At 45.7% G+C, this 69981-nt stretch overlaps 6 protein-coding genes across 19 annotated transcripts; 3 read left to right on the top strand and 3 right to left on the bottom strand.

Moving 5' to 3' along the window:
• On the top strand, window positions 22353–26832 carry LOC8065378. 6 transcript variants are annotated; one of them, XR_002450572.1, is made up of 11 exons: window positions 22353–22547; window positions 22670–22886; window positions 22990–23115; window positions 23195–23350; window positions 23585–23714; window positions 23833–23874; window positions 24335–24631; window positions 24754–24805; window positions 24950–25027; window positions 25893–26342; window positions 26499–26832. XR_002450572.1 is itself a non-coding variant. In XM_021454918.1 (11 exons), exons 1-10 carry the CDS (start codon window positions 22471–22473, stop codon window positions 25987–25989), a joined length of 1272 nt encoding a protein of 423 aa, XP_021310593.1. In that variant the 5' UTR covers window positions 22353–22470; the 3' UTR covers window positions 25990–26036; window positions 26439–26832. The 6 variants fall into 6 exon arrangements, 5 of the variants coding, with proteins under 5 accessions (XP_021310593.1, XP_002460147.2, XP_021310592.1 ...); XM_021454918.1 differs by having other exon boundaries at window positions 25893–26036; window positions 26439–26832; XM_002460102.2 differs by having other exon boundaries at window positions 25893–26036; window positions 26496–26832.
• Window positions 27836–28395, top strand: LOC8065379. The gene has a single exon (XM_002460103.2). The coding sequence runs from the start codon at window positions 28011–28013 to the stop codon at window positions 28341–28343; it is 333 nt and encodes a 110-aa protein (XP_002460148.2). The 5' UTR covers window positions 27836–28010; the 3' UTR covers window positions 28344–28395.
• On the top strand, window positions 31532–34828 carry LOC8065380 (ASC1-like protein 1). Its single transcript, XM_021453155.1, has 7 exons — window positions 31532–32101; window positions 33217–33443; window positions 33529–33684; window positions 33788–33973; window positions 34122–34306; window positions 34398–34437; window positions 34519–34828. Exons 1-6 carry the CDS (start codon window positions 31946–31948, stop codon window positions 34427–34429), a joined length of 942 nt encoding a protein of 313 aa, XP_021308830.1. The 5' UTR covers window positions 31532–31945; the 3' UTR covers window positions 34430–34437; window positions 34519–34828.
• On the bottom strand, window positions 35199–44263 carry LOC110432527 (probable serine/threonine-protein kinase DDB_G0291350). 2 transcript variants are annotated; one of them, XM_021453154.1, is made up of 6 exons: window positions 43917–44263; window positions 43492–43634; window positions 42986–43117; window positions 36771–36956; window positions 36338–36462; window positions 35199–35681 (listed from the first exon to the last, which is right to left on the bottom strand). In XM_021453154.1, exons 1-6 carry the CDS (start codon window positions 44110–44112, stop codon window positions 35456–35458), a joined length of 1008 nt encoding a protein of 335 aa, XP_021308829.1. In that variant the 5' UTR covers window positions 44113–44263; the 3' UTR covers window positions 35199–35455. The 2 variants fall into 2 exon arrangements, with proteins under 2 accessions (XP_021308829.1, XP_021308828.1); XM_021453153.1 differs by having other exon boundaries at window positions 42986–43126; window positions 43917–44254.
• On the bottom strand, window positions 48376–51465 carry LOC110432986 (putative F-box protein At2g02030). Of its 7 annotated transcripts, none has more exons than XR_002450332.1 (5): window positions 51034–51465; window positions 50887–50941; window positions 49543–50794; window positions 48733–48777; window positions 48376–48546 (listed from the first exon to the last, which is right to left on the bottom strand). XR_002450332.1 is itself a non-coding variant. In XM_021454406.1 (4 exons), the coding sequence occupies exon 3, from the start codon at window positions 50686–50688 to the stop codon at window positions 49579–49581; it is 1110 nt and encodes a 369-aa protein (XP_021310081.1). In that variant the 5' UTR covers window positions 50689–50794; window positions 50887–50941; window positions 51034–51465; the 3' UTR covers window positions 48376–48777; window positions 49543–49578. The 7 variants fall into 7 exon arrangements, 3 of the variants coding, with proteins under 3 accessions (XP_021310081.1, XP_021310079.1, XP_021310082.1); XR_002450333.1 differs by having other exon boundaries at window positions 48707–48777; XR_002450331.1 differs by having other exon boundaries at window positions 48733–48801.
• On the bottom strand, window positions 55080–57898 carry LOC8065381 (mitochondrial pyruvate carrier 1). 2 transcript variants are annotated; one of them, XM_002462252.2, is made up of 5 exons: window positions 57739–57898; window positions 57241–57367; window positions 55904–55958; window positions 55681–55816; window positions 55080–55489 (listed from the first exon to the last, which is right to left on the bottom strand). In XM_002462252.2, exons 2-5 carry the CDS (start codon window positions 57334–57336, stop codon window positions 55453–55455), a joined length of 324 nt encoding a protein of 107 aa, XP_002462297.1. In that variant the 5' UTR covers window positions 57337–57367; window positions 57739–57898; the 3' UTR covers window positions 55080–55452. The 2 variants fall into 2 exon arrangements, with proteins under 2 accessions (XP_002462297.1, XP_021308236.1); XM_021452561.1 differs by lacking the exon at window positions 57739–57898 and adding an exon at window positions 57459–57664.

Raw genomic sequence — 69981 nt, forward strand, 5'->3', positions numbered from 1 at the left:
TAGTCTTCAGCATCGCCAGCCAGAATGTGATGGCTGCCGCACTCCTCCTCAGAGCGATGCCCGAGCCATCTACGCCTGAGGGGAGAAGGGTGCGCCAGGGGCTACGTGGCCTCCTAGAGCAGGCCGTGGTGCAAAACGCAGAGAGCTTTGTGTCACAATCCCACGGTGCGAGACGCCCAGGGGATCAACCCCCTGGCAAGGCACCAACCACACAGGGCCCGCCACCTCCTAACCCGCAAGGGGGTGGCAAAGCCCCATCTGTCCACGAGCGCGTCGGGACCAACGTGGACGCCCGGGCCACTCTCAAGGCCAGACGGTGTGACAGGGACGAGGCCGAGTCTCGGCGCTACCAACCGCGCCGAGGCGGGAGGTACGACCCCGACCACGATCGCAGCACGTCGCCAGAGACTCCAGGTCCCCGCGTCTTCAGCGAGGCCGTCCGCAGGGCCATGTTCCCGGCCCGGTTTCGACAGACCGCTAACCTCACCAAGTACTCTGGGGAAACCAACCCTGAGCTCTGGCTAGCGGACTACTACCTAGCGTGCCAGCTAGGCGGAGCGGACGATGACCTACTCATCATCCACGACTTGCCACTGCACTTGGCCGATTTGGCCAGAGCGTGGCTCGAGCATCTTCCTGAGCGTATGATCCACGGCTGGGATGACCTAGTTAGGATCTTCGTCGAGAACTTTCAGGGCACATACGTGCGTCCTGGAAATTCCTAGGACCTCAGGAGCTGTCGGCAGAAGCCTGATGAGTCCCTCTGAGATTTCATCAGGCGATTCTCCAAGCAGTGCACCGAGCTCCCTGACATCATAGACTCTGATGTTATTAGGGCTTTCATCGCCAGTACCACCTGCAAGGAGCTGGTACACGAGCTCGGTCGCAAGACCCCCACGAGCACCAGTCAGTTGCTCGACATCGCCACCAACTTTGCCTCGGGCGAAGAGGCAGTTGGTGTAATTTTCTCCGATGGCGCTGCCAAGGGGAAACAAAAGGCCAAGGCCACCGAGGCCTCGGGCTCCCGCGACCCTAAGAAAAAGAAAAAGGGTCGCAAGGGGAAGTCGGGTCGGTCGGACGGCAACCTGGTCGCCGCGGCGGATCGCAAGAACCCCAAGCAGGCTCCTGCTGGCCCCGGCCTCTTCGACGAAATGTTGAAGAAGCTGTTGACACTATTTTTGGACACGTATCTTTTGATACGCACCTGGAGTTAATGGAATGTGGATCAGCAGATGGAGCAATGGTGACTGGTCTACAAGGGAGTTGCCGATGAAGGTGGTTGTCAATGGGGGAAACAACCGAATATGACTAAGTCCAGAAGTGGTAACGTATTCATGTCGATGAGCAGTGCCGGTGTTTGCCGATGGCTGTAACAGGTATTCTGCCAATGACTCTCAAGAAGAGCGCGGAGGTTGCCGATTGATTCGTGGCAGTGTCCCAATCGGTTACGAGGGATAGTTTAATGTTTTCCTTAGCTATTAGGATTCGTTTTGTATACGGGTTCCGTTTAATTTGGAATTCGAGTCTTAGTCGTATCTGGTTGTAGCTCTTTGGACAGGGTATAAATGTAGACCCTGGGGCAATGTAATGAGACATCTATCAATCAATCAAACACAAGTTTTTACTCATATTCCAGCATCTACTTTTTCGACGACTTCGTCACATTTTCCTTTTATTACGAGTTCTTAGGAATTCGTCGGGTCCAACTCGGTGCGTTCTCAAGTTTCGCGTGAGCACCTCTTGGTCGTGACATCTGGGTGCATCGCTGTTGTCAGGACCAAAGTGTTCGAGTTACCACCTTTGTCGATTGTAAGGTCAAATCGGCTGGCACGCCTTAACATTTGAATCGGGTATTAGCCCTTTGTGTTTGCAGATCAGCTTTTGCATCAACACATCTTTTGGCACGCCCGGTGGGATAGGTTCAAGATCAAGATCAACATGTCGAACACCGATTTTGAATTGGAGAATGTCATCCCCGTGACGGAAGCCAATCTCAGAGATGAACAGAAGCAAGCTATGGCGAAAGCCATGGAGGATTACAAGCAACTATGCTTGAAATCCTTCAGTATCAACAGGAGTGGCGAAGTGATCCAAAAGGAAGCATTGCCGGTGCCTCGGCAGATAACTTTTGAAGCCAATCTTGGTAAATTGCAAGAGATGGTTGATGGTGCTGTCAACCGTGCTTTGATCAATCAAGCTGGCGTACTGTCCAACATAGTTTTCAATGCTGTGGCTAGAACCTTCAAGGAAGGACAAGTACCACCATCTTATGTGGGTCCTGCCCATCATCAGCCAGGGTCACCGGTGGTTACAGCTCCATCGGCTAGTACGGCCGTTGCGGGCGCAGAAGCTACTTCTTCTCTAAGTACATTAGGGATGGCTAATGCGCAATCTACATCGATGACCACTGATCCATCTAAATCAGACGGGCAAATCAAACTTGCCACAGATCTATTGGCATCGGCGATGTCAGGGGTTGTTCCTCCCAACTGGTGGGGTTATGGTATGCCCCCAGAATTGATGGCAAAAAGTCCTAGGACATCTCAGGTGGCTGACGTGACAGGCAAGACTCCTATGGCATCGGCACCTCCAAATCTGCCGATGAATCAGAAACCCTAGTATTCTACAACTACCACTGCAAGACCTTACACTGGGAATTCTCAAGCTCCAACATTCTGGATGCCTAATGCATCGGCAGATCCAATGCCGACGCAGCAGAGGTTTACAACACAGCCAGGGTATGTCTATTCAATGATGATGCCCAATTACCAGTCATCGGTAGGTCCTGTGTCGATGAATGCTAACAGTGGATGGATGGGGTAGTTTGTCTTTCCACAGATGCCTCAGCAGAATCATCAGGATGTGGGGTTTCAACAAGGACCAATCCAACCCGGGTTTCAGAATCAAGGGTTGGTCAACCAGCCGATGAATCTTGGTCAGCAAATTGGTGGTCAGATGGTTAATCTAATGTTCCATGGAGATCGTGCACCACAGAGACATGTGGAAGCATATCAGCAGGTGCCAGATCCACAACCACCTCATCGGCAAGATGCCGATGCATATTGGGCCGATAAGATAGCTGAAGTGATGAGAGACCAATTTGGAATAAAACCCAAAGTCAACACTTACTCTTATCGGACACCGTATCCTCCTGCATATGACTTAATCCCACTTCCAAATCGGTACAAGGTACCACATTTCACTAAGTTTTCTGGACAGGATGATACGTCAACTATGGAGCATGTCAATAGATTCATCATCCAATGTGGAGAAGCTGCTAACAGAGATGAGTTAAGGGTTCGCTTGTTCACATCATCTCTGTCTGGATCGGCTTTTACTTGGTTTATTTCATTACCTCGCAACTCAGTGGTCACTTGGGTCGATCTAGAAAAACAATTCCACAAATACTTCTTTTTTGGAGTTCATGAGAAGAAAATTACTGATTTAGTCAGGCTGAAGCAGCGCAATGATGATCGGTTGAAAGCTTTGTGCAGAGGTTACGAGAGGTCAAAAATAAATGCTATAGTCTGATTTTGGATGATCGGCAGCTAGCCGATTTGGCTTTCTAGGGATTATTGCCGCATATTAGAGACAAGTATGCTTCTCAAGAGTTCGAGAGTCTCAGTCACTTGGTGGAGAGGATTTCTGACCAAGATTTCAAACCTTTTGAGCCCAAGAGAGCATGGAATAAAAAGGTGTTGTTTGTCGATAAAGCGGCATCTGATGAACCAGTCATCAGCTTGGCAGAGTGGGTGAAGAACAAGAAGCCAATGTCTTGCCCTTTTGGGCATAAAGAGCCAGAGAAATTTGCATTTGATATCACCAAAACCGATAGGATATTTGACTTTCTACTTCAGGAAGGGCAAATCAAGTTGTCGCCCAATCATGTGATTCCATCGGCTTAGGAATTAAAGAAGATGAAATATTGCAAGTGGCACAATGCAACGTCTCACAACACAAATGAATGCAAGGTCTTCAAGCAACAGTTGCAATCGGCTATAGAATCTGGGAGAATCAAGTTTGATAATTTTAATGCTCAGAAGCAGATGAAGATTGATCAACATCCTTTTCCAACAAATATGTTGGATGCTGAGGGAAAACCAAGGTCTTGACGTCAGAAGCAGCTGAAAGAAGTGCATCGGTGGATCCTCAACATCAGATTACTACCGATGACGCTAAAGGCAAGGGTCTGGTTCAGGAAGGAACTACCTCAGGTAGGCCTCCCCGATCTGGTATTGTGATAACTCATAGAAGGCATCGGGAGACTTGGCAGCAACGTGAAGATCGGTATCGGCGTTAACAGGAGGATTATCGTCGGGAAGAAGAAAGACGCCGGTAAGAGTGGAATCGGCATAAGGATCATTGGAATTTCCCATTCTTTGTCCACTGTTGGGAACAGAACATCAAATTGCCCACAGTTAGAGACTGCCCTGAATGCAATGGTTATGATCGGTATGATAGACCTAATCGGCAGTATCAAAACAATGATCGGCGATTGCACGAGTGCCCGATACTTTACTAGGAACCAAGAAGAACTTGAAGAAATGGCGGATGCACGAGTGCCCGATGAATTCATATTTTGTAGGGATGCTAATACTTATCGAGTGGAGTCAAGGGAAAATCATCGTCCATCGGTAAGACAGCCGCAATGGTGTCCAGAAGGGTTGACTAGAACGCAGAAAAGAAGGTTGCAGCGCGAAAGGCGAGAAGATTTGAGCAAGGGAGAGAATTCTGGCAAATCTGGAGGTCAACAATAGCCGGATCCTAAAGGAAAAGGGCCATCGGCAGATGTTAACATGGTATTTATGCTGCCGATGGAGTTTCTTGCACCATCCAGTGATGATGAAGAGTTGGATTTTTCCGACCAGATAACTCAGTTGGCTCTAGATCCGATGATGGATATATTTGAAAAGGCAGCATCTTAAAGCTCTATTCGTCAAAGGAAGGGTTGATGGGCAGCCAATGACCAAGATATTAGTTGATGGTGGGGCTGCTATCAAAATTATGCCATATGCGGTTTATCGGAAACTTAGAAAAGGAGATCAAGATTTGACCAAGACCGATATGAAGCTAAAAGTTTGATGGGAGAAATCCATGAAGGGGTATGTGGAGCACATCAGTCGGCTTTTAAGATGAAATGGATGATTAGGAGAAACGGGTATTATTGGCCTACCATACTCGAAGATTGCTTTAAATATTTCAAAGGATGTCAAGGATGTCAAAAGTTTGGCAATATTCAAAGAGCACCCGCATCGGCTATGAATCCTATTATTAAGCCTTGGCCGTTCCGGGGATGGGCTATCGATTTGATCGGCCAGATTTACCCGCCATCAAGACTAGGGCACAAGTTCATCTTAGTTGCCACTGATTATTTCACTAAGTGGGTCGAGGCTATTCCTTTGAAGAAAGTTATGTCGGCTAATATGATTGATTTTGTGAAAGAGCATATTGTGTACCGATTTGGCATTCCTCAAACAATTACTACCGATCAGGGTATTATGTTTACATCAGGAGAGTTTGATGAATTTGCAATCGGTATGGGAATTAAAGTGTTGAATTCTTCTCCTTATTATGCTCAAGACAATGGGCAGGCCGAGGCATCTAACAAAGGAATTATCAAACTTATCAAACGGAAGATTGAGGAAAATCCTAGGAGGCGGCATACATTGTTGAATAAAGCTTTATGGTCGTATCGGATGGCTTGTCATGGGTCGACCAAAGTTTCACCTTTTCAGTTGGTATATGGGCACGATGCAGTACTACCATGGGAAATTAAGACTGGGTCTAGGCGACTATCTTTCCAAGATCAGTTGACTGCCGATGACTATGCTACTTTGATGAAAGATGAGTTAGATGATTTAGCAGGGCATCGGCTCAAAGCTTTGATAAGTATAGAGGAAAGAAGAGAGTTGCTAAGTGGTATGATAAAAAGGTAAAGGCTAAGGAGTTTGCCGATGGAGGTTTGGTATGGAAGCTGATATTACCGATTGGGACTAAAGTTCAAAGTTTGGCAAGTGGTCTCCCAATTGGGAAGGTCCTTATCGGATAAATCGGTCTGCTCCTGGTAATGCCTATATTTTGGAAACTCTCGAAGGAGTCGAATTTCCTAGAGCATTGAATGGAAAGTACTTAAATAAATATTACCCGAGCATATGGGTCGATGCGTGAAAGCTTAAGGTGCCGATAACATTCCTATCGGCTGGATCAAAGTGTATCTCGGACTGAATATGATGTTTCAAAAAATACCGATAACAGTCCTATCGGCTAGACCAAAATAATCAGCATTTTTTGAAGAAAGAGCAAAATACGTCGTCGATGAAAAGCTTATACATTCAGCAGAGCTTGGATCGCCGATATAGCGCGCAGACGGATTTGATCGGCTTCTTCTATCTCCTTGATGTCTTCATCGGCAGAATCCTCCACTGATTTCAGCTTCTTCTTCATCTACAATGCCTTGCGGGCTTGAATGTTTCGCTCTTGTTCGAGGGTCTTGATCATTTCAGGCAGCTGACTTTCTTCTTGTTGAGCTTGGGACAGAGCCTCTTCTACTTGCTTAAGCTCTACCAACAGGGCTTCCCTTTTTGCCGATAGGTCGGAGATCTTTTGTTTCAGCGTATCTCTGGAGGATTTTAGAATGCCGATACTCTTGTGTTTCTCATCGGCAAGGTGCTTCACTTTCATTACCTCCTCTGAGAGCTAGGCATGAGTGGCTCTATCGGCAAGGCGTTGGGTAGCTTTTTGATACTGAAGCTGGCGGCTCTCCAAGTGTGCAGCCTAAAAAGAGTCTCCTCGGCATCGGCAGGAATTTGGCCTCTGAGAGCCTTAAACAAAGCCTTGGCTGGATCAGAGTCATCAACCAGTTGAGCTGTATCCTGATGAAGCAGGGCCAACAGATCTTCCAGCTTTGCTCTGATTTCTGCTGATGAAATTCCAACTGCTTGAGAAGAGCTTGCTTCCTCGCCTTCATCATCAGAAATTTCGATGGCAAAGAAAAACAAGCTGTCGGGAGAGTCCTGTGAAAAGAAAATAAAATAAGTTATTTGATGATCAAGTACTGGTGATGAAAAATAAAAATCAGGTGACTTACTTGTTTCAGAGCAATTTCTCGCCTTTGGCTAGCTAAAGCCGATGGTGCCACGGGTTGATCGGCTGGAATTACCGATAGAATAATGTCAGCTAAAAATTATATAATAATAATGAGTGCTGCAAGTTAAAAAATCCATCGACAAATAATCTTATGGATAGGACTTTACCTTGAGGGGTGCAGTGCTCATCTGGATTGAAGAAACTACCGACGATATAATTGATCCTACTAGATCGGTGGTCTACTCATGTACATCGGCTAGTGTCTCTTCTGGCTGAGGTTCTTCTTGTGGCTGAGGTGGAGACGGTGCTTGTTGTGTCTGAGTCTCTGGTGAAGAAGGGGACGATTCCACATGAATCGGTGACCCTTGAGGAGGAGGAGGAGGCGCTGCTGTCTTCTCACGTTTTGCTTGTGACTTAGTACTCTTGGGACCCTTTCTCTTTACTTGGCTAGACTGGGGGGCATCGGCAGTTGTCTTCGTACTTCTGGTCTTTGTCGATTTGCCAGTTTGCTGATACAACGATAAAAGTTTCATAAGTACAAGTGTAACAGAGTATTGATAAAATTTTGGTTGACACAGTGGAAGTTACCGATGAAGTTCCCATGGCAGCCGATGTATCCTGAAAAGGCCGTATAAGTATAGAATGGAATCGGTATAAATTGAAGAGATAAAAACTTTCTACCTTGAAAACTTGTGCCAAAGCAGCAGCAGCGACCGATGGAGACGTCTTGGCCCGCTTGGTGGTGATTTCTTGAAACGCACACCCCGGTGCATTAGAGCCGCTAAGCTTGGTGCATTGTTGCCGATCAAAGAGATCAGGCTAGATGGGAGGAGTTCGATCAGCTTGCCACTTCTGCTGACCGACGGTGGAGTATCGTCAACCTGTATAAAACAGAGGAAGTAAGTTGCCGATAAGAACAAAAGTAGTAGGATTGAGGCATCGGTTGAAGACTTACAGTGTTCTCAGGGACCTTGTACGTGGAGTCGATCATACCGCAGTATGTAAGAGTCGATCTGCAGAACAAGTGCTCTTTCCACTCCGCCCACCATTGTTTGTACGCCTGGGTGATGAAGAGAGCTGGGATCCAAGCCGATAAGTCGATATCTGATGTATCGGCATTTGGCGGGAGTTGGGCTATTCTGATCCACTCAAGACCACTGGTGATGACCTCCCTTGGTTTCACCACATCGGCGTAGCAGAGCGCAATCGGCAGCTGTTCGAAGGCCAATTGACGGGCCAATGTCGATGGATTGTAGAACTCGTAGGTGAGATTGAAAGCTTTCCCACTACCAAAGAAGTTCACTGGTATAGCCATCGGAGTGATAATTGCCATCATCAGATCATGGTCCTTGTTGAGAGCATTATCAAAGGGATGAAAAGTCAGGGGAAATCTGGTGTCGGGATCCTCATAAGGCATCCATGCCCGTTGTTCTTTGGCCAGACCTTCATAAAGAGTCTAAAAGAATCGGCTAACCTGATCTTCATTACCATCGGTACCCGGTAGAACTATGGCAGCTTCACCATAGTTCAGAGGGGAGCTTGTTGCCGATTCCTCCTCATCTAGCTCATAATCATTGGCTATATCTCAGGGGAAGCGCTGTGCAAAGAGGTTGAATTCAAGGCGCTTATGCATGTGGACACTAAGCCACATGTTGATGAACCACGAGGGTCCCCCTAAGTTACCGATGGGTTGGCCTAGCAGGAGTTTCTTAGCTACCTGATAGAGGAGGTGATAAATAGAGCCGAGTAGATATCGGCCAAGAGGAAATCGGCCACCATTGGCCAGTCTTTCCGTTGCCGATAGATAGACAGAGGTTGGTCCCGCCGATCGGCCACAGAATACAAACTTATCCAGCCACATGTTTAAGAAAATGACATGCTCTCTTTCCCCGACAGATCCTGTTTTTCGGTACTTCTGAATATATCCAGACCAACCGCCGATAGCGCGAGTCTCTACCTTAGAACTGGGCTTGGTGTCAAACAGATGACTATTATTGGCAGTTGATATGTCTAAGCGAGTGAGCATGAGTACATCAGCAAGAGTAGGTGAAGCAGGGCCATGGCCAAATACAAAATCATTGAGCGTGTTGAAAGGTCCAAATGGCTAGAGGGGGGTGAATAGCCTAATTAAAATTTCTACAAACTTCACTAAGCAAGCGAGTTAGTAAAACAAATGGCAAAGCAAATCTAGCACTAGCTCAACTAAGCTATGCAAGCCACCTATAAAAGCTAGTACAAGGCTAAACACTAAAGCACAACAACAAGAGAAGGCTAGTTACACTCCTAAACAAAAAGGAGTAAACTAAACAAGCTAAACAACTAGCAAGGTATACGAGTAAGTAAAGGAGTGGAGAGTGATTGTTATACCAACGTTGTAGAGTAGAGATATAACCAACCAATCACTCATAAACACAAGAGAATCCTCGGCAAGAGATGACACAAGATTTTTACCGAGGTTCACTTGCTTCCCGGCAAGCTACTCCTCGTTGTGGCGATACACCCACTTGATGGATCACGAGCTAATTGGCAATCCAAAGCCAAACCCTCAACGGGTGCCGCACATCCACTCACAAGATGTGGATCCTCCAAGCCACGAGCAATCCACTAGAGTAACCAATTTGCGATCTCCCGCGGGGAAGGCTCAAGAACCCCTCACAAAACACTTGGCGAGGCTCGAAACAACCTCCAATCACAAGCTCAACACCACCACTGCTCCAAGCCATCTAGGGCGTCGGGAAACACCCAAGAGTAACAAGAAATCCGCAGCAAACTCAAGAATCAAGTGCCACTAAATGCAACTCTCAAAGCAATGCACTTGAATCTCACTCAATCTCACTAGGATGAGCAATCTAGCAAGGAAATGAGTGGAGGGAGTATTCTCTAGCTCAATGTATGTATCAAGTAATCAAATGTGCAAGAGTTCACCTCCCAAAGCCGGCCACCAACTATTTATAAGCCCCTCAAGAAAACTAGCCGTTGGCTGTTTTCACTGGGCTGAAAACAGGGGCACCGGACGCTACTAAGTGAGCACCGGACGCTCGACACCCTGCGTCCGGTGCACTAGAGTTGGCCACGTGTCCTTCCTCGATTTCGCGTGTCAGTTTCTAACGGCTACCTGCAACACACCGGACGATGGGCACCGGACGGTCCGGTGCTCACCGGACTCGTGCGCGGAGAGTTTGTCAAACTCGCGACCTCACCGGATGCTAGGCACCGGACGGTCCGGTGCTCACCGGACTCGTGCGCAGAGAGGGTTGCAAAAACCCCTCACACCGGACGCTAACCACCGGACGCTCTCAGAGTGCGTCCGGTGCTTAACCCTAGCAGGGTCAAGCTCACCGGACGCTGAGGCCAGCGTCCGGTGCCTCCGCACTCAGCGTCCGGTGAGTGTTTCTCAGTGAGAAAACACTCCCACGACTTCTTTAAATTTCCCACCGGCGCGATAGAAAATATACACTTATTTTTCTCAAAAGCGCCGAATCCCGCCGAGCTGGAACCCACACCCCTCTGAACCCTAGGAACTCCACCTCCTTTGTAAATGTGCTAACACCAACAAGTGTCCACCACCAAAGTGCAAGTGTGTTAGCTTTTCACAAACATTTTCACCAAAGGAGTTAAGTTAGCACTTTACTAGATCCTAATGCATATGCTCAAGATATGGACCTAGTAGCACTTGATTCGAGAGATGACCATGATTTCCCCTCTTGATAGTCGGCTATCTATCCTAAACCCGGTCAATCACTTCTTTACTCATCTTAGACCGGCAAAAGTAAAACCCTATGTTTTTACCTTTGCCTTGATAACTTTGCTCCTCGTCTATCACCATGATCTCCACTTCATGCTTCATCCCTTTGTGATCGTGTGGCCACCTTTCCATGCCACCATGCTCCTTCATCACATGTGTTGCTATGCCTAACTCAAGTCACTTAAACAAAAGGCATTAGCAACTTGGTGTCATTAATTACCAAAACCAAACTTGGGCTTTCACGTGTCTGACCAAAAGTACGAGGCAGCTATCAGCAGCGACTCGTTCCTCTCCATGTCGGCAATAGATAATCTGATGCATTGATCTAATTTCCGCTCACCCCATTGGACTTCATTTGAATGGCTGACTCTCAGGAACCAGTCTTTCCATCCTTTGGTGGGACTAGGCCAGGAGCGGAAAGCATCTTTCCATAGATCTAAGGAGAAGTTCTCGGCTCTAAAAGGGATCCTATTTGTCTCTGCGTTTATCAAATCGGTAGGATCTGGGTTTCCCAATGGACCAAGGCACTGGAAGTGAGGTTGATCGGTAGGAATAACAATTTTATCAGCCAACTCCTAAAGACATAGAGGATGAAAGAACAGAAAAGAAAGAAAAAGTACTCAGTAACCAGATTTGCAGATGAACAGGAGTACGGTAAAAGTATAAAAGAAGGATGGTAGGCTGACCTCAGGAACGATGAAGTTGATGGCCATTTCTTCCCGAGGAAGGGGAAAGATCGAAGACTTGGAAGATTGGTGGAGGAGGCCCTTGCTGGAGTTCTTGGAGTTCTCAGGCAATGTCGCCGCCAGGAAAGTGGATTTGAGGCTGTAGAATGACAAGATGGAGAAAGAGTACCAGAGAAGGAAGTATTTATAGGACAAAACGGGCAAGGGCAAATCTGACTTATCTCTTTGCCGCATGCGTGAAATCCGAGGGTGTTCAGATGGATATGTTAACTGTTCGCACGATAATCAAGGGATTGCGCAGGTGATTTGACAGCGAGCGGTCATGATTTTGAAGATATTTTACTGTGCAAGATCGCCTGGTCGGTCCATCGGCAGTTTTCTCTAACGGTAATACTGCTGATGAGCGCATAAGTGGGGAGGTTCGGTTCAAGAGGTTGAGAAAGTCGAGGAATCTGCAGGAGAATCGAGCTAAGGTTGTTTAGATTTGGTGGCTGATTACCAAATTGGGGGAAGTAATTGCGGAAAGGCGTCATTACTGCACAGAATTTCGGAGCATTAATGATTTTATACTCTAAAATTGGGGGGCATGTGTTGACACCATTTTTGGACACGTATCTTTTGATACGCACCTGGAGTTAATGGAATGTGGATCGGCAGATGGAGCAATGGTGACTGGTCTACAGGGGAGTTCCGATGAAGGTGGTTGTTGATGGGGGAAACAACCGAATATGACTAAGTCCAGAAGTGGTAACGTATTCATGCCCATGAGTAGTGCCGGTGTTTGCCGATGGCTGTAACAGGTAGTCTGCCGATGACTCTCAAGAAGAGCGCGGAGGTTGCCGATTGATTCGTGGCAGTGTCCCGATCGGTTACGGGGGATAGTTTAATGCTTTCCTTAGCTATTAGGATTCGTTTTCTATACGGGTTCCGTTTAATTTGGAATTCGAGTCTTAGTCGTATCTGGTTGTAGCTCTTTGGACAAGGTATAAATGTAGACCCTGGGGCAATGTAATGAGACATCTATCAATCAATCAAACACAAGTTTTTACTCATATTCCAGCATCTACTTTTTCGACGACTTCATCACATTTTCCTTTTATTACGAGTTCTTAGGAATTCGTCGGGTCAAACTTGGCGCGTTCTCAAGTTCTATGTGAGCACCTCTTGGCCGTGACATCTGGGCGCATCGCTGTTGTCGGGACCAAAGTGTTCGAGTTACCACCTTTGTCGATTGTAAGGTCAAATTGGCTGGCACACCTTAACATTTGAATCGGGTATTAGCCCTTTTGTGTTTGCAGATCAGCTTTTGCACTGATCATTGATCCCATCATCGCCGAGACTCGTCTCTCCAAGGTGTTGATGGATGGAGGTAGTGGCCTCAACATTCTTTACGCCGAGACCTTGGCCCTCATGGGGATCAGCAAGTCTCGGCTGAGGAATGATGCATCACCATTCCACGGAGTGGTATCGGGACATCGCGCCCATCCTCTCGGGCAGATCGACCTGCCCGTCTGCTTCGGGACCCCGACAACTTCAGACGGGAGGTCCTCACCTTCGACGTGGTCGGGTTCCCACGGACCTACCACATAATCCTGGGGCGACCATGCTACGCCAAGTTCATGGCCATCCCCAACTACACTTTCCTCAAGCTCAAGATGCCAGGTCCAAACGGCATCATCACCGTCAGCACGACAAGCCAGCACGCCTACCAGTGCGACGTAGAGTGCATTGAGCAGGCAGAGGCACTAGCTGAGTCGTTGTCCATCATCACCAGCCTCAGTGATGGCGACCAGGACATCCCCAACCCCAAGCGTCACGCCGGGAGCTTCGAGCCGGCGGAGGAAACCAAGCTCATCTTCCTCAACGCCGAGGCCTCAGAAGGCAAAGCGTTGAGGATCAGCTCGAGCCTCGACCCCAAATAGGAAGTAGTGCTCGTCGACTTTCTCCGCGCAAACGCCGATGTGTTTGCGTGGAGTCCCTCATACATGCCAGGCATACCGAGGGAAGTCGCCGAGCACTCCTTGGACATCCGAGCCGGCTCCAAGCCCGTGAAGCAGCGCTTGCGCCGATTTGATGAGGAGAAGCGTCAGGCCATCGGGGAGGAAATCCACAAGTTGCTGGCGGCCAGATTCATCAAGGAGGTATTCCATCCCGAGTGGTTAGCTAACCCTGTACTAGTCAAAAAGAAAAATGGGAAGTGGAGGATGTGTGTAGACTATACTAGTTTAAATAAAGCATGTCCTAAGAATCCTTTTCCATTACCTCATATCGACCAGATAGTTGACTCTACTGCGGGGTGTGAGACTTTGACTTTCCTTGATGCTTATTCTGGGTACCACCAAATCAAGATGAAAGAGTCCGACCAGCTCGCGACTTCTTTCATCACTCCTTTCGGAATGTTTTGTTATGTAACCATGCCTTTCGGCCTTAAGAACATAGGGGCTACATACTAGCAGTGTATGCTCTAGGTCTTCGGTGACCTCATAGGTAGAACGATAGAGGCTTACGTAGATGACATTGTAGTCAAATCCAGGAAGGCAAGCGGCCTTGTGGCCAACCTGGATGAGACATTCTGATGCCTTAGGGCTAAAGGAATCAGACTGAACCCCAAAAAATGTGTTTTTAGGGTCCCCCGAGGCATGCTCCTCGGGTTCATAGTGTCTGAGTGAGGGATCGAGGCCAACCCCAAAAAGGTCTCGGCCGTCGCGAACATGGGCCCTATCCATAACCTAAAGGGAGTACAGAGAGTCATGGGATGCCTAGCTTCCCTCAGTCGTTTCATCTCCCGTCTCAGGGAAAAAGGACTACCTCTGTATAAGTTACTTAGAAAATTCGAGCATTTTTCCTGGACCCCCGAGGCCCATGAAGCCCTTGACAAGCTCAAGGCCTTGCTCACCAACCCTCCCATCTTGGTACCCCCCGCCGAGGGGGAACCTTTGCTCCTCTACGTCGCAGCCATCGATCAGGTGGCCAGCGCAGCTATCATGGTCGAAAGAAAGGAAGAAGGGCACACCCTACCAGTCCAGAGACCGATGTACTTCGTTAGCGAGGTACTGTCCGATACAAAGACCCGATACCCCCAAATCCAAAAACTACTCTACGCGGTAGTCTTAGCCCGACGCAAGCTCCACCATTACTTTGAATCCCATCCGGTCTCGGTAGTATCATCTTTCCCTCTGGGAGAGGTCCTTCAAAACCGAGAAGCTAATGGCAAAATTGCTAAATGGGCTATAGAGCTCATGGGTGATGGGATCACCTATGAGCCTCGGAAAGCTATAAAATCCCAAGTTTTAGCGGATTTCATAGCTGAGTGGACGGGAACCCAACTCCCTCCACCACAGATCCAGTCCGAGTGCTGGACCTTGTACTTCGATGGGTCCTTGATGAAAACGGGGGCCAGCGCGGGCCTCGTCTTCATCTCACCCCTCGGGGTAAGGATGCGATACGCAATCCGGCTCCACTTCCCCGCCTCAAACAATGCGGCGGAATATGAGGCCCTTGTTAATGGTCTCCACATCGCGATCGAGCTTGGGATCAAGCGACTTGACGTCCGAGGCGACTCCAGGCTCATTATCGACCAAGTCATGAAAGAGTCCAGTTGCCACAATCCTAGAATGGACGCGTACTACAAGGCAGTCCGGTGCCTGGAGGAAAAATTCAACAGCCTTGAGCTTAACCACGTGTTAAGAAAATACAATGAGGCCGTCGATGCGCTCGCCAAAATGGCATCCAAACGGGCCACGGTCCCTCCGGATGTCTTCGTCAGCGACCTCTACAAGCCTTCCGTCGACTACAAAGACGACGGGGGGTCGGACCCACCCCCAGTCGACTCAGGTCTCGATCCCGAGGCCTCCACGGCTCATGAGCTGGAGGCCATGGACATTGAGCCTGAGCCTCCCGCGCCCGATGACTTGCCAGATTGGCGCTACCCACTGCTGCAACGCCTCATTGACGGCACCTTGCCCTCAGACCAAGCTGAGGCACAACGTGTAGCTCGTCGCGCCAAGCCTTTCCTACTTCTCGGCAGAGAGATGTACAAGCGCAGCCCCTCGGGCGTTCTTATGCGCTGCATCACCCGTCAGGAAGGAGTCAAGCTTCTTGAGGACATACACTCGGGGGCTTGTGGCCACCATGTTGCGCCTCGCACGCTAGTAGGAAACGCCTTCCGACAAGGCTTCTACTGGCCTACCGCTGTGGCCGATGCCACACAGATCGTGCGGACCTGTGAAGGATGCCAGTTCTATGCTCGGCAGATTCACCTCCCCGCTCAGGCTCTGTAAACGGTCCCCATCACTTGTCTCTTTGTTGTTTGGGACCTGGACCTCGTCGGGCCTCTACAAAAGGCGCCTGGGGGCATCACCCACTTGCTTGTCACGATCGACAAATTCTCCAAGTGGATTGAGGTCCGACCCATCACAAGGATCAAGGCCGAACAAGCAGTGTTGTTTTTCATAGATATCATCCACCGATTTGGAGTGCCCAACTCCATAATCACTGACAACAGCACACAGTTCACCGGACAAAAATTCCTGGAGTTCTGTGATAGGCACCACATACGTGTGGACTGGGCAGCAGTGGCTCACCCAAAGACCAATGGTCAGGTAGAACATGCCAATGGCATGATCCTCCAAGGTCTGAAGCCTAGGATCTTCAACCGGTTGGACAAGTTCGGAAAAAGGTGGCTCAAGGAGTTATCGGCCGTGATCTGGAGCCATAGGCTTCACCCCGTTCTTTATGGTTTATGGGTCTGAGGCTATCCTCCCCACAGACCTAGAGTACGGATCGCCAAGGGTACAAGCCTACGATGAAAACAGCTGCAAGACAATCCAAGAAGACACGCCGGACCAGCTGGATGAAGCTAGAGATGTAGCTCTCCTACATTCCGCCAAGTACCAGCAGGCCCTCCGACGTTACCACGCTCGACGAGTCCGAGGCCGAGCCTTTCAAGTCGGCGACTTGGTGTTGAGGCTCTGGCAAAGCAACAAGGGTCATCACAAGTTCACGCCTCCCTAGGAAGAACCCTTCGCCATCGCCGTAGTCCTCCGACCCGGCACATACAAGCTCGCCAACGAAGCAGGAGAGGTCTTCAAAAACGCCTGGAACATAGAACAGCTACGTCGCTTCTACCCTTAGAATTTTGTAAAAATATCCACCTATTCATTACCATGGAAAAATAATGAATATTCAAATCATATGATTGTTTCTTTTTAGAGAGTAAACCTCGACTCTGCCTTGCAGAATCCGAGCCTCCCTCGGGAGCTACACGGGGGGAACCCCCTATGGCAACTCCGAAATTTCTTTCGCCCCGACCCAAGGTCTTTCTTTCATTTCCTAAAAGAATTTAAAAAGACATAGATTCATCACCTAAATCTTAAGAAGGCGTGAGCCCGAGGAAAGATCCGCGCCTACGGGCTAGGACGACCTCTACTCACCCCCTAAGATCGGGAGTCGAATCCGTCCGGACTTCTAAATTACTAAGGAAAAGAAAGAGACCTAGGCTCGAGACGCCCTGACCAACGCAGAGCCTAAGAGGCTCGCCCGACCCCGTGCTGCCGAGGTCGGGTTGACACAGAGAAAAAGATAACAAAAAACACACAAAGGAAACCTTAAAAAGGAACATTCATATCAAACATATACATACGACATTAGGTTTCATAATAAATAAGGCCCATCGGCCTTTGATGTTCATAAACAGAAAACATCCAATTACAAGGGCCTCACTGCCCCGACTCTCCAGGTCCTTGCGCGCTGAGGGGGGGGAAGCTCCACTACGGCGTCGAAGAAGGAGGCCAGAACGTCTCCCGGGGCGTCCGCGGTGTCACCAAGCTTCTGCAGCTCCTCCTGGGCCTCCGCCTCGTCGTCAGGGAGGACGTAGCCCTCACTAACCGCCGGCAAATCGATGCCAACGTAGTAAGAGCTCACCACTGCCAGGGCTTTCTTCACCCCAGCGTGGAGTGCCTCCCTCAGCCTCTCCCCGGTCCGGGAGTAGAAAGCCTCGACGTGGCTCCGCAGAGACGACCCCGATGCACTCGCTGCCACCCTGAGCCCCTCACATGCCGAGGCGACCACGGCCTTCAGCACCAAGCGGTCAGCCACCTCGGCATCAAGGGACTTCTTTAGGGCGTCGGTGGTAGAGGCTGCCTCAGCCACCTTCTTCTCCAGCTCTGTCGAAAAAACAGAACGAAAAGACGAAAGTCAGGAAAATAAACCCAAATGTTAAAAAAGCAAAGGTAAAGACCCGATTCTTACCTTATGCCCGCTTCCGATTCTCCGCCGAGCTCCGATGCCAGAGGACCACCTCGCCCTGAGCCGCAGAAAGATTGGCCTGGGTTTGGTTAAGGACAAGGTCTTTCTCGACGAGCAAAGCTTTCAACCGAGCGACCTCGCCCTTGTACCTCTCGGCAGCAGCGCTCCGCTCTTAGGACTCTAGGGTAAGGTCGCTGACCCATTTCTTCAAGGGAGCAACCTTTTCCCGGGCTTCCCGAGCCTCTGTCACAAGATCCGAGCACTTGTGCCGAAGCTCGGTAGAAACCTCGCACTCCTTCGCGAGCTCCCCCTCGGCAGCCTCCCGCGCAGCCTTCTCGTTGTCGCAGGCCGCCCAGGCGTCTCGCTCCCCGCGGACGAATGTCGATTTCTCCAAGGATGCGGCTTGGAGCGCCTGCAAAATTAGGTGTTATGCGAGGAATCAATCCAAAGACATAAACAAACAACACTTCACCGAAAGGGACAGAGACCTTACCTGGGCAAACTTAAACATGTCCCGACTCATGAGCTCGAACGCCCGGTTGATTGCCTCGACGCTGGCGCGCCCGCACTCCTCAAGGCCCCGCCATAGGTAGGCCTCCGACGGGTCGTCCAGCACGAACCTGGCCCTCCCCTCCTCCCTTTTTTGCTGGCCAAACCCAGGCCATGCTCCCTCCTCCCTCTCTTGCGGGGGCCTCGGGTCGGGCCGGGCCCTTCCCATGGGGCCCTTCGGAAGGCACCACGCTAGGCGCCACCTCGATCTGTCCCTCCTCGGTCTGCTCGGGCTGACCCTGACCCTCCTGGCTGGCGTCCCCCAAAGGGGGAATAGCCCCAAGGGCTAGGACTGTCCCCTCCGGTTCTTGGGGCCTCGACGTCTCCGCCTCCCTCGTCGGGGGATCCGGTGTCTTCCACCTCGCCTCCTACCCCCCTTCCTCATGCGAGAGCTCGCCCTCTTCGCGGCTCAAGGGGGGCGGCGACCTGGGCCTCACTGACCCAAGGGTCGATTGTGCCCCCCTCTTCACGGCCTTCAGGGGAGCAAGTCCCACTGAAGCCACTTTGTGCTTCTGGCTGATGGGGAATGACGCAAATAAGAAGAAAGAGAAAAACAAAAAAAATTAAAAGAGAGATCAAAAACCAGTACATACCTCGCTCAGGGGGCAGCACTCTTCTGGGAGCTTGGAGCTCCCTGGCCGCCTCCCGGGGCACTTAGGCTTGTCTGGTGAGTCCCCGTCTCCCCTGCAGTCGGCACGGGGGCTCTGACGATGGTCTCGGCCCGTGGCGCCTCTGTCGAGCCCTCCATCTCCGCCCCTGCTGCTGGGCGGGGCTCAATCGGCCCCTCCGGCGCCACCGGCTGCGGGGGCATCTCAGATCCACCGTTCGGCGCCCACCCCCACTTCGCGGGGCACTCAACCACCATTTTCCTGGTATACTCCGGGAGCAGCCCACCATCATTCCGGAGGTAGAACCACTCGTTCTGCCACCCCCGGTTCGACGAGGGCATGTTACTCCGGATGTATAGGTGGGAGCTCGATTGGCGGAGCTGCAGCGTGCAACCTCCGACCCGTAGGGGTCTCTTCTCCCCTCCCTCGTTGCGGGAAGACATCTCCGCCTTGAAGAGGTGAAGCTAGAGGTTCCAGTGGGGAGGGACCCCCAGGAACCCCTCGCACACCGTGGCGAAGACGGCCGCCTGCATCACGGAGTTGGGGTTGAGGTTGTGTAGCTCCACCCCGTAGTAATGAAGAATGGCCCGGATGAGCCGGCCGGCGGGTGCTTCGAACCCCCACTCTAGGAAAGACAGGAAGCAAACCACATAGCCCGGAGGCGGGTTTGGCTCCCTGTCGCTCACCGGGGGAACAATCCACTCTGGCGCGCCCTCATCCGTAATAGGGCGGAGAAGTCTACCCTTCACACGCGCCTCCAGCGCCGCCCTGTTCGTGTTGTAGGGATACCATGCGTCGTCACCGGCCATGGCTGAGGGCGAAAGAGGATGCTTGTGGGATGGTGTCAAGAAGGCGGCGGCAGAGGAATTAGGAGGCAACGGCGTTTTGAGAGCAAGGGCAGGTAAAAAGGGTAAAGGACCCCCGCGGCTGCTTTTATAAAAGGGGCACGCCGCGGCCACGCCTCCCACGTAGAAGATCAACGGGGAAAAGAGCAATCGTCGCCCTTTCGCTGATCAGGTGAAAAAATCGAAGCGCCTAGTTCTCCCGATTCTCACGCCCACTGCGCCCATGCGCGCATTAATTTCGCAGGCAAGGCGTCACATCCGTCTCAGGCACAACAGCACGACCGTTCTGACTCCCCATGCGAGTCGCCTCAAAAGGGGCACCCTGAAAAGTTACGTCAGGGCGGTTCCTTCCAGGGCAAGCGGCACCCGACCCCCTGCTACACCCGAGCCAAGCAGTAGGGCGGTTTCTTTCAGGATAAGCTCTGTCTCGCCCAACCCCGATACTGCAACCAATCTGAAATCTCTCAAGGTAGAAAATCCCTCGGCCATCGCCACCTACGTTCCAGAGGTTGCGAGACTGACTCGGCAAATGGGTTCGAACAGTTGCCTCAGGATGACCGAGCAAGGGATGACTGAGGATGAGCACAATAGAGGCCATGGTCTGAGCCCCCCAAGGGATCGGCGCATCTTTGCCAAGTCGTATCCGAGACCCATGCGGGTGTCACGCGAGTGGGATCCCATCGAGGGAGGCATCGAGCCCTCGGAACCTATCGAACGGTTCCGACATCCACCATGACTGCCCTTGGGTATTTTGAGATGCGCCCATAGGGCCACCAGCCGACCCCTATCGAATGGGCCTCGGGCATCCACTTGGATTTACCCGCCTGCAGCTCTCGGAGAACGTCGATACTCGCCCATCGAGGGTAGTGCGGCGTCACCCACCCCTCCTCCGAGCGAAAGGATGAATGAGGGACGTAATGACAAGAAGGAAAAGAACCTGATCGACCCTTGTGGGGAAAAGGGCTCGGGGCTTCCCCGCATAAAGGGAACAGACACTGCGTATAAAGAACGCGTAACCTATCCTTTGGATACTCCCGACTGCAACATTCAGGGGTAAAAGCCTTTGAAGGAATAACACCATTCCTCCAAAAGGCTCGGGGGCTACACCCGGCGCGCTCGCGCGCACCCCCCGAAGGAAATAAGAAGCTCCAGATCAACAAAAATTGTCCCTTAAAAAAGAACCTCTGGAAGGGTGTCTTCACCCCTCCAGAGGCTCGGGGGCTACTGTTGGGTACCATGAAAAGGGATACCCAAATCAGAGAAATAAAAATCACAAAAAATAGATAAGGCAAATCACCCGAGACCACTAGAGCTCGGGCGCGGGTTCCGTCTCGCCCGACCCCTTGGCCTCAGGCGCAAGCTCTAGCTCGCCCGACCCCTTGGCCTTGGGCGCGGGTTCCGTCTCGCCCGACCCCTCTGGGGCTCGGGCGTAAAACACCACCTCGCCCGAGCCCCCATCTCGAAGCTAGGCTTCCAACGCACAACGGTCGTACTCTCGACATGACACACGCTGTGATCCCCATACTGCGGCAGGGCATGGCAGCAACTGTTCCAACCACCCCGGCCACTGTGTAGCCTTACCTTTTCTACTGTACAGCCTTACCTCTTTCACTGTGAAGTACCGCCTCACAGTAAAAGAGGTATAGAGAAGATTAACCAGCGTCACTGTGGTTGTCTTCTCTTACTGTTACAGGACAAGCTGCAGTATCACCGATCCGACCCCCACGATCTCAACAGGGCTCGGCAACCCTCCACAGGAGCAACCATGTCGTCAACCATGCTCAAGGACGAGGTGGACAAGCTTCCACAGGGTCGGGACTGTGACTTTACCATTCACAAAGAGTAGATTACCAGTCAACACATGTAAAACCCTGTGACCCCTTGAGACTATAAAAGGGGAGCCAGGGCACACACCCAAGAGACGGCTCACAACATGAGAACTCAAAGCAAGTTCACGCACACACCAGAGTAGCGAGTAGCGCTCTGTCCACCACACAAAGTCGAGACCTGGGACTTAGCCCTCTCTCGCAACCTGCTTGTATACCCCTACTACGAGCACTTTTCAGGTGCAAGGCAATACAGACCCCCAATCTCACACTCGACGTAGGGCACCCTTAGCCCGAACTAGTATAAATTCTCTGTGTTCCACTTGCATCACCATTCGGGTTAGGAAGACACGCAGACTCATCACTCGTTAGTGTCTAGACGACGAGTCTAGACGCCGACAACATGAACACGGATGAATATTTTTAAGAGAATGTACCTGACAATTAGTTATCAAGAGTCAAGTTGGCCAATAACGAGAAATAATTAATCACAAATGTAGACATTAATGCTAAGTTAGAGACTTGAATCCAGTCAATAGATTTCAACGCAAAAAAAAATGGTAAAACTAAACTACACAGAAATACAAGTAGTTTTAATAGCACAAATCTAGGTCGAAATTTTGTGTGTATATACTTTCGTAGAAAATAGTCACCACCAACTAAACTGCTCGTTGCTCGCTCAGCCAGGCTTGAAAAGCACACCTAGGCCCGTCCACGCAGCCCAACCCATTTTAGAGTTCGAACTGCTCCGCTGAGAGCCCAAAGCGGTAAAGCCCCAAACACATACAGTAGCTCCGCTCGGTTCGTCTCGTCTCGTCTCCTTCCGCAGCTCCTTCTCGCTGACGTCACGCCGTTCGCCTCCGACGCCGCCGACAACCCATGGAGCCCACGGAGCCGTCGCGTGGCACCAAGCGCCCTCTCACCGCCACCGCAGGCGACGACGACGACGACGGCCGGTAAGACTGCCCGACCTCTCTCTCCCTTCCTTTCCCCACTCGTCGACTTCTCCTGGTTAGGGTTTTGGTCTCACGCCCCAGCAGGGCTCATGTTGATTTTGTGTCGCTCGCCGCGCTCGCAGGGAGCGCAAGCCGCGGTTCCCTAAGGGGAAGAAGGCCAAGTACCGCGACGCCGGTGCGGAGGGAGGCCCCTCCGGCAACGCCGTGGACCTCGACAGCATGCTGAACCCGGAGCTTGCGGCGGAGCGGCGGGCACGGCAGCGCCACGGCCAGCTCAAGGAGGGCGACGACGCCAAGGGAGGTGCCGCTGACGTCAAGGGCTTCGAAGTCCGCTACAACGTATGCTCTGCTTCTCAGCTTGCAACCTTTTTCCTGTTTATTAATGTTGACAGCAAATGAATGCTAGGTACAAATTGTTGAGCTGAATTTTGATTCTCAACAGGATGGTGTTAACTTTGTTGATGATGGTATCCGGATAGAGCCGTTTAACTTGGAGCGAGAAAGGGAAGAAGGGTATTTTGATGAGAATGGGAACTTTGTGGAGTATGCAAGAGGCAATGAGATTAAGGTAATGAATGTTTTTTGTTTAGCACTGTCAACACTATATAAGTTACCATTGGTGACGCAAAACACGTTTTTTCTTGTAGGATGCCTGGTTGGATAGCGTGGAAGTTGACCCAACGTATGCTGCAAAGGTTCAGAAGAAAGGCAAAGAGAAAGTAGAGGAGTTTGAGGACCTCTCTTCTGATGACATTGGGAGGCTAAAAAGGCAGATAGCTAACTTGCTTGAACCAGGAGAAACGGTGTGTTTTTGTTGCATCATTTGCATATTATTATGCAGCCCTTTCTTGTCCTTTACCGTTCAACAATTTATAGCATTTAGTTTGTGTGTCAACTTTACTGACTTACTATTATTGTGTTTGGGCTTAGCTAGTGAATGATGCTTAATTTACTCAATGGATTCCCATATATCCAAATATCTAAACTTACAACATTCAGATCTTTGAATCTTAAATATTTTCTTCGACAACTGCCAGATAATGCAAGCTTTGAAAAGGTTGAAGGGTACATCCAAGGATAAACGTGGAAAGATGGCTGAGGGGACTAAACGTATATTTGATGAATTGACTGAAGCTGCCATGAAGCTAATGGAGAACGGCGACTATAGTATGCTTTTCATTCTTGTTAAAATTCTTATGTCACTATTTGATATTTCTTTTTGTACTTACATTTGTCATTTCAGTGTCAATGTGACTTATTCCTTGCTGTGCATGTTTTGGTGTAGATGTTTACTCAGATGATCGTGAGACCTTTGACCGTGAGGCAGGTTAGTTGTTTTCTTTCTTACTAACATATGGAAAATTTCATTTCATGACCACCTAATTTCACTTTAATGGTACTGGTTTCATCAGAGTGAACTGATTGCACAGAAAGGATCACTGTATTTTGTTTCCTTGACATCACTTGAGTAAAAAAATGCAAAATACATAGGTTTTACATTATCAAGGTTATCTCTACTTTTTCCCCGATGGAAACAGAGTCACTCTGTTGCTGTTGTGAATGCATGAGGTTCACTACCATCGCTTGATTGCATGTTTAATGTTGTCATGTATCCCTGAAGTTAGCACCACTATGGCACTATGCATAACTTGATCTATGTTTATCCTGAGACATCAACTAACCTACCTAGGCATGCACATTACATTACTTCCCAGCTTAGTCATTTCCTTAAAATTGTCATTTCAAGAAATTTGCCTGACTTTTACCCTTCTCTTTTGCCTTTGCAGCTGGGTATGAACGTTTGGCACGTGCTCGACTTGGTTTGCCAGAAGTTGATGGTGTCTCTGAAGACCCAAAGTATAACCAGACACCATTGTCAGTACTGGAAATTGACCAACCATCATCTGTACTGGAAATGGAACTTGGTCCCTCAACTGCCAATATATCTACAGCCACTGCTGCAATCAACGATGATGACAGTAACCTGGACATGTTTGGTGATGATGACAACGATGATGCCAATCGCAGTTCTGATGCCAATACTGTAGGTTCAGGTTTGAATCCTGGAACCTCAGATGTGAAGAGTAAGTTCACATCTCTGGCTCTTTTTTCCTTTTTTGTGGAAACCTGTTGCACATTTCCCCATATTTCTGGCAACTGCTGTGTTTTCTTTATTCACAAATATTCTTTTTCCTTCTTCCTGCAGAAGCCGATAATGGAAGCGTGGACTCAGACTATGTCTATGATCCATCTTCAGGGTAGGCTATAGTTGTTTCTATGCTGCTTTCCTAGATTTTTATGAGTTTTTTTTTTTTGAAAAAAAGAACAGCCACACTGACTGTTCTAATGTCTGTATAGATTGCATGTGTTGACTGTGTGTTTCAATACCTTTTTTCATGCAGTTACTACTATAGCAGCAGCACAGGCTATTACTATGACCCTAACTCTGGATATTATGGTTATGCATCTACGGGAACCTGGTAAAAATTTTCCCCAATTCATCCTTGATTTACATTTAATAGTTATTTCTTTTTCAGTGTCAATCATCTCTTTAGAATTTAGAATGCAACATCATTTTGGCTGCATGATTTCATTTTTCTTTAGTTTACTTAGCTGTGAATTACACAACATGAACCGTCTAGGGGACTATGTGCTGTTTACTAACTATTTTATAAAGAAGCTAAAATGTGTCATTGCCAGTAATGTGCAGGGAAGAAATATGTTCTTTAGTGCTCTCAGGTTGGTTATTTAATTTTGATTTGCAGCAGAACATGATTATAACTTTGAGAGCCAAGATGATAGTAGGCTGTAGCTGTCCAACATTCATTAGCAGAACTTATTGTTGATTGCCTTATAAATTCTTAGGATTTGTATCCCAGTATCCCCTTTCACTGGCAAACCCTTTCGGACTAGCCAGTGACCACTGACCACTGCTTGTTGAAGCATTTTAACACAAGGGTCCCTGTTAAACCTTCCTTGATGTTTCTTTTCAACTATTCCAACAATAAATTTTAGCAGGCATTGGGTTAGATGACCAAGTTAGTAGATTGAGCGATGTTATGTATTCTCTGGAGTCTGGACATCACTTGCAATAGCATTAATCCCTTGTAGCCGATTGAGGCTGCAGGTGTGTGGGTTTTGCACTGAGCCTGTTTGCTTGTCTCAAAAGCCATGGAGTACTGTTTGCTGATTTGTTGTGAGAGAAAAACACTGCTGAATGTATGCTTTGTTCCGCATGCACAATAACTGAATCCTTGTATTAGCTCTTTGCTGTTGCTTTTTTGTTAGAAAAGTTGTTGAATCTATAGGCTTTGGTTTCTGTGCTTATGTCTACAATGTGTGCAGGTATTCATACGATGAGCAAACTGGAACATACAAAGAAATTCAGGATGAACAAACCAGCACGGCCAAAGAAGAGCTGGGAGATGCCATCAAGGAGTAACCAAGTTGCTACTACTCTTCTTGTTCTTGATTGCCAATGGAACTGAGGTAGTTCAGACTGCCCAGTGTTCTTTAAAGCGAGTTGTAGCTTCAGTTTTTCATTCAGTAGATGGCGCTTTGGGCCGACTCACTAACAGTTGGCTTGGTAAATGTTATGTGGAGAAGGAGAGTGAGAGGAAACCAGTCAGATCATACTGTAGGGTGTAAACTAAAGGAAGTGATCGACTGCAACTGTACAATTGCAATTTTTTTTTGCTCGCTGCGGAGGCGTGTTTACTAACTATTCCCGTTGTTTCTGTAGAAATATGTCACACGAAAAAGATACATTACGTCATTACTACATCAATCATTTTGGTATCCTTTTGTTTGTCTTACTTTTTCTGCCAGTCAATAGTGTTTTTTTTCTTATAATAAATCAGCGAACAGTATTTTTCAACTTTGACTTTTCAGATCAGTGAATAGGCTCGAGAACATTACTATGTTTGGTCTGATTATGTCTAAACTCAGCAGCGTGTGGATTGGTAAACTGAATCGGGCAGCTCGTGATCGATGGAGTAGTCAAAGGCCGGGGAGGCAGTCAGGTTCGGAGGTTGGAGACGCATCATCATCATGGTCATTCAATCTGGAAAATCTAATACAGTACTCTTTCCGAAAAGGTTGGAACAAAAAAAGGTATCTCTTTCAGAAACCTCTTTAGATGGACAACGCCTTCTGGGAACACGGTTAGGGCTTGTTTCGACGCGAAAAATTTTTCATGTAAAATTAAATGATGCCTGTAAATTTCATGAAATGTTTTTGTGAAATTTCTGTGTACTAAATAAGCCTATGAATATTTTTTACGCTATACATTGGCATCTGTTTTTATGTTAAAACTTTTTTTTAAAGGGATCCAGCCTGTATTCAGGAGCTCAATACCACACACAACAACACGAGCCAGCTGCCGTAATCGTAGATTACTTGGATGACTGCCTCTAGCGTAGTGCATATATACAAGTTGTAGTTGTGTAGCATCCTCCGGATCAACGGTCAAACTCAGGTTGTGTTCACACGTACGTGACCAGTCAGCGAATCCGATGGAGGGCGTCCCGTCCGGCCGGATCCTGTTCATGCGTGCATTGAAACCCAAAAGCTATGCATGTTGTACAGCAACTCGTACGTGTGCACACGCGGCGTATTATACGATTACGAACGTCATGTTTTGCACACGCGCATACTATACGATTACGAACGTCACAGCTTGACATAGATGAAAACAGAACCTATACACGATCGATCAGGTTCTGTCGTATGTACACGTGTAGGAGCACACACCGTACAGGATCGACCCGACCGAGCGGCTCATCACACGTACGGTCACGGGACGACGTGGACGTGACGACTGTGCGCTACTCCACCACCGTGACTGACGACGTACGCACGTACGAATAAACCTGCATGACGCTACTCCACCACCGTGACTGACGTACGCACGTACGAATAAACCTGCATGACTATAGTCACGTGTCAGTCAGAGGTCACATGAACCACACGACCTGCCACTGCCAGACGGAAACGGAGAGGCGACCCCGTACTCGTACGTGTACTCCGATCCGGCCCCGATTTGGAAACGAAAGTTCCCGGTCCACCACGCGTACGTACTACGCCAGAAGAAGCCTCCTTCCCGTCCGTGAGTCGTGACGACTGGCAACCTGCAGACTCCGAGTCTACCGCGCGCGCGGCTCAGCTCGTCACCAACGTACGATTAGGACTAGAAAACTAAATCCGATTAATCTCGTATTATCGTGCCACCGTCAAGTCAAATCGCGCTTCAGATTTGACAGCCCAATCCATCACTATAAATACACAAATCAGGCATGTTGTTGTACGTACTCTACTACCATTGCTATTATTAATTACTACACGACACCACACCGTACGCTCAGAACATATACCAACGTGATACGTGCGAATACGACGACGATATCACGTCGACGAGAAGCAGCATCAGCAGCAACGGCGACGGCGACGGCGACGAAAGAGGGCATGGGAAGGCCGTCCATTGAGGCGCTGGCAATGGCGGACGCCGACTGGGCGCAGCACTGCGCCGCCTTCGACGACGACGACGCAGGCGCGCCGCCGGAGCACCTGCGCGTCTTCGAGACGTTCATCGACGCGGTGGTGCCGGTGGACGTGGTGCTGGCGTTCGGGCGCGAGCAGAGCGCGCGCGCCCGGCGCGGGGAGCGGCACCGGAGCCACCAGGAGGACGTCAAGGAGAAGCTCAAGCTCTGGGCCAAGGCCGTGGCGGCCAAGGCGAGACAAGACAGCATCAAACACAACAGCAGCAACAAGAGTGCATGCGTACACGGCGGTGTCTAGCTAGGGCATATGCATGCATGCTAGCTTATTTCTCAACACACACCTACTGACCATTATTTGTTTTATATTCTTACATACACAAGCTAAGTGACGGTATATGTATAGTTGTTTTGTTCGCGATTTGTAATGGACGACAGACAGACAACAATGAGAATTCATTAACTTCAGCTCTTTTTATTGTTTGGACAATCGATCTTTTGAATAAATGAGAATGGTGGTAATTGGCTAACTGCTCAAAATATGGAGTCGTTGCGTATCTGTTAGTATTACTACTCATCTATACCCGCCGGCCGGATGTCCTCTTCGTCGACGTCTTCACGTTGTTGTGACGTCTGGCCCTTGACGTCGTCACAAATAAAAAGATGTGCCAACTCCGTCACGCTCTAACCTAAAAGAAGGTAAGCTTAAGATTCAACTCACCCGAGAGATGAAGAAGAAGGGTGATGATCTTATGGACTTAAATCACCTTCCCGATCTTGTCTTTGGTCATCTCCTTATTCTTCCTTCTTTTTTTTTTGACAAGATCCTTATTCTTCCTTCTTGAACGACTCTCTCTTGCAAGGGAGGTTGACCTTCTCCTAGCTCAATCCCTAGCAAGGGCTGGTTCGGGTCAGCCTTGGGAATCTCCTTGGGCTTCCTTGATGTCTCCTTCTCCTCTCCTCCTTCCTACCTTGCTTGAGAGATGATGCTCTATGGGGTGGTGAAGGCAAGAACTACAGAGAGAGAGGGGGAGATGGAATGAGAGTGAGAGAGATGGTTGTTTAGGTGGCCTTTAGGGTCATGGGAAATGCCAAATGTGACTTACATGTGGGGCCAATAGAGACTAGAGAGCTCAATGACTCGAAATCCATGCATGGTAGTTGTTTCATTCACGGACTGTCTGCCGTGCAATGACAAAATATTTGCTAGTGCTTAGTGTGCAAACCACTCTGACAAATTGTTTGCTAGGATTAGGCCGGCTGTCCGCCAAATGATATAGAGCTCACAACAAGTTTTTGTTGAGCTAAGTCCCAAAGTATTAATTGTAATGTGGAAGCTAAACCCGAATGCAAATTTGAGTCATGACAAACACTTCCCCTCCAATGCCACCATGTTCTGACTACGGCATGTTACACTAGAATAAATGCCCCGCAACCCTCGTTGTCCTTAGAACAATTGAAAGAGCAGAGATGTTCAGTTGAATAACCAATCGATCAAAAATGTATCTGTTCATCATCCCACAATCGGGGTGTATGCCGCAATGTGAAGCTCCTCCTACGCAACAACTACGGAAATCCGCATCGCCAAGACGTTAGAATCCACCAAATGGTAGTCTACCGCCTTCAGGGATTCCATGCAGTGCACGCCGCCACCATATATACACCCACTACGGTGTGATTGAAACCTCTAATACCACCTGTCACACTTGTTGCCGGTGATGAGATCGATTCACCAAGGTGAGCAAGAACATATATGGAATTCAGCGATTAGATCTAGGTAACGATTAGGAAGGATTCTTGTGAATAGAAAATGTCTTATCGTTATAGCACACAAAGTCCTAGCAATATATGAAGTATGCCTTACAATAACCGGTTCTATGAACCCCACATGAGACACACACACACATGATACCCTCTTGTGTGTCTCACCCTTCTCACATGTTCGGCAGAGTCAGCGTAGCCACCAAACATCTATTCTGTGATTGATCAGTACATCGCTTATATATGTGTAGATGGTGTGCCAGCTAGAGGCAACAAGTAGCATCACAAACCATCTTGAGACTTGTCAACCATCAGCTTGATACAAGAGGGGACATGACTATAGTTAATGACACCGGTTTGGACTTGTAGTGAGACTTAGGGCCTTGTTTTTACAAAATGGACACTGTATAGCATTTTCATTTGTTTTTGACAAATATTATCCAACCATGGACTAACTATCCTCAAAAAATTCGTCTCGCAAATTACAGATAAACTGTGCAATGAGTTATTTCTTTTATCTATATTTGTTGCTTCATGCATGTGTCGGAAGATTCGATGTAATGGGAAATCTAAAAAATTTTGCAATCTTTTTTGGGAAGTAGGCCTTGTTTAGTTTCCATAAAATTTTGCAAAACTTTTCACATTCCCCGTCGCATCAAATCTTGCGACACATGCATGGAACATTAAATATAGATAAAAAATAACTAATTATACAGTTTGTCTGTAATTTGCGAGACGAATCTTTTGAGTCTATTTAGTCTATGATTGGACAATATTTGTCAGATACAAACGAAAGTGCTATAGTGTCTATTTTCCAAAATATTTTGGAACTAAACAACTTGCGTCGGTCTAATCCACGTGAATGACCATGTAACGGTAATAAGCAATAGAATCCGTTAACAACACTCTAGATGATAGAACATGGATCACTTCAATACCATCACAAATAAGCACACAGGTACTATGATTTCGATACAATAGTATGGAATAGATCGAATCTGGGAGAAGGCAGCAAGCAGGGGAATCGAAGTGGATCAGAGGTACGTACACCACATGAAGAACTACATATAGAAGAAAGGGAGGTAAGCTGAGGAAGGAAGACACACGGCGAGGACGAGCCGACCATGAAGGAGAAGGGCTGTTTAAAGTTTCTGAATAATTTGATGCCTCCCCATGTTGCTTCTAGTGACCTTTATGTTAGCCAGGTGAATGGACCAAATGCTACGGCCCACGGCCCATGTCGCAGGTATCTGACAGAATCGCTAAACCATGTTGGACCGATGAGTTTACGTGGCTATTGAAGTTCTAAATTTTTTTAAGATTAATCACATCAAATCTTTTGACGTATGCACGAAGTATTAAATATAAATAATAATAATTAATTATATAATTTGTTTGTAATTTGCGAGATGAATATTTTAAACCTAGTTAATCAATGATTGAATAATAATTATCAATTACAAACAAAATGCTACAGTAGTCAAATAAAAAAACTTTCGTGAACTAAACAAGATCTGAATCGCTTGCCATAAGCAATAGAACCGCCGCTGAATATGTAACTATAATTGAATCGCTTGCCATAAGCAATAGAACCGCCGCTGAATATGTAACTATAATTAAATAATATTGTCACCTCTCAAACAAGGAAAAATACTTGTCATGTTTTGCTTCAAGCTGTTCTAGACCTATATAAGTCAAATGCATACAAGTTAGCTTGCTACGACACAAGTGTAATGCTACAATAATATCAATGGACTCCCAGATCTTATCTCGCACAGTGACAGTCCCATACCATACCCCATCAGATCCTCCTCTCCCATTTGTTGTGTTGTTTTGTTTGCCGCCCCCACAGAAAAAGGCGCCAGTTCATCCGCTTCCGTTCCTAGTTCTCACCACCCAGAAGTCGACCTCCTTGTTGGCTTGTTCCCTTCCTCCAATCCCAAATCTCACCTCCTTCCAGTTCCAGCTACCGCTGCTCGCGTTGACTTGGCTCATCAGTGGCTTCTTGGATCGGCTCAGGGACACACACCAGCGGATCGTGTCGGCGCCGAATCTTGCGCCCATTTGGCGCTATTGTTGCCCTGGAGCAGTGGTTTGGATCCAAGAAAGCGGTCGGCCTTCTTGGTTGGATCTCCTCCCGCAATGGCGGCGCTCCTGGAGCTGTTCCTGGGCTCCTCGTCCGCGCCTGTGGACTGGGAGGCAGAGGCCTACCCGGCGTACGGGGACTTCGCCGTGCTCCCCTTACTCGTCGCCTTCTTCCCAGCCGTCCGGTTCCTCCTCGACCGACTCATCTTCGAGGTAATCAGCTGTTTTCTTGCATTTTAGAGGTTCTTGGATCCGAAATGCCCGTGCTAGGTTGCGTCATTCACTGTATCGGATTGTGGATTGTGCGGATGTGCGGCATTCATTTGGATTAACTTGGTTTGGTACGGGCGCTTCTGGAACTGTTCATGGATCAGTCAGATTGAACCAGATCATAAAAGAATTTGCTTTTGCATTCATTTCTGCAATTGTGCAAGTGACATGCCACCGTTATACCCTTTTTTTAGGAAGGTTATACCATATTATTGGTGGATCAGTTAAGTAATAGAAACAGAAAAGTACTGCATGGTCTACCTTTTGTTATTAGATTTGTGCTGCAGTGGGTTTGGGAAATGTATGCTCACAATGTGTTAGATTTTGTTTTCCTGTAGTATTGACTTCCTTTGGTGCACCGACTTCGTCTTCCTTTAGATATGTTCCACCTGCCTTTGATTGTCAGGAGTCCCGTTTTTAGATGCCATTTGCATCTTCTTTTGCATAAGTTGACACATTTAAGCATTTTTCTGCTGTAAAGTGTGTTATCCTTTGGACGTAGAATATAGACATCACGTGTTGTGCTTTTATGGAAACTTCCTGCTTGCTGGTTATTACTGACCAAATGTGGGGTGAGTAAAAAATCTGGCTTCCAACTGGCTGTAGATCTTATTGTAGAACAAGGATGAAACTTGTTAAGAGGATATTTATCATCTTTAAAAAAAAAGATAGCTGGGAAATCGTTAGGAGGGGAGGATGAAGGAGGAATAACTGAGTAACTTGCAGATTGAACCATGACTTCTTTTGCATGCCTCGAACATTTTTTTTTGAGGGGATATGTTTTGATTTTACATCCTCTATTGCACAATCAATGTTCTTGTGGTATATTAATAAGAAGCCAAAATGAATTAATTTTGCACTGAGTACCTGCCTTGTTAGTTGTTACTTGTTAGCTATGTGTCACATTTATTATGATATCAGATTACAACTATAAAATCTGACAAAATTATTTCAAATTAGCTAAATACAATCATGGCTATAATAGTTGTGCAATATCTGTGCTATACCCGTATTTCCTTGCATCAAAATCTTATAGTACTTTCTCATAATATTTGCAGGTTTTAGCACGAAAACTTATATTTGGAAAGGGACATGACAAGCTTGCTGAAACAGATGATAGCAGAAAGAAAATCAATAAATTTAAGGAATCAGCATGGAAGTTTGTTTATTTTCTTTCTGGAGAACTGCTTTCACTATCTGTAACATACAATGAGCCATGGTTTAAGAACACCAGATACTTTTGGATAGGCCCTGGTGACCAGATCTGGCCTGATCAAATGATAAAGTAAGAAAGCAGGTCTTCTCTTCCTCTTTCAAATTTTGTTTACCCCAAGAAGATCCAACTTCAACGTTGATTTTCCTTCTTCCAGACTGAAGCTCAAAGCTGTCTACATGTATGCTGCTGGATTTTACACATATTCAATTTTCGCTCTCCTTTTCTGGGAAACAAGACGTTCGGACTTTGGAGTATCAATGTCCCACCATATAGCAACTGTTGTTCTGATTGTTCTTTCCTACATTTTCAGGTATTTTTTTAATAAAATTCCTAGGAGAGGGTGATTGCCATTCTTTTGCAAACTGATACCAGCATCATGACCTAGCTGTATTGTTATTGTGCCTATCAAACAGATTCGCTCGTGTTGGCTCTGTTGTTTTAGCCCTTCATGATGGAAGTGATATATTCCTAGAGATTGGGAAGATGGCCAAGTACAGTAGCTGTGAGTGGCTAGCAGTTGTGGCATTTCTTCTTTTTGTGGCATCGTGGATACTTCTTCGGCTCGTTATATTCCCTTTCTGGATCCTAAGAAGTACAAGGTAAACAGCAATTATATGCTGTCGGTTTTCTGGCATCCAGCTCCTTCCAGCCATTTGTCACTGTACCTTAAAGAAGCGGTACTCCACTAAAATCACTGGCACATTCTGTCATTGATGATTTGATTTATCTTTTGTTTCTTTTGTTCAGCTATGAGGTACTGTTGACCCTGGACAAGGAGAAGCATCGATTTTATGGCCCCATATACTACTATGTTTTCAACTGTCTTCTGTTCTCACTCCTAGTTCTTCACATATATTGGTGGGTACTGATATGGCGGATGCTAGTTAAACAGATTCAATCAAAAGGGCATGTTGGTGATGATGTTCGATCTGGTCAGTGACCATTGTCTCCTTTTCCTTCATGGTGTTAGATGTTTTATGTCAGCAGCATTGTATTTGCTAAAGACGATATACTGTTGCACAGATTCTGAAGGCGAAGATGAGCATGAAGATTAACTTTTTAGGTTCAATGCTTAACTGAAGAACTATGTTGTGTGATACCTACAGCAAGGCACAACTTCTGAAACCCCTTTTTCCTTTTACAGAAGATATGCAGATATTAGATTTCATTCTTTCAGCATCAAAGATGACAACCGTCATTTGGGAGTTGCCACTGAAGCCGCCTGTGCTCTCGGATGCTTGTATGAAAACAGAAGTGCATTGCATTGTTTTCACTCAACCGTCATTTGTAAAAGATACAGAATAATCACTTGTTCATCCATTCTTGTAACTAGACAGTTAATTTGATTTCAAATCATGTAATTTGCTACAGCAGCTTAGTTGATTACTTTTAGTGTATCATTCATTATGATGGAAATGGAAGTCTTGGGAAGAACTTTCCCAACATGAATGTAACATTATGTACTTTTATTTCTGGACGACCCTGTTTTTCTGCCACGATTGTCCAACACAGTCACGCAGGTAAGCTCCTAATTATTCTAAGAGTAAAATGCATGGATAGTCTATTAACTTGTGAGGGTGTGTAGATTTAGCCCATCATCTTTGAAAGTGCATTTTTGGGTCCAAAATCTTGATCAACAGTGCATAAAGAGCCCATGTCTCTTTGTTTTATGTTTATATTTTTAGAAAAGCCATAGCTGAAAGTATTGTTCGCTGATTTGTTGTGAGAAACACTATGGAATGGCTGACAGATTTGGTAGATAATCTCAAGCGAACAGGCTTCATGCATGCTTCATGCATTTTTACTGTTATGCTAATAAGAGCATAGAGAAGCAGCCCAAGTGCAAAGGCAATAACATATATCATATAGCAGCTTTGATGTTCAACTGACATTTTTTTACATGAATCATGAGTAATAAAGATCCCCAAACATTCGGTGGATGTAATAACCTGAAAGTTCTACAAAGAATCAATATTGAGCCTATCCAAGGACTGAATGACGTCAAGCATAAGCCAATTTTACATCATATTCACTCTATAATGCATAACAAAGAAATGAGACAATCGAAAATACAAGCTGGTCTAGGGCAAGTATTTTGCAATGAGCTTGTCAACATGAAGAAGCACATCGGAAATGTGCGGGCGCATTGCAGCTTGAGGTTGAAGCATCCAGATAACAAACTGGCGAAGCTCATCAGGATAAGGAGGTTTGGGTCCTGCTGGCCACTTCAACTGCCCGTTGACAATGGCAAGTTGCAGACTTCCTTCAGATTCACCAAGAGCATACTCAAATGGTGAAACATTGTACCTACAAATAGTTAATGTGATATCAGCCATTTATCAAACACTTTAAAACTCTAATTCAGCTGTGGACATGATACACAAATTATATGAGAGCCTGCTGACTGGATAACTAATAAGTACAGGAAATTGGTCAAGTTAATATTCAACTTATAATCTGTTGCAAAACGCTATAGCTGCCTACAGAAACATAACTAGACTTGAAGACAACTCATCCTGGAACCCTTCAGCCACCCAAAGAGTATCACAGAAGCACATGATTGACAGTTGTCCATAAATGTGCAATTCAAGCTTTTAATGGGACAGTCACTCTTCTAGTACTTATGAACATGTTATCAGTGTTGCTGAAAATAAGGAAAACGAACCAAACAGGACACAAGGAACCATATAGAATTGTCACAAACAGTCACACATAATAATTAAAATTAAAATTTGTTCCCAAGAACAAGTTAAGGCAAATGTGCACCACAGTAACTGAGAAATATAGAATTGTCACAAACAGTCACACATAATAATTAAAATTAAATTTTGTTCCCAAGAACAAGAAGTTCAGGCAAATGTGCACCACACTAACTGAGAACTGAACTACCACTACAATCAATAAACAAGGGAACTGATTCAAAGTTTGTCAAATTTTCTCATGCAAACCATGGATAGACTTACATGATAGCAAAAAGGGTGCATCCTAGAGACCAGATGTCTGTCCTCTCATCGATATCGGCATGGCTTGGGCAGTCCCATAATTCAGGGGCCCGATAAGGTGCAGAGCAATGCTCAGCAGCCCATTCCTACAGACACAATATGGATCAATAATACTTAGAGATGACTTTTAATGTACTCAGGTTAAAGTAAGATAAACTCTATGAGATTACGAAAAATCTAGGGGGACAATAGAACTTAAAGTAAGTTTGTTTTTTGGTGCAGAAACATTTTTGTTTTTTAGTGCAAAAACATTTCAATTCATCTGAAAGTAGCAGACAGAAAAATTCTGGACTACGGAGACACCTCTTTAAGATAATGAAAAGAAAATGAAAACTGCAATTTATCAAAAGAGATCTCTTATGTGGGAAAAAAACAGAAGGTAACACTGGCAAACCTGCAATTGTAATGCCTCAGAACGAGAACGGATTTCCTTTCTTGCAGGCCTTGCACTTCCAAAATCCATTAAAGTTGCAACAGGTGCTTGTCCTTTACGCCAGGTTATAAGAACATTACCAGGCTTAACATCATTATGGGCGTACGGAGGATCAAAGCTGTGCATGTGTTTCAGCCCTTCACACATCTGCAATTAGCCTTCCATCAGTATATAAAAGTAGCAGGATTGAAAAAGAACAAGGGTAACCATTTTCCATGCAAGTTATGATATCCCATTGTAACACTACAGAAAGATAACTGCAATGCTGCAAATTTAACTTTGATATGACAAGACTATAAGGAACCAATGGAACAAAGAAATACTTTACACATTGTACAACTTCCAGAGAAATCCCAATTTAACATTAGCAGACAGCACATTGCTACCAATGGGCTAGATTCTACTCAAGAAAAAACGAAACATGCAAGCTAATACTCCCTCTGTCCCTGAAAGCTTCAATTCCTAGAATCCATGCCAGTCAAACTTGTTTAACTTTGACCAACTTTATAGAAAAGAGCTTCAATATGTATAACATAAAATGAGTATCTTATAAAAATATATTCAATGATAAATCTAATGGTATTAATTTGATACTATAAATCTTAGCGTTTTTTTCTATAAATTTGGTCAAAGTTTTAAAATTTTGACTTAGGACAACTCTAGAAGTTGCAGCTTTCAGGGACGGAGGGAGTAATCAACAAAGTTACTATTTTTTCTCGAAAAACGCAGGAGATCTGCGTCTCATTGTATTAAGAAGAAAAGAGGGCGTAAGAACCCTGAACTTACAAGACAACCCGAACACAACTCACTCACACACCACATGCTACTGCAGCCAAAGAAACAACACAAGCTAACAAAAGCAACAAAGCTGGCAGTAAGGCGACCCACAGTTACCCTGTCATGGGCATAAAGAGGGGCGCCGTAGGGCGCAAGTGTCCTAGTTGGGCCTTAAGCCCATTAGTTTTAATTAGTGTCTCTCTTAGTTATTTGTCTATAGAAATAGTACCATATTGTCTAGGCACAAGAGGTGTTAGTCCTATATACCTTTTATATTCAGCCCATGGGGCACAATGGAAAGGAAGCAATGAATTATGAAGAAATAATTCTAGTCTCCCTCCTCAAGCTCTTGGCAAAGCATAAGGCCTAGTTATCCCAAAATACCCATCTCCCCATAACATCATCTCTCAAGCTCTTGGCAAAGCATAAGGCCTAGTTATCCTAAAATACCCATCACCATAACATACCCCAAGAATTAATCGCCTGGGAGATGGGCAGATAAGAGGGAAAGCCCTCGAGCCCCTGCAGTGGTCCACAGCCAGCGCTCCTCACCAGCCACCATTAAAGCCCTAGCCATACTTGGAGCCGCTCCATAAAAAACAGAGCAATTGCAATGGTTCCAAAGAGTCCAGGCCCCCAAAATAATTAGGGAACCAACCCCTTGCCTCACCAAATCAGAAGTGGCATTATTAGCCCTCTCCCACCAATCCAGGAAGGAGTTATCAGTAGGCTGGGGAGACAAGGCCTGGAGACCGACCTGCCGCAGCAGAATAAACCAAAACTCCCTAGTGAAGACACATTCCACCAGGAGATGGTTGATTGATTCTTCTTCTTGATCACAAAGCGGACAACAATCTGGGTGAGGCATTCCATGACGTGCAAGGCGATCAGACGTCCAACATTTGTTGTGGGCCACTAACCACATGAAGAATTGACATTTTGGTGGCGCCCAAGTCTTCCAAATTCTTTCCCATGGCGCAAAGAAACTAGCTCCTAGGAAGAAACCCTCATATGCCGCCTTGGCTGAATATTGGCCATTTGATGAAAGCCTCCAAATATGTGTATCCTCCCTTTCTGGTTGCAGAACAATGCCTGAGAGGATGTCCCACAGCTGGAACACATCAAGCAACACTTCCACAGTTATAGCCCCATGTATATCAGCAATCCAAGCCCGGTTATTGAGGGCTTCCTTGACTCTACGCTGCTTGATCCTTCTTTTAGAGATGACAGCAAATAAACGAGGAGCCAGTTCTGCTATACACTGACCATGCAGCCACCTATCAGCCCAAAAAAGGGTACGTTCGCCATTACCAACTTCCGAAATAACAGCCACCGCAAAGAAGGCCTTCACCTGGTCAGGGACTTGAATTGGTAGATGCGCCCAAGGGCGGTTTGGTTCTGTTTTCTACAGCCACAGCCACCTCATTCTCAATGCCCAGCCAAGGGTTTTTAAATCTGAAATTCCTAGTCGTCAGTTGGGCGGCAAACCTTTAGCCATGCTACAAGACAATGTCCTCCCCTCGCTTCCTTGCGACCATGCCAAAGAAAACCCCGCCTTATTTTGTCAATTGCTTTGATAGCCCAAGTTGGAAGATCAGACGCCATGACAATGTAAATAAGCATACCAGTGAGAACAAATTGAACCTGAATCATCCTTCCTGCCCTTGTCATCAACTCCGCCTTCCATCCCGGCAATTGATCAGCGATGCGGTCAACAATGGGTTGCACTTGACTCTTACTTAGCTTTTTCAATGACAGAGGCAAACCTAAATATTTGCAAGGGAACTCAGCAAGGGAACAGGGCAGCAGGTTTTGAATAATTGTCAAATCCAAGTGACCACATCTAATTGGCAGAACACTGCTCTTTTGAAGATTTGTATTAAGACCTGAAGCTTCACCAAATATTTTTTAGGATATCCATTGTCATAGAAATGTCGCTAGCCACTGGACAGAGGAAGAGTACCACGTCATCCGCGTACAGAGAGATCCGGTGCTGCATATTTCTTGCCGAGAGAGGCTGTAAAAGGCCCTGGCCATATACTGTTAATTTGACTGAGGTCGGGATTAACTTTCATGACTTAGCTGATTTGGATCTTCCCTTTAGTGAGGAAGAAGTTTGGAAGACAATTCTGCAACTGCCATTAGATAAAGCCCCCAGGACGGATGGCTTTACGGGATGTTTTTTCAAATCCTGTTGGCCAATCATAAAGAAGGACATCATGGTGCCAGTCTCAGCACTTTGGAGCAGGAAGTTTATGAATTTTAGCACTCTCAATTCAGCTTACATCACTCTGCTTCCCAAGAAGGATGGTGCAGAGCAGCCCAAGGATTTTCGGCCCATCAGCTTGATGCACAGTTTTGCTAAACTTAGCTAACCGGCTTGCTGCTCATCTCCAGCAAATGGTTTCGCCAAATCAAATCGCGTTCATAAAAGGGCGCTTCATATAGGATAACTTTATGCTGGGTGCAACAAACAGCTAGATATCTTCATCAACAAAACAGCCCCGCATACTCCTTAAATTGGATATTTCTAAGGCTTTTGATTCAGTTTCTTGGCCCTTCCTCTTGGAGGTCTTGCAACACTTGGGTTTCGGGCAAATCTGGAGAGATATAGTTTGTGGGCTGCTATCTTTCTCGACCACTCAAGTTCTAATGAATGGGGTCCCTGGAAAACATATCTCCCATCGGCGAGGTCTACAGCAAGGTGATCCCCTCTCTCCTAAGCTTTGTCTTGGTAGCTTGTGCAGATGCGATCCCCGGAAATGAGATGACCAATAAAATTGTTTCTCTTTCTATGACAGGCATGTAGGTGGAAAAGCTTAGTGTTGACATCCCCTTCCCGGAGCCATCCAATACGTGACCGCAGCCTATCAATAGTTCTGCTCAAGGAAGCAAGAGCAAGGCTGTGCTTCTTCAGATTATTTTTCAAGCATAATTCTCCAGGAGATAGGAGAAGATTATCTTGAGCTATCTCAAATTGATGTAAGATTTCCCGTGCCAAGGCAAGCTGAAACTTCACATTACCAACTGTTTTGCTGCTCCACCTCTGTAATCCCCTAGCGGTTGCTTTAAATTTCTGGCTTAGAGTTAAGTAGGGGCATGAGCTAGTAGGGACTGACGTCCATGCAGCAGCCACCACCTCCTGAAACCCATCAATCCTGGTCCAGAACGACTCAAAATGAAACCTGCGCCTTCCTACTTTATTGTCTTGAAGTCCCAACAAAAGTGGGCAGTGATCAGAATCCTCTGAAGCCATACTCTGGAGCAAGCAATTAGGGAATTTATCCTCCCAGTCTACAGAACAAAGGACCCTGTCTAGCTTTACCAAAGTAGGGGAGTCTTGCTGATTAGACCAAAGTATATTTATGACCATGGAGGGGAATTTCTTTGACTCGAGAGAAGATAGAATGACTCTTTGAGACATGGCAGTGATCTTGGTCTCCTGCACACAGACAATATCTGCACGAGATGAAACTACCAGAGAACGCACTGTATCTTGTCTGTAGAATTTAGAACCCTCACATTCCAAATCAAAATTTTTGTTGGATCCATTGAACACACGAAAAGAACGACCACAATCTGACCCAGATCAGACCTACATCACCAGGACATCCTCATCCCCGGGCTCCAGATCCTCAGGGAGAGACCAATTAAATAGTGCAGTCAGAGCCTGGAGATGGGAGTCCGAGAGCGGCTGCCCAAACAATTTGAAGTACTCTTCCTGGGCATGTTGAGTTATACCTTCATGCTCGTCAATGATGTTGAGGGATCTCATCGCCTTCTTCCTTGGTCTTCCCCTCAAGTCTGCAGGGATCACTTCAGCCTCGACACCAGCAAGCCGACGACTGCGACAAGGGCAGACCCTAGGTGGCACGGACTTGCTTCTATGCCTGCTGACGGCAGGGACGGGCAGCAGGCCAGTAGTATGTTGAGTTATCAAGTTAAGGAAAGTTGCCTGATCATTGGGTGGTACAGGGGGGTCTTGGAGGACATGCGCCACAACCAACGAAGAGGAAAGATCTCCCACAGCCACGGAATTAAGACCATTGCGGCTGCCGGAGGGGGCACCGTCGTAGCCACCGGAGGAAGCACCTTTGCGGCCGCCGGGGGTGGGCCTTCCGTGTCAACCAGCGTGGAGGCCAGAGGTGGAGTAGCAATAGCCGCAAGCCCACCCCCAACCAACGAGGCCCCGGTGAAGGAGACCAAAGCAGCTGCCGAGGAATAGATAGCCTGAGGAGCCACCATTGGCGAGGAGGTTGGGAATGGGATAGCAGTCGCAGCCGCCACCGCATCCGCCACATCCTCCCAGGGGGCCTTGAAGGGTGGCAGCGGTGCCTAGAGTAAACTAGGAGTGGCTTCACTGGAGTTTGAGAGCACAGAGGTGGAGTGACCAAGAGAGCAAAATCAGGGATGGGAGAGGAAGATGGTGGAGTCCGAGGTGAGGCCGGCAAATCCGTCGCCTCATCAGGGAAGATGCACAGAGGCAAACGCGGTGAGGCCGGCAAGCACTCCGTTGCCTCACCGTGACCCTCAGTTTCAGTCCCAACAATGGAAGGCCCAACATCATTTTGGGGCCCAAAGGTAGAGTCCACAGGCCCATGTGCGGCCAGCCCAGGTGTACTAGAGACGACCCACGGGAGCATTAATTCCTTCTCAACTGCAAACCGCACGAGCGTAGGTGAGTCCACCTATGGGGCCGCTTCACCCAACGATAAAGGCTTGGCGGCTGCTGTCATGTTGTTGAGGGGTTCTATCTCTGGGAAACCACGAACATCCAGCGTCCCCTGGAAACCCACGATCTGTTCCGGAGGATTCTCGAGCAATGAGGTCGCCATAATGCTGATGCTTGAAGGGGCCGCCACGTGGCCAGCGCAGACGAGGAAGCCCCCCCCCCCCCCCCCCTCTCAAGGAAAGGTCGGTGCCGAGATCCACTATCACCACGGTCCTGACCCTCCGGCGATGAGGAATGGCTCCGGCGATGAGGAACGACGGCGCCGCCGTCGATGAGCAGGAGAGTCATCTCCACCATCATCCCCAGCAGGGGGTGGCGGAGGAAGAGGAGCACCAGGCCCGAGCAGGATGGAGCACTTGACTTCAATGGGGTAGGACAGTAATCTCTTCACCGAGGGGTCCTCCATGGAAGCGACCGGAGGTTCAGTATTAGCCCAATAGAAATCAATATGGCAAAGATCAACTCTAATTATTCTTTTACATAGTAGTTTTCCTGCCAACAGTTTTGAGTTAAGAAATATTATGAGGGACTTGCAATAACCTATTTCATAGTGAACAAATAAACATTGGTCTCAGCAAATAGTGTTGTAATGTCAAAGTTAGTAATGACATCACCAAGAACATTGCACAATGATAAAATAGCCTTCTGGTCTCCTCAAATAACTGACCTGCCGGAATATTTGCAGAACATCAGCTGTGGAATAGAATTCCTTTCTTGAGAGCATGATGTTAGCGTTGTCGAACAAAGTACCATCCAAATGAACAGGGAAAAGTAGGTATGCTTCATGGCTCCAATCTCCCTGTTGATTCTAAATATATCAAGACAACACGCCTTCTCAACATGAGTAAATTTTGGAAAGATTAGTTGAGTAAAAACATCAAGTCCCTAACCAAAAAATAATAACTATTCGACCATACAACATTACAGCAGACTGTATCCACTTGTAACCATTTTTATTGCTACATCTCTCACATATGTATCAGATGCAAAAAGAAGGCCTCGATTTTTTTAAAAAGACACTTCTATAATGCCTAGCAGTCATGATGAAATTAGTCAATAATAATTGAACATGTGTTTAACCCTGCACTGCACATAGTTTGGCATATCAATATTCAGTTGTTTATAGCATCCCTAGGCGCATATAAAACATAAAAACAAGGCAGAGCAAATTACCTTGACCGCTAATACGGCATGATCAAGAAGCGGCAGAAGGTTGGGGTGATTGAACAAGGACGACACACGGATCTCCTCCCTCACCAGATCCAACTGCTCCTTGCTCTGTATCAGCACCTTCTTCATGGCATACGTTCCATCCTCTGAACAACACACCAACGGAAACATCTTCAGTTTGGTATTAAGAGATGTGGAATTGAAAAACAAACTTCCTCTCATTTAATCACAGCATCTTCTAACCGTAGTGGAAAAGATCTGCGAGATACATTAGCCAAATCAAGGAATGGGAAATTCGCGAACTACAAAACCACCCGCAAATCCTACTTTCCTCCCTTTCGGGCAAAATTTATTACCAACTGATCCAGCGCACCAAGTACGCTCACTGAGATGAAATCAAGAGCACGCGAGGTGGGGGCGCGGGGGACCTGAGACGTGGGCGGTGTCACGCCTGGCGACCGCGGCATCGGAGGCGGGCTGGTGCTCCCTGACGAGGTAGACGAAGGCGAAGCCGCCCTCGCCGATCTGGCGGAGGATGCGGAAGCGGCGGTCGTTGATCCAGACGTCGCTGCCGCCCGTGGTCGCGTCGTACAGCGCGTTGAGCCCCGACATGGAGCAGCCCATCTTCGGTTCCCTTCCTCTTCGGGCGCTCACCGCCGGCGAAGTCCGATGTGGTTGGTCCGGTGGGTGTGGGTTCGCAAGTCAGCCGCGTCCGCGCGGACAGACTCCAAGGCTCCTCCTTCTTATGTCAGTGACGGACAGTGTGCCTTTTCGTCCTTTACTAACGCCTTGTTTAGGCCCTCTTTAGTTTTCCACCTAAAAAAATTTCATTCATCCAATCGAATCTTTGGACACGGAACATTAAATATAAATAAAAAAATAAACTAATTACACAATTTTGAAAATCACGAGACGAATCTTTTAAGCCTAGTTAGTATATGATTAGCCTTAAGTGCTGTACTAATGACAGATTAATTATGCTTAATAGATTTGTCTTGCAGTTTCTAAACGAGCTATGTAATTTATTTTTTATTAATTTTTAAAAACCCTACGGACATCCTTTCGACATATCTGATGTGACACTCAAAATTTTTTCATCTCCAATCTAAACAGGGCCTTACTTCCATCAAAAACCAAAATTTTTCAAGATTCCCTGTCACATGCAATCTTTAGACGGATGCAGTTTAAATGAAATTTACGAGACGAATCTTTTGAGCCTAGTTAGTTTATGGTTGGACAATAATTACTACAAACAAACGAAAGTGCTACATTGTCACGAAATTTTTTGGTTCGGGAACTAAACACGGCCTAAGAGGGGTGTTTGCCTGTAGAATTTAAAATGCAAAATGTCAACTACTTTGCAGTAATAAAATACAAAATGCTAAAATTTAGTTTCATCCAAAATACAAAATTTATTGTCCTCATGAAGCCTCTTGAGGCTCATTTTGGGTTTTTTTGGCTCTTGAGGCCAAAATCCAAAATGAAGAATAACTACCTTTTTGCCAAATATTTTGCATGGTGTTTAATTCCATTTTGCAAAATGATGAACCAAAACTTAATTTTTTTTTGAAAAAATGGGAACTAAACACCCCTAAATTTCTTTTTTACGGGATCGGGATTAGTTTAAATTTTGTTTAAAAAATAAACACACAAAATATCTCCACGTCTTGAAAAATGAAAAACAAAAGGTGTACATTAATAGATGATGAGATGAGCTCAGATTAAATCGTTAATTTCAAAGTCTCCTTTTTGTGAAACTTGTCACGGTCTGACCTGGAGCTGGAGGTATTGTTTTTGCTTCATGTCGAAGCTTGCAATTGGGCCATTTGACCTGGAGGTATTGTTTTTGCTTGAAGTCTGAGGCTTTGTTTACTTCGATCCAAAACTCAAAATTTTTCAAGATTTATCGTCACATCGAATCTTTAGACACATAAATAGAGTATTAAATATAGACAAAAATAAAAACTAATTGTACAGTTTAGTCGAAATTTACAAGACAAATCTTTTAATCCTAGTTAGTCCATGGTTAGATAATAATTACCATAAACAAACGAAAGTGCTACAGTGTCGCGAAATTTTCCCGTCAGAAACTAAACATGGCCTAAGCATGCACGCGATTCATTCCCTCAAAAACATAAAAAGATTAGAGCACTCACAATGCAGACTCTATCATAGAGTCTAAAGTTATTTGTTATCTCGAACAATGTGGACTTAGTGTAAATAAGACTTGGAGTCTTATTTTTTCTACCTTTTTCTTTAATAAATATACTGTCACATCAAAATACCATAAATAATATGTACTTAATTGTCTTAAACTCTGTGATAGAGTCTTGCATTGTAAGTGTCCTTAGCCTCTAAAAAACATATGGAGATTAGAGACGTAAACGGTGATTAAGGTGCTCAATTATTCTTTTTGAAATTGAAATTTCGTTTGGAGTTTGTTGACACTCCTTGCGCATAAAAAGCATCACAAGTCAAATGTTGGCACATCCACCAAGATACTCACAATTTTTTTTACAAAAGATAACAGTACAGTTCTTGTAGATGCAGCAACCGTAAGTGCCAGCGTAGAAGCATTTTGTCAACCACTTTTCATCAATAATTTTGTTTAAACTTATCTGTTATATCTGTCGGTAAACAGTACTTTTAGTTATGGTTTATCACCAAACTCAATAACAAAGTGGATGGTTCATGCAGAGGAGGTTCACGTGTGTGAACCATGAAACTGAAGCTAATGTGCTTCTATTTTTTTTTTCTTTTGAGTGAAACAGAAGGGGCTTGGCCCTACTGGAATTTATTAAAAGTTAAAACAGAGAGTTACAAAGGAAGAGGGAGCGCTTAAGAGAGAAAAAAAGTAAAAAAAAAAACAGGCTAGCGAGATTAGGCTAGATTTTTAAACTATAATCCTATCGAGGTGAAGTAGTACTTTTTGGCGCGCGATAGGAGCAGCATAAACTTTGAGCCTTGGATTGAAGGCTGGACTTGGTTAAAGATTAGCCCCTTTCATGCTTTCAAAGACTATCTCTAACAACAACATCTAAATACAAAACTCATTCACCGTTTGGGTAGGGCTACAGCTAAAGGTTCAATACCCATTTGACATATTCTCTAATAACAGCACCCAAAAGAGAATTCTTTCTGCAGAGGATACTTATATTTAGGTTGTGCCTCTCAAACAATCCAAAATGTGTCTTCCATATAAGTACTCTGTTGGAAGCCAATTTTGGGTGTACTACCACCCATTTTGTGTTTTGGTGCCCATATGAGTTGCTTGTTGGAGACGGTCTAAATTGTCCAATACATAATTATTATGATCTCTACGAAGAAAGACACTTGAAGATATTTTTTGAACATTTCCAAGTTCTGAAGGAAGTTCATCTGTTGATCTCTCTCAATCTACAACTAGTTGTAGCAGGATGTCGCAAAAGGACTGTAAATGAAGAGTTGGCTCAGGGATTCTTCTATTAATCATTGCATAGAACACATTCTCTGGTGCTTAATCTGTCCTTAAGCAATAGAAGTGAAGACTTTGTGCTTGTTTTGATAAGAGCTTTTCCAAATCCTTTTGAAAGCAGGATTAGATTGTGGCATGACCACTCAAATGCCTGTATTGCCTTGGAGACTAGAAAAACTACTTTGCCTGATGCAGCTCCAACTGTCTAGTTCTTTCATTAGTGTCAGTTGCTGAAAATCTGAGTTGAGTTGCTTCAGTTGAGCAAATGCTTGATTTGACAAAGGCAGGTGAAAGAGGGATGACAAATCAGGACATTTTTTTTTTTCTGACTGCAATTGTGGTTGTTTTGGATTTTACAAATGAGAACAACTACTAGGCTTGCTTTTACTTAATTCCCGCAAGCATTGCACAATCTGCTTGGTATATGCAAAGTCAACTATCCTGGCTAATGGCTACTACTGAGTTCCTTGCAGTTCAAATTTCATCACGCAAATAACTATTCATCAAACACAAATCCAATATCTTTACCCCCAAACAAATTAACATCGTGCTATTTGTTCATAAAATGTAGATAACTAAAAGCAGAGGATCAACAGTTGATAACAGTCATGTACGAAGATTTGTAATGGTCCTGAGTTCCTTGCAATTCAAATTTAATATGCAAGTAACGATTCATCAAACACAAATCTAAATATCTTTACCTCAAACAAGTTAATATCATGCTTTTTGCTCATAAAGAGAACTAATGTAGTTAACAAAAGTGGAGGATCAACAACTCAGCACACTAATACTTAGATTAAAAGCACACATGGCTGAGAGAGGACATTTACGATTGAAGGTTTTATACACTATACAGCAACACGATATACATGTCATAAGAAAATTGTCATTTTGAACAATTCTCACCATCATCTAAGTCAAGAGAAGCAGCAATGTGCATAATTTCTTGCCATTGATTCATTATTATTGCAACCGTTAAAAATCTTCTAAAAGTACAAACCAGATTGACACCCTTCCAAAACTGAGCTTTATGTTTGGTTTATTCATAACAAGAACAGAAAGGTTCTAGATAGTTGTGCAAACAAAGTAAGAAGAATTTCTACTTCTGAAAAGAGCAATACTGTAATTTCTACTTCTGAAAGAGTAATAGTGTCATCCTCCTAATCTGGGTTTGGGGGGGGGGGGGGGGTGACTTCCCCTTGATTAGACAGAATTGGTGGATTTGATGGAGATTAGAGGGAAAAGGGCGGCTGCCATAGGCCTGGCCATGCCTAATGGAGGGGTAAAAGTAGTGGCAGCAGAGTTATGCTAAGGATCTGGCACGCGGAAGATGAGCAGTTCTTACCAAGGGGAGGGGACGGCCCAATGCATGGTGGAGGGCAGCAAGGGCGTGGACGGCAGCAGCGCTAGGGCAGCAGGCACACGTGAGCGGGGAGACAAAGAAATAAAGGGTTTTATGCCAAACTATTCTGTTTAATTGAAAGGATACATCTCCCCTTATATTTATAGGGATGAGTCTACTAGGTGAGATGTGCAGCGCGCTGAAGTTCACGCTGGGTCCAATTGGCCCGTCTTGGGTTCAACACCTCCATAGCCCGTCACAGCTGAATTGGACCGTGACAAATAGAGATATTAACATGTGACAGAGATATAATCGACTCAGAGTACAAATCTAAAGCAGACCTTTAACTAGATCAACCTAGCAGTTCTCAACATCCTAGTGCAAGCAGCACCAGCTAATGTGGTTCGGTGCATAAAAGATACCTTGTGGAGTTGTGGTTCAGAAATACCTTTTTCAAGCTTCTTAGTCACTTTATGCCCGAATATGACCAAAACTACAAAAGGATTTTCCTTCAACACTAGAATATAAAAAACAGAATAAATGACAGTCTCCATACTAACTATTTTAAATAAGATAAAAGCCAAGAAAATCTGACTCAAGGAAGTATTCAAAAGCTCATAAGGAAAACGAGAACAAACCTACAACAATTATTGAAAAGAATTTTTTTCCATGTTTGTAAAGAATACTACAATGAAGTAACTGTATATATGCATCACAGCAAATGATGCAGGCAGCCAACAATTCTTCGGACACTATTTACGGGTATTGGACTTCATCTACCTCGAATGGAAATATTTCCATGCAAATACTACTTTCATCAGATGCGCGGTATTTATAGACATTTTAATAGACACAGCTAGAAAAATTGTTATCAGCGAAATGTTTAAGTGTAGCAGAAAACATCACACGGTACTCATAAACTTTTTAATTTACAAACCATCAGACTACAAGAAACTTTTTGGAGGCAGTATAAAAACAGGTTCAGTGTTTACATCAATAATCACCTAAGCTATGAAAGAAGAACTAATGAAATACTCCTCTGAACTTGCCCTATCAACTTCTCGGCATAACAAGGAATGACCAGATCAATTAGAATGTAGAAGAATGAGTAGTTAAGATGTTTCGAAATTGCAATTATTATCACTAATTAGAATCCAGAACAGCACACCATCTTAAGCTGACTAACATGTAACAGCTTGGTCCTTATATAAGAAAAAAGAAATAATAAGACAATGTAATGATGTAAACTGCAAACCACCTTGAAAGCAAGGGGCAGAACACCACTGTCAGTCAGTCATTGTATCTGCTTGAAGTAGTAGTCTTTACGCAGTGGAACTATGCTCTCAATGAAAGTATGTGTGCTAAATGAAAAGTCAAGCTCTGGCCAGGCTGTCGTTAGTTCTTCTGAACTTGAACTTGGGTCAAAACAGTATAGACTCCTAGCCAACAACTGCACCCAAATCTTTCCTTCGTGGAAGAGCGTGTGTTTCGGAGTAAAATAACATGAAGGCATCAACCAAGGCAAGGAGAAGTGGTATCTGGGAGTCCAGTCCTGCTTATCATGGCTATTGAGCATCAGGATGTCCATTGTACGAGGCGGGCCTTCCAGTGCACCATCCACAATCAACAAGCATAACTTTCCCTCGAGCTCTGTCAAAGAGCAATGGCCTCCATAAGATTTGCGCGGGGGAAGCATCATCACATCAAATTTTTCACTCTCAAGATTCAAGCAGTTGATACGCGATGAAGCAATGTAGCGAAACTTTGTCAGATAGTACACCATCCCATTCACATGCACCCCTCTGTCCGTCGGAGCCCCATGAAAGCTCCCAACTTGTCTCCAGACACCAGCTCCAACTGTGTATATCTCACATTGTACCTTGAAAGAATCAATGTGAGCTCCTGGATAGAAATGCACAACCTTGTGTTCCCTTTTTTGTGGGCAAAATCCCAAGCAGTGCCAATTACAGGATGAGAACTGGCTGCTCCCTGCCGTGTACATTGGCATCGGCAACATTAAAGATTCACCTGTCGTCGGGTTCAGCACCTCCACAGCTCCTGTGCTATCGCCTAGGCACAGCAGGCCATTGCAAGAATTGTGCACAAAGACGCTCCGAGACGCCGCGGGCCTCGACAGCTGGTACATGGACTTGTCGTCTGCAAGCACCATGGCGAGCGACCTGTCATTTGCCCGGTCGTTCGCAAAGAGCAGCAGCTTCTGCTGGCCGCGGCTCAGGTGCTCATGGATGAAATGTGGATCTGTGAGCACGGACATCCACGACTTGCACACCAATCTGCATGCCGCGAGCGCACGGGCAGGCAGCCTGCGGAAGACCTCAGTGAGGGCATCGTCGCAAATCAACCGGGCAGGATCCTCCACTGCTCTAGCTTTCTTGTGCTCCATCAATTCCCCGCTAGGCCAAGACAAGTCCGCGGCTAGCTGAGACGGCGCAACCCCCAGCACCCACTGGTTTTTGCATCCACAAAGCAACCGCGCAAGATTTCAGTTTCTGCACAAAAAAAAAAATCAGTACTTTCATACAGCAACAATAGCAATCCGCAAGGAACTATGGTCCTTATGGGAACTAAAAGAATCTCATACCTATCATACAGCCACGGCCACCTCGCAGGGCAGGATGCCCCGGCCCCTAGTAGTCCTTGAACCAAGGAAACAAACCACACAATCTCAGCGCAACAAGCCGGAAAACAAACGAACCGAAGCGATGAAACGCCGGCACGAGATGCGAACCTGCATTGCAGCCGCCGAGACGCCGCGCCTCCTGAACCCTCGCATCTACCTGCCAGGAGGAGCAGCGCAATTAACGGCGGCTCTCCACACGGCCCCCAACGAACTCAGCAGCACATGGTAGGTGCGGGCGACCCGGTGTCGAGTTCTTGTTTGGTGAGAAGAATCCCAACCGACCAACCTACCGGCCGGCGAAACCGAAGGCGAATTCCTCTCGAGTCGGGCGTCGCGCGAGGCGGAGATCAACGCGGAGGGACACGACGAGGTCGAGCGGGACAGCGCATCGGGCTCACCGACCGATCGGAGGCGGCGGGGCGGCGACTTTGCCCTTTTCCTCCACCCGTTTCCGCCTCCTCGGTCGCGTTAGCCGCCGGCTTTCGGTTTGTTTTGGAAGGGGGTCGGGGTGGGGAGATAACGAGAAACGGAAATTTGGGTGGGGTGGGTGGTGCCGGGGGTATCGCCGTGTCGACGCGGTAGGAGAGGAGACGGAGAGGAGGCGCGCGACACGAATCGCGAGGCCGGCGGACGGGATGTGGGGTCTGTGGCCTGTGGGTGCGCGCTTGGGTCCGGGCCCGCTGCGTCGCTGTCGTCGCCGTAGCGAGAGAAGGAGAGGTCCTGTCGCCGTGACGACGTCTCGGAGAGGCCCGCGTCGCGATATGTGGGTGATGCCGAAACGGGTCGGGTTTGAATTGGGTGGAGTCTCCGTGCACTTAAAACTGAAATTCAAAGTCGAAACTCGAAACCAAAACCGAAACCGATTTGGATGGAAATTCAGTACCAAAATCAAATCCGCAGATACCTGAAATCCGAACGGATACCGAATGGTTATCTGAAACCCACGGATACATAGACACATATTCACATGTATAAACAAAATGCAACAAATTATAAATTTTTCATGAGTTAACTTTGAATAAATTGAATAATCTAAGTAAATAAATTATTATTATTATTATCATATTATATAATATAAATTTTAATTCTAAATGATTTATTTTGGATATCTACGGGTGGAAAACCAAACCCGATCGGTTTCGGGGCCCCGAACCCGAAAACCGTGGACAAAAACTATCACCAAAACCAAAACCGCTAGACCCGAAACTCGTGGATATCCGAACCAAAACCGACCCGCTGCCATCCTAACGTGCTATGCTTGGCTGACCCCACGACAGGTTCTTTCTCGTATGGCTATAGAGTAGTAAGAGCAACTCTAATAGTTTGTTAAAACTCAATTGGCAAATCTATAGTTTTGTCAAGTCTTAAAACCAAATGCCAAGTAAAAAAATAGGTCTTCTCCAACAGTTTACTATTTGGGCTTGGCAAAAGAACTTGGCATCTTAGGTTTTTTACCAAAATCACAAAATTCAGTCTCCAACAAGTTGGCAAAACTAGTTGGCAAATTGGGATACACGTGATGCCAAGTGATGGAGGACTTGGCATATTTGCCAAGTGAAGAGGGAATTTTGCCAAGCTCACAAAATTGCCAAGTAGTTTTGCCAACTTGTTGGAGGCTGTTTTTTGTGGTTTTGGTAAAATTCCTAGGATGTCAAGTACTTTTAGCAAACTGTTGGAGTTGCTCTAAGGTCTTGTTTAGTTCACCTCAAAAACCAAAATCTTTTCAAGATTTCCTATTACATCGAATCTTGCGGCATATGCATGAAGTATTAAATATAGAAAAATAAAAACTAATTGCACAGTTTGCCTGTAAATCAAGAGATAAATCTTTTAAGCCCAGTTAGTCCATGATTGAATAATATTTGTCAAATAAAGACGAAAATGCTACAGTACCGAAATTCAAAAAAAATTCAGAACTAAACAAGGCCTAAATATAACATATTTACAAAACTAAAAGTACAGCTAAAGAGTAATTTGTGAAATGAATTTTTGAGTCTAATTAGTTTGTGATTAGACACTAATTGTCAAATAAAAAAATATTACAGTATTTTTTAACAAATCTCAATCAAATATCCCCAGGACCGAGAATCATTTAAAAGTCGATATTTTGATTATAGTAGAGTAAATAATATTTTTTTCTTAAAACATAAAATTTTATATTTTTTTAAAAAAATATTAGAAGAAATAAAGAAGGTCATCTCAAGTTTCTAATAATCTAGTCCTAAAATATAAAAGATAATTTTATATTAAAAATCTTATTTTTGCACAACCAAAATCTTCTATTTGCGATAAGTCATCTCGACACTAAAATTTTTTACAGTGTGGGCAAAAAACCTCAACATAGTACTACCCCCTCTCAATTCTCAAAGAAAAAGGTACTACTCTCTCTCAAGTTATAGATCATTAGCAAACGTGTCCATGTGTTGTGATGAGAGAGAGAAAAAAAATTATTAAACATTCACATGGAGCGACGATAAGCATGCTACATACTCCTTCTGTCCTAAAATAATTATCATTGAATAAATATATTAGTATTTATAACACATAATTAGTATCATTGAAAAGATCTTTGAATCTAGTATTTTAATAATTTTTTTAGAGATACAAATGTTACACATATTTTATATAAATCTAGTTAAACTTGTGACACGAAATCTAAAATGACTTTTATTTTGGAACGGAAGAAGTATTATTTAGGTTTCACCATTTGTAAAAATTAAAAGTTGTAGTTTATTTTGGCCATGACGTCCATAATATAAGTTAATGTTGGTAACAATATAACAACTATTAAGCTTGTAGTAAAACACAATCTTGGTAATCTTTTTTCCTTCTATTGTAAAGCACATAAATATTTTTTTTAAAAAAAGTATCACAGCTTTATTTTTCATTCTATTCATGTGTTGCTATAGTTAAATATCAAGTCCCATGACCTTTGTGATATATTTTATTTCTATTTAAAGTTAACAGGGAGTCAGTTGCTGTCCACCGATGATTATGACAGATGACCACTCTCGACTTCTCACATGCTAGACCGTGCGGTGGATTTGCGAAAACACATTTGTTTAGACTGAATTAGAATAACCGCTCAAGATTTTAGTTTAAGTTTTGATTAGTTGAACCATCAGCTAATCTTTGTTTTAATTAAAATATATGTTAATTAACTTAACAACTTGGTGGTAAAAATCTTTATATTTCTTAAAGAGGAAAAGTGTTCAAAGGCCATAATATTCTATTTATTATTATTTTTAATATTTTTTTGGGAAAAATCAGTTGAGCGGATGAATGGAGGCAAACAAAAAAATCCATCCATAACAATAAAAAAAAAAGAAATCGGACGGAAGGCCCAAAACAATGAGACGGATCGAACCAGAGAAAACAGGCTTCAGCTGGTGCCTCAACTGTCACCTCCTAACTCCCAAGCTGCTTCCGAAAAATTTTGCAAAATTTTTCAAATTCTCCATCACATCGAATCTTTAGACATATATATAGAGTATTAAATATAGACGAAAATAAAAACTAATTGCACAGTTTGGTCGGAATTGACGAGACGAATCTTTTGAGTCTAGTTAGTCCATAATTGGACAATATTCGTCAAATACAAACAAAAATGTTACGGTATCGATTTTCTAATTTTTTTTTTGGAACTAGACAACGACGTCCATGTGGGGGCGACGGCGACGGCGACGGCGAAGGCGCAGAGGCATACTAGGATCTATCTACAGCTAGTCACCACCAAACGCCGACACCGAAGCAAAGCAAACGTCGCAACGTCGCAAGGCAGCAGGCAAGTTGGGCTTGGGCCATCACGCGCGAATCGTCTCGGCTGGCACCGCCCGCTCACAAGTCACAACGCTTTCACAGGGGGCCGGGGTCCTGTCCTGTCCCTTTCGTGAGAAAAATCGGGGACGAGCTGCAACGGCAGCTTGAGTGGCCGCACAGCCTGAAACCGGATCCAGAGCTACTACAGCCTCGCACCACCGCATCATCCCTCGCAGAACCAACCCTTTTGGGTGGGTTCGTTTCCACCACCACAATTGTTTTTGGGGAGGGGGGGGAGAAAAATGGACGTGTTGTAGTGTGACTTTTCTTTCCAGAAATGCATGATTATAATGGCAGCAAGGTGTCGACCAGATACAGGCTGCTGCATACAGGAGTTGAACTGTCTGACAGCAAAACTCATCACTTATTATTATATATGGATATGTATGTGGTCTGTCTGGGCTGCAGGGAAGGAGTGGCGAACAGCCATGAGGGTACAGAAACTGAGATCACCATTTTCAAACACATGTGATGTGTGTTTTTACAGCCATCAAATCAGAAAAAGCAAAACGAGACACCAACTCTTCTGATCACAAGTGCAGTGAGATTCTGCAATAGCACTGTAACACTGCATATGGCATTAGTATAACTATAGAAGAGGTTGTTTTTCTGGGATTTGTCTGCCAGAGTGAGGATTCAAAACTGCAGCGGCAGATCACTCTTATTGTTACTGAGAAGGTGAATGCAGGCCTATACACTCCACTCTTTTCATTGCTGAGCCTCTGGTTCTTTCTTCTCCAGGTACCTGCGAGATGGAAAAGTCATGCTTTGGTTTACATTCAGTATTGCCATTTGGGTTGCATAAAGGGATGGGGGATGGCCCTAATATGATATGATTAGCATACATATCCATCATCAGATAGACATGTTCAGTTACAACTGTTTTACTGTGGCTAGAGGGGAAAAATATTTTTATTACAAAAATGATAAGCTTACCCCTGGGCCCTGGCCCACCGAGATAACTGGTAGAGCTGGACTGATTCATTGGAGGCATGGCATGCCAGAAGCAAGTAGTTCCGTGGCTGTACCATCCATGCGAACCTCATAAAGAGGCCTGAATACACGCACATGGCTGCACCAAATGGAACTGTCTGATTAGTATATAGATCACATATGGCTGCTGCAATTGAAAACTCTCAATTATTTTATTTTAATCTACCTGCTGTCATATTGCCAGATATCATTTCAGGAGGTTTGTTCATGTCAACCAAACCCTGGCAATGCAACGAATATAGCTCATCAGCGGGCAATACTGCTGTGCTGAACACTGAACAGCATTAGATATTGAAGCTACATGCAAAACATTTATCTAGTACTGACATTCACCAAAAATTATATAACTTAGATTTGTGTGATCCCATCATAATTACATAATAGAAGGAAAGATTATGAACCCAGTGATGTCATCCTAGAGTTAAAGGGTACACAGGTCATCAACAGGTAACATGGAAGTGAAAACATCTGTTTGTGCCCCCCACACAAGAGAGCACAAAGCTACTAGATATGTCTAAAAGAGTAGTAACCAGCAGGCAAACAATACATCTGAAATATGCCGAATAATTCTTTTCGTTTATTGAATAAAGATAACTCTAAAGAGCGTTCTTGAAATGATCAATCCTGGTGCCATGACCATTGGTCCATGTATTTACTAATTACTACATGAAAGAGCACATGTAGTTCTACTCCATCTAGAATGGACATGGATACATGATCCCTTGACCACTAATGTCATTTCAGTGTGATCCTCAGTAAAGCTCTATTAAACGAATAACCCAATAAGGTGAACTCCCAAGATAATTATGTCACTAGTGCATAGAAGAAAGTATGGTACCCAGTTGTTTTTGCGGGAGAACATGTAATTCACTACATTATGTTCTGCGAATACAGGAACTTGCATCCATTTTGTTCCCAGTAGGCAACGACCAGCCAACTGCAGAACATTTACAGAGGCAGTGTCTTTATCTGAAGTGGCTCTAGTTTAGAAGGAGAAGATATTGTGCCTCACTGATTCAATTCAAGTACTATCAGTTTAGCAACAACCTTGATATATTTTATCCTGTACATTGCATGACCGAATTGTTGTGATCAGATTGCTCCTTCGAGAACATATCTTTGTTAAGAAGGCAGAACTCTCTCGAGACTCAACTCTCAAGTAACTAACAGCAATATTGCACTATTAATACAAGTAATCACATGTAGTCACAACTAGTCCTGTCACAGCCACACATTCTTCAAGGAAGATGGTACCAAATCAGCAGTTTTCAGGTTATCTTTATCACAATGACATCAGAATACAAAACATGACATTACTGACATTTATCATTAAATTTCATTATCTAACTAGGAGAAAATTATTAATCGGAGTTCCTTTGTAGGATAAACTACCACAGCATTTGAACCAATACTCTGATGCACAGCTACAATGCAAAAACACAGGATGTTGAAAGGACATAGTAATGGAACCAAAACACAAACTAGGATATGATTACAGCTTACCGCAATGACGAAACCCCAGTTTGCAACGGGGCCCCAAAAATGGGTGGTCTTGGGGCCGACAGGGCTGTTGATGAAAGCCTTGAGTGCCGTAGACATGGCGAATGATTGCTCCAAAGGTTCGCCGTACCTGACCACACCACAAATCCATCAATCATAATTAATTGACAATTACAGCAGCAAACAGAATGCGATCATTTCCTTACGCTCTCCAATCTCACCAAGACTAAAGGGCGAGCAAGAGCAATAAGCAAGAAATTAAGGCGCTAGCCTCAATAGAATCTAATATGCGTCAAGATCAACTGAAACTCAGGCAAATGACGAAGAAACTAGAACCCTAAACAGCCAACCCACACCCTAGAGGCAGGGGCCAGTTCGCACAATAACAAAATAGGTCCAAGACTAGCGCTCGCATCTGTCCAGATCCACCAGCCAAGACAAATACAAAGGGAATGCAAAGTATGTTGGGGGTTAGAGGGGACAGGGGAGTGCGAGCGGTACCTCGTCGCTGGTCGTCGGATGTCCGGCGGCGGCGAGGTGTTGACGAAGACGGGGAGAATGGAACCGATGCTGACGTCTCCCTACAAGGAATCTACGTCAGAAGAAGAGGGCATTGAGCCACGTCCAACGGTCCAAGTCGCATCGCATCGCACGGTGGAGTAGCTTCGCTCCTGCTCGTTGTGCCGCCCACGAAAGATATGCGCCATTGGGCCCAACAAATTCCGTGGCCCAGTTCGAGCGCGAGACACGGATGGAGTGGAGGGAAAACGCTGTTTTGGCGGCAGTCGAGTCTTTTTTTTTTCTTTTTCCTTTTTTTTTTGATAAAAAAGACCTGTACGGAAAGATTTGTTCACCATGGATATGCTCACACATGGATAAAGAAATCTATCAGGCCTTGTTTGGATGTTGTCAGATTCACCTCAATCCACATGTGTTGGAGTAGATTGGGGTGGAATTGTTGATGCAAAAAGTGGATCTGCAAACGCAAAGGGCTAATACCCGATTGAAACATTAAGGCGTGCCAGCCGATTTGACCTTACTATCGGCAAAGGTACCCGATTGAAACATTAAGACGTGCTAGCCGATTTGACCTTACTATCGGCAAAGGTGATAACTCGAATACTTTGGTCCCGACAACAGCGATGCGCCTGGATGCCACGGCCAAGAGGTATTCACGCGGAACTCGAGAATACGCCGAGCTTAAGTCGACGAACTCCTAAGAACTCGTAATGAAAAGGAAAAATATGACGAAGTCGTCGGAAAAGTAGATGCTGGAATATGAGTAAAAACTTGTATTTGATTGATTGATTATTACAAGGCCCCAGGGTCTACATTTATACCCTACTCAAAGAGCTACAATCAGATACGACTAGGACTCGAATTCCAAATTGAACAGAATCCGTATACAAAACGATTTAAATAACTAAGGAAAACACAAAACTATCCTCCTGTCGACGAAAGCTGGTCGACAGTCTACCTTGGGGTATACCCACGGTAGTAGTTTATCGGTAGACGGTGCGCAAACTACGAACTCGATGGTGACGCAAGACACGGACAAGCTTTTTATCCAGGTTCGGCCGCCGAGTTGGCGTAATACCTACGTCCTGCGTCTGGTTGTATTGATTTGTGTTGAGAGAGTATGATCTGTCTGACTTGTCCTCTAGGGACCCCTGCCCCTCCTTATATATCCTGAAGGGACAGAGTTACAAGCAAAGTATCCTATTTGGTACAAAATCTTGTAGCCTTGCGGTGCACGCCGACCAGTCGTGCGCCGCACGTCTTCATCCTGTGGGCCGAGCCACCTCTGATGGTGCGGCCCATATAGGCCCATGAGGGTATAGGGGTTTATACCCCCACAGCTAGTCCCCGAGCACCATGTATTGTGATGTAACACGCCGTCTTGAGCTTCTTCGATCAGTGAGGCTTGACGTCTTCGATAAGCAGGAAAGTCGTCCAAACAGTTGCAACGGTATTTTGACCGACTCAAAAGACAGTTGATCAACATTGACATCGAAGAAGCAGGTTGTTCGAAGAATGCATGGTGCTCTTAATCAAAAAAGATTTCTTTCCTGGTGAAGTGTGTCCACTTTACTTTTCTGAAAAGTATAGTCTTTCAAAAAGCAAGCATATTCACCGCAAGGTGAAGTGTGCCCACTTAGTCCCCGAGCCTGGTAGTAGGTGACGTAGGCACGTGGTGCCAGGGTCAAAAGAAAAGTCCTCAAAGAAATTTTGAGACTGAGATGCATCGCTAGATGCATCGTACCGATGTAGTCCCCGAGCTTGCTGGAAGGCGAAGTATGAGCCTTGTAGCAAGGTCTAAAAAATTGAATTTACCAGTCCCCGAGCATATCATGCTCGTCTGCAATTGAATAGACTAATCGACCAGTCTCCGAGCATATAACGCTCGGTGGTCGGTACAGTCCCCGAATTCTCAAATTGGCGGGCTGGTCGACCAGTCCCCGAGCGTATAGTGTTCGGTGGTCGGTGCAGTCCCCAAGTTCATAAATTGGTGAGCTGGTCGACCAGTCCCCGAGCGTATAGTGCTCGGTGGTCGGCACAGTCCCCGAGCACGGCGTAGGGACCGGTGGACAAGTCCCCGAGCGTGGTTGGGAACGTAAACGTGCTCGGTGGTCGGCACAGTCTTCGAGCACAGCATAGAGAGTAGTCGACAAGTCCCCGAGCGTGGTTGGGAACGTAAACGTGCTCGGTGGTCGGAGCAGTCCCCGGGCACAGCGTAGGGAATAGTCGACGAGTCCCCGAGCGTAGCTTGTCGACTGGGCCAAACCCCTGAAAAATAAATATAAAGAATAGGTAGTACATGATGTATAAATAAACTTTAGACAAAAATCAGTACTGAGATAAGTTTTAGATTTTTTGTTATAAAATTAGCACAAGTAGTTAATTCATCCTAGAGCTTGTACCAGCTCTGGTCTAGCCAACAATCAGCATGAGGTGCGGAACCTAGACACGCGTGGGATTGCCAGCCTCGCCAGAGAGCTACTGCCGACCACCCGGAACGCAGAGGGCGGATCTCGTGCACGTGTAGGGAGGAGTCGGAGACAGTACCGGCTCTGGAAAGCTCGTGTAGGAGAAAAAACTAGTGTGGCTAAACAAAAAGTTGTTTTTGAAGGATAATAAAAAATATTATGCCAAAAATAAATATAAAGATATTAGAATTGTACTTATCTTTGGACGAAAGTATGGTCGGGAGAGTTGCTTGACTTGTTGTCGTGATGGTGGTCGCGGCTGTCGTAGCGCCGTTCTTTGCGGCGATTATTATTGCGACTCGTGGTCAGAGCAAGTAGGCCAAACAACTTGGTCGATAGCCTGAGCAGGTCGGTGTCGTCGATCTGCCTCCCTTTGTAGCAGAGAAGCGGGTGACGCGTTGTCGGCGTGGTCGGAGACGTTGCTGGAGTAGTTGGAGTCGTGGCCAGCGTGGTTGAAGCCGCCGCCGACGTCGATGAAGAAGTGGTTGGCGCAGATCGGATCTACACCTCCTCCGTGGTCGTGGCGGTGAAGCTGTTGAAGCTGACGGTGAACGTGAAGTCGCCCGCCATGGCCACGAAGTCGGGGATGATGACCATCTCGTTCGTCGGAGAAGTTGCACGCACACCCCCTACCTGGCGCGCCACTGTCGACGAAAGCTGGTCGGCAGTCTACCTTGGGGTATACCCACGGTAGTAGTTTATCGGTAGACGGTGCGCAAACTACGAACTCGATGGTGACGCAAGACACGGACAAGCTTTTTATCCAGGTTCGGCCGCCGAGTTGGCGTAATACCTACGTCCTGCGTCTGGTTGTATTGATTTGTGTTGAGAGAGTATGATCTGTCTGACTTGTCCTCTAGGGACCCCTGCCCCTCCTTATATATCCTGAAGGGACAGAGTTACAAGCAAAGTATCCTATTTGGTACAAAATCTTGTAGCCTTGCGGTGCACGCCGACCAGTCGTGCGCCGCACGTCTTCATCCTGTGGGCCGAGCCACCTCTGATGGTGCGGCCCATATAGGCCCATGAGGGTATAGGGGTTTATACCCCCACACCTCCCGTGACAAACTGGGACACCACCATGGACCAATCGGCAACCTTCAGGTTCTCCTTCCGAATCATCGGCAGACTCCTCATCGTAGCCATCGGCAAAAGCTAATGCTTGACCATCGGCATGAACACGTCACCACCCATGGACTTAGTCTCATTCAGCTGTCCCTTCATCGGCAACCACCCTCATCGGCAACTCCCCTGGAGACCAGTTACTGTTACCCTATCTTGCCGATCTATACTCTACCGATCCTGGGTACATGTCCAAAAACGGTGTCAACACATGCCCCCCAATTTCGGAGTATAAAATCATTAATGCTCCGAAATTCTCTTCAGTAATGGTGCCTTTTCGCAATTAATCCTCTCAATTTGGTAACCGACCGTTGAAATCGAACAACTCTGGCCCGATTCTTTCGCAGATCCCTCGAATTCCTCAACCTCCCAAACTGGACATCTCCACTTTATTCGCCCATCGACAATACTACCGTTAAAAGGAGCTGTCGATGGACCGACCAGAAAATCCCGCACAGTAAAATATCTCCAGATCACGACCGCTTTCTGTCAAATCACCTGCGCAATCCCTTGATTACCGTGCGAACAGTTACTATATCCACCTAAGTATCCTCGAATTTCACGGATACGGCGAAGAGATAAGTCAGATTTACCCTTACCTGTTTTCTCCTATAAATAGTTCCTTCTCAGGTACTCCTTCTCCATCGCATCATTCTACAGCCCCAACTCTGCTTTTCTGGCGGCAGCGATGTTCGAGAGCTCCGAGAACTTCAACAAGAACCTCCTCCAACAACCCCCAAGTTCTCCATCTTCTCCCCTACTAGGAGATGGCCGTCAACTTCATCGTACCCGAGGTCAGTTCTACTTCTCTCTTGTATTTTTACTGCATTCCTGTTCATTCGCAGTTCATCTTACTGAATACTCTTCTCTCTTTTTTTTCTTTTGTTCTTCTTTTTACCCCAAAAACCTTTAGGATCTGTCCAATAGAACTGTCATCCCCACCGATCAACCACACCTCCAATGTCTCGGTCCGCTAGGGAACCCAGATCCTACCGATCTGATCAACGCGGAGACTAACAGAATCCCCTTTAGATCCGAGAACTTTTCTCTAGATCTGTGGAAAGACACCTTCCGTTCTTGGCCTAGTCCTACCAAGGGATGGAAGGATTGGTTCTTGAGAGTCAGCCATTCAAATGAAGTACAATGGGGCGAGCGAAAACTGGACCAGTGCATTAGACTGTCTCTTGCCGATATGCATAGGAATGAATCACTGCTAATCGCTGCATCATATTTCTGGTCAGACACACTTAATGCTTTTGTTTTCGGCCATGGTCCTGCTTCTCCCACTCTTGCCGATGTGCTCATGCTTACCGGCTTAGATGTATCCACTGCCGATAGTAGTCACATATTTGACACCACACCTAGTGCTAAAGTGAAAATCCGCTCTATCGGCGGTTGGTCTGGGTACATTTAGAAATATCGTAGAACAGGGTCTGTCAACATAAAGGAACAAACCACTTTCCTGAACATGTGGCTGGACAAATTTGTATTCTGCGGTCGATCGGCAGGACCAACCTCTGTCTACCTATCTGTAGCAGAGAGATTAGCTAATGGTGGCCGATTTCCCCTCGGTCGATACCTGCTTGGCTCTGCCTATCATCTTCTCCACCAAGTGTCTAAGAAACTTCTGCTCGGTGAGTCCATCGGCAATTTAGGGAGCCCCTGGTGGCTCATCAATATGTGGCTCAGCCTCCATATGCACAAGCGTCTTGAGTTCAACCTCTTCGCACAACGCTTCCCCAGGGACATAGCCGAGGATTATGAATTGGATGAAGAAGAATCGGCAACTCGTCATCCTCTGAACTTTGGCGAGGCTACCATAGTTCTACCTGGTACAGGTGGTAACGCAGACTAGGTTAGCCGATTCTTCCAGACCCTGTACGAAGGCCTGACCAGAGAACAGCGAGCATGGATGCCTTATGAAGATCCAGACACCATGTTTCCTTTGGTCTTCCATCCGTTCAATGATGCTCTTAATAAAGATCATGATGTGATGATGGCACTTATCACTCCAAGAGCCATACCAGTAAACTTCTTCGGTAGTGGGAAAGCTTCCAACTAGACCTATGAATTTTACAACCCATCGGCATTAGCCCGTCAACTAGCTTTCGGTCAGCTGCCGATTGCACTTTGTTATGCCGATGTGATAAAACCCAGAGAAACCATCACCAGTCTTCTCGAGTGGACCAGGATAGCTCGACTGCCACCGAGTGCCGATACAGATGCAGATCTATTAGAGTGGATTCCGGCCCTCTTCATTACTCAGGCGTACAAAAAATAGTGAGAAGAATGGAAGGAGCACTTGTTCTGCAAATCGGCTCTTACGTACCGCGGCATAATCGATCCCCAGTATAAAGTCCCTGATGATACTGTAAGTATTTCAATACCGATGTTTTAATTTCTTCACTCCCCTTTTCAATCAGTAACCCCTTTTCTTTGTCATACACAGGTTGTCGACACACCACCATCGATCAGCAGGAGCGGCAAGCTGATTGAGCTTTTTCCATCAGGTCCGATCTCCTCGATTGGCAATAACGCTCCCACCTTGGCTGCTATAATGCATCGGGGTGTGCGTCTCAAGAAAGTCACCACCAAGCGTACGAAGGCATCTCCATCGGTAGCTGCCTCTACTTTAGCACAAGCCTTCAAGGTAAATTTTCAAATTCTTTTACCCATACCGACTCCATTCTTACATCTGCTATACTTGTACTCACAAATTTCCATTGTTGTATTCAGCAAACCAGCGCATCGGCAAAGACCAGAGGTGTGACTGCCGATGCCCCCCAGTCCAGCCAACCAAAGAGGAAAAGCTCCTCATGCTCAACGCCTTGCTGATAGAGCTGCTCATGCTCAACTCTTAGAGGAGATGATGAAAGTGAAGCTCCTTGCCGATGAGAAGCATAAGAACATCGGCACTCTGGAGTCCTCAAGAGATGTGCTGAAACAAAAGATTTCTGATCTATCAGCGAGAAGGGAAGTCCTGCTGGTAGAACTTAAACAGATAGAAGAAGCCTTGTCCCAAGCCCAACAAGAAGAAAACCAGCTGCCTGAGACGATCAAGATTCTTGAACAAGAGCGGAATGTCCAAGCCCGTAAAGCTCTACAGATGAAGAAGAAGCTGAAGCCGGTGGAGGGCTCTGCCGATGACGACATAAAAGAGATAGAAGAAGCCAATCAGATTCGTCTGCGTGCCATATCGACGATCCAGGCTTTGTTAACCATTTGAATTCTTCATCGGCGGCACATTTACTCTTTTCTTTTGAACAATCCTAGTATTTTGGTCTAGCCGATAGGACTGTTATCGGCACGTTTTAGAACATCAAGTCTAGCTCCAGACACAGTTTAACCCAGCCGATAGGAATGTTGTCGGCACTTAAACTTTTATGCATCGACCCATATGCTGGGGTAATATTTCTTTAGATATTTGCCATTTAATGCCCTGGGAAATTCAACTCCTTCGAGAGTTTCTAAGACATAGGCGTTGCCAGGAGCAGATCGACTTATCCGATAGGGACCCTCCCAATTGGGAGACCACTTCCCAAATTTTGAACTTTTAGCCCCAATCGGTAAGACTAGCTTCCACACTAAGTCTCCATCGGCAAACTCCTTAGCCTTTACCTTTTTATCATACCATCTGGCAACTCTCTTCTTATTCTCTTCTATACTCATCAGAGCCCTTAGCCGATGCCCTGCTAGATCATCCAACTCGTCTATCATCAAAGTAGCATAATCATCGGCAGCCAATTGATCTTGAAAAGATAGTCGCCTAGACCCAGTCTTAATTTCCCAAGGTAATACTGCATCATGCCCATACACCAACTGATAGGGTGAAACCTTGGTCGATCCATGACAAGCCATCCGATATGACCATAAAGCCTCATTTAACAACGTGTGCCACCTCCTAGGATTTTCTTCAATCTTTCGTTTAATAAGCTTGATAATTCCTTTGTTAGACGCCTCGGCCTGCCCATTAGCTTGAGCATAATAAGGAGAAGAGTTTAATACTTTAATTCCCATACCGATTGCAAATTCATCAAACTCCCCTGATGTGAACATAGTACCCTGATCGGTAGTAATTGTTTGAGGAATTCCGAATCGGTAAATAATATGCTCTTTCACAAAATCGATCATATCGGCCGATGTAACTTTCTTCAAAGGAATAGCTTCAACCCATTTGGTGAAATAATCGTTGGCAACCAAGATAAACTTATGTCCTTTGCTGGATGGCGGATAAATCTGGCCGATTAAATCAATAGCCCATCCTCAGAACGACCATGGCTTGATGATAGGATTCATGGCCGATGCAGGTGCCCTTTGAACATTGCCAAACTTCTGACATCCTTGACACCCTTTGAAATACTTAAAGCAATCCTCAAGTATAGTCGGCCAATAATACCCGTTTCTTCTGATCATCCACTTCATCTTAAATGCCGACTGATGTGCTCCACACACTCCCTCATGGATCTCTCCCATCAAACTTCTAGCCTCATCATCACCTAAACATCCGAGAAGAATCCCATCAATAGTTCGATAATATAATTCATCTTCGAGGAGCACATACTTGGTGGCTTGAAACCGAACACGTCTCTCAACTTTCTTGGATGGATCCTTTAAATAATCAATGATTTCTTTTCTCCAATCATCGGCACCGATTGCCGATATGGCATTAATCATGGGCTGATATCCCGAGGCATGCTGAGCCAACCGATTGGCCTCTTCATTATGCAATCGAGGAACATGCTCTAATCGGAAGTCCTTGAATTCCTTTAACAGTTGCATACTCCTTTCGTGATAAGTTATTAGGACCTCGCTTCGGCATTCATAGCTTCCAGCCAGTTGATTTATAACCAGCATAGAATCCCCGAAGATTTCAACAGCATCAGCATGAACTTCCCTTAGTAATTCCAACCCCTTTATCAAAGCCTGATACTCAGCCTGATTATTTGTTGACGTGGCAACAATCGGCAAGGAGAACTCATATTTCCTTCCCCGAGGGGAAATCAACACTATGCCGATCCCTGCCCCCCGGTCACATGTGGATCCATCAAAGAAGAGCGTCCAAGGTACAATTTCAAAGGTCTCCAATGTACCGCAATGTTGAGTTACAAAATCGGCCATAATCTGTCCCTTAACCGCTTTAGCCGATTCGTAACGCAAATCGAATTCCGACAGTGCCAAAATCCACTTACCGATCCTGCCACTCATAATCAGCATAGACAGCATATATCAGACCACGTCATCTTTGCATATGACAGTGCATTCAGCCGATAACAAATAGTGTCTCAACTTAATACATGAGAAATAAAGACACAAACATAATTTTTCAATGGCCGAATACCTGGTCTCAGCATCAACCAATCTCCTGCTTAAATAGTAAATCACACGTTCCTTCCCTTCAAATTCTTGAATTAAAGCTGAACCAATGACCATCCCATCAGTAGACAAATATAACCTTAAGGGCTTTCCTTGTTGAGGTGGAATCAAAACTGGAGGATTTACCAAATAATTCTTGATTTCATCTAGGGCCAACTGTTGCTCTTTCCCCCAGACGAACTATTGATCGGCTTTTAACTTAAGTAAAGGACTGAAAGCACGAATTTTACCAGATAAATTAGATATAAATCTCCTGATAAAATTTACCTTGCCGATCAAGGATTGGAGCTCAGTCTTGTTGGTAGGGGCAACTATTTTGTTGATAGCATCAATGGATCTCCGACTAATTTCAATCCCCCTTTGATGCACCATGAAGCCAAGAAATTGTCCTGCCGATACACCAAATGCACACTTATTGGGATTCATCTTTAAACCATGCTTCCTTGTGTATTCCAACACCTTTCGCAAATCGGCAAGATGCTTTGTGAAGTCTCCAGACTTAACCACCACATCATCAATATAAATTTCCACCAGCTTGCCGATGAACTCATGAAATATAAAATTCATAGCCCTCTGATAAGTAGCACCAGCATTCTTCAAGCCAAAGGTCATGACTATCCATTCAAACAACCCAACATGACCAGGACATCAAAATGCAGTCTTTGGAATATCTTCTTCAGCCATGAATATCTGATTGTATCCTGCATTGCCATCCATAAAGCTGATGATCCGATGCCCAGCCGCAGCATCAACTAGTAGATCGGCAATTGGCATTGGGTAGCCATCCATCGGTGTAGCTTTATTAAGATTTCTGAAATCAATGCAGACCCGAAGCTTCCCATTTTTCTTATAAACTGGAACAACATTGGAAATCCACTCGGCATACCGACATTGCCGAATAAATTTGGCTTCAATAAGTTTGGTTATTTCGGCCTTAATATTAGGAAGAATATTAGGATTGCATCGGCGAGTTGGCTGTTGATGTGGCCGAAATCCAGACTTGATAGGCAACCGATGTTCAACAATTGATCGGTCCAAACCAGGCATCTCAGTATAATCCCAAGCAAAGCAATCTTTATATTCCTTTAACAAATCAGTTAACTGTTGCTTACACTCAGAACTTAACTTAGCACTAATAAAAGTAGGCCTATGCTTATCACCACTACCTATATCTACTTCTACCAAATCATTGGCCGATGTGAATCCCTGGCCCAATTTTCCATCATCGGCGAACCGATCCATTAAAAACCTTCATCAGAACCGACTGCTTGGATCGGTGGAATTTCATAATCGGCAACTTTGAGAAAATCCTTCTCCCAAATCTCTCCTAAGATACACCTAGTCCTCTCATAGGTATCTGCCTCTGCCGATGCGATGACGTAAGAAGAATCTCCCGAGACAATCTCAATCTTGTCACCTACCCACTGAACCAAGCATTGGTGCATTGTAGACGGGATGCAACAATTGACATGAATCCAATCTCTCCCTAACAGCAAGTTTGAAAGGTCCAAATGGCTAGAGGGGGGTGAATAGCCTAATTAAAATTTCTACAAACTTCACTAAGCAAGCGAGTTAGTAAAACAAATGGCGAAGCAAATCTAGCACTTGCTCAACTAAGCTATGCAAGCCACCTATACAAACTAGTACAAGGCTAAACACTAAAGCACAACAACAAGAGAAGGCTAGTTACACTCCAAAACAAGAAGACTAAACTAAACAAGCTAAACAACTAGCAAGGTATACAAGTAAGTAAAGGAGTGGAGAGTGATTGTTATACCAACGTTGTAGAGTAGAGATATATCTAATCAATTAATCACAATCACAAGAGAATCCTCGGCAAGAGATGACACAAGATTTTTTACCGAGGTTCACTTGCTTCCTGGAAAGCTACTCCTCGTTGTGGCGATACACCCACTTGATGGATCACGAGCTAATTGGCAATCCAAAGACAAACCCTCAGCGGGTGCCGCACGTCCACTCACAAGATGAGGATCCTCCAAGCCACGAGCAATCCACTAGAGTAGCCAATTGCGATCTCCCGCGGGGAAGGCTCAAGAACCCCTCACAAATCACTTGGTGAGGCTCGAAACAATCTCCAATCACGAGCTCAACACCACCGCTGCTCCAAGCCGTCTAGGGCGTCGGGAAACACCCAAGAGTAACAAGAAATCCGCAGCAAACTCAAGAATCAAATGCCACTAAATGCAACTCTCAAAGCAATGCACTTGAATCTCACTCAATCTCACTAGGATTAGCAATCAAGCAAGGAGATGAGTGGAGGGAGTGTTCTCTAGCTCAAAGTATGCCTCAAGTATTCAAAAGTGCAAGAGAGAACCCCCCAAAGCCGGCCACCAACTATTTATAAGCACCCACAAAAAACTAGCCGTTAGCTGTTTTCAGTGTGCTGTAGTCGACCACACCGGACGCGTCCTAGTTCACACCGGACGTGTCTGGTATTGACCAGACCAGCGTCCGGTGCTCTTGACCATTAAAAAAGTAGCCGTTGCCTCTGAAACTGACAAGGCACCGGACTCTCACTTTTGAAATACCGGACGCAAACTCATTGAGCGTCGCAAACTTGAGCCAACACCGGTCGCGACACCAGACGCACACACCGGACGGTCCGGTGTGCACCGGACTCACACCCAGAGAGCTCTGCAAGAGGAGTTTGCACCGGACGCTAACTCGGACGCGTCCTAGTTCACACCGGACGCAAACTCAGAGAGTTTCACCGAGAAAGCGACCTCACCGGACGGAGCACACCGGACTCTACGCGAAAACTGTTTCCGCGTCCGGTGCCTCAACTCGGACGCGTCCGACCTCATACCGGACGCGTCCGGCCTAAACGCGCTGCACGAAAAGATCTCCAACTTCTTCCCTTGCTTCCATGTGCCAACACCAAAGTGTCTCCACACTTGTGCACGTGTGTTAGCATTTTCACAAATATTTTCCAAGGATTCAAGTTAGCGCTTTACTAGATCCTAATGCATATGCTCAAGATATGGACCTAGTAGCACTTGATTCGAGAGATGACCATGATTTCCCCTCTTGATAGTCGGCTATCTATCCTAAACCGGTCAACCACTTCTCTACTCATCTTAGACCGGCAAAAGCAAAACCCTATGTTTATACCTTTGCCTTGTTCACTTTCTCCCTTGTCTATAATCATGATCTCCACATCATGCTTCATCTCTTTGTAATCATGTGGCCACCTTTCCATGCCACCATGCACCTTCATCACATGTGTTGCTATGCCTAACTC

The sequence above is a fragment of the Sorghum bicolor genome, chromosome 2, assembly GCF_000003195.3.
Source record: "Sorghum bicolor cultivar BTx623 chromosome 2, Sorghum_bicolor_NCBIv3, whole genome shotgun sequence".
NCBI lineage: Eukaryota > Viridiplantae > Streptophyta > Magnoliopsida > Poales > Poaceae > Sorghum > Sorghum bicolor.

Bases quoted from the DNA above. Each gene is read 5' to 3' on its own strand.
- LOC8065378 (XM_021454918.1), top strand. From the start codon at position 22,471: ATGGAGCCCACGGAGCCGTCGCGTGGCACCAAGCGCCCTCTCACCGCC. The intron at 22,548-22,669 runs GTAAGACTGCCC...CCGCGCTCGCAG, and splicing joins GACGACGACGACGACGGCCG to GGAGCGCAAGCCGCGGTTCC. The intron at 24,806-24,949 runs GTAGGCTATAGT...TTTTTCATGCAG, and splicing joins GTCTATGATCCATCTTCAGG to TTACTACTATAGCAGCAGCA.
- LOC8065379 (XM_002460103.2), top strand. From the start codon at position 28,011: ATGGGAAGGCCGTCCATTGAGGCGCTGGCAATGGCGGACGCCGACTGG.
- LOC8065380 (XM_021453155.1), top strand. From the start codon at position 31,946: ATGGCGGCGCTCCTGGAGCTGTTCCTGGGCTCCTCGTCCGCGCCTGTG. The intron at 32,102-33,216 runs GTAATCAGCTGT...TAATATTTGCAG, and splicing joins TCGACCGACTCATCTTCGAG to GTTTTAGCACGAAAACTTAT. The intron at 33,685-33,787 runs GTATTTTTTTAA...CCTATCAAACAG, and splicing joins GTTCTTTCCTACATTTTCAG to ATTCGCTCGTGTTGGCTCTG.
- LOC110432527 (XM_021453153.1), bottom strand. From the start codon at position 44,112: ATGGGCTGCTCCATGTCGGGGCTCAACGCGCTGTACGACGCGACCACG. The intron at 36,463-36,770 runs GTTTGCCAGTGT...TTGTGTCTGTAG, and splicing joins CTGAGGCATTACAATTGCAG to GAATGGGCTGCTGAGCATTG. The intron at 35,682-36,337 runs GTAAGTCTATCC...AACTATTTGTAG, and splicing joins TGCACCCTTTTTGCTATCAT to GTACAATGTTTCACCATTTG.
- LOC110432986 (XM_021454406.1), bottom strand. From the start codon at position 50,688: ATGGAGCACAAGAAAGCTAGAGCAGTGGAGGATCCTGCCCGGTTGATT.
- LOC8065381 (XM_002462252.2), bottom strand. From the start codon at position 57,336: ATGTCTACGGCACTCAAGGCTTTCATCAACAGCCCTGTCGGCCCCAAG. The intron at 55,959-57,240 runs GTAAGCTGTAAT...TTGCATTGCCAG, and splicing joins ACTGGGGTTTCGTCATTGCG to GGTTTGGTTGACATGAACAA. The intron at 55,490-55,680 runs GTAAGCTTATCA...TCCATCTCGCAG, and splicing joins CGGTGGGCCAGGGCCCAGGG to GTACCTGGAGAAGAAAGAAC.